We start from the raw sequence: 72,089 nt of genomic DNA, 5'->3' as shown, positions 1-72,089 counted from the left end.
AGTTTAAAATTATCTTATTACTATTATTGTCAATAATATTATTAGAATTTATTTCCAAATTATTAGAATAATTTGTATCCGATGTTAAAAAACTGGAATTAGTACTATTACTAATTATGTCAATATTATTTGTACTAGATGTACAATTCCCGGAATAATTTGAGCTAAAAATAGCTGGGTCTTGTAACCTATTTGTTTCTTATGTCTATGAGGCAGATACATAGTATCTTTTGTCAAAATAAATTTCTTGATAAATTTGTAGGCGTGTCAATGTTATAATAGGTTTTACTGTCATAGATTCCGTGAAAAGAAACGTTGCATGAAGGAAGCTTTACTCTGTGAAAAGAAGCCATCTTGGATTAGCCGGCAGAGTTGGATTTTGACAGACACGCGTAGGTTGTCTGATTCAGAATTCACTCTAGCCTTTTTATTAGAATTCAGATTAGCTTAGGTAATTCGAGATAGGTAGCTTTTAGCGTGAATAATAATGATCGTGATATTTAATTCTGTGATTGTGATAATGTAGAATGTTTGTGTTAAATCGTAACCTTAAAGTAATTCTAACCTTTAATGCTATCCGGTGACTTTGTCTGCAAAGCACTATTAATAATGTTCGCGTAGTTGTTAGACGAATATGGAATATTAATTATATTGGTGCATATTAGAGTAATTCGTGAGTTAACGGTTGGCTCAGTGGATAGATTATTATAATGACATCCGTTAAGGTTATTTCTGCAAACGCTAGTAATTTAGAGTGTAATTGGAGATAAACCGGCAGTTGAGATAATAATTAGTTTAAAGTGATAGTTTAGTGTGATAGTAATTTGCAGTTAACTTTGATAGTACCCGCTTTAGAAACGTATAACCCGTTTGGTTAAGAATCATTGATGACTCTTGTGTAGGGTAGACACTACCCTACACAAGAGGTAGGGTAATCAGACAATGAGTTTCCCATTAGATCGAATAGCTTGCATTCTGGTGGTTTCGAGGAAACGGGGCACGAGCTGGCGATCCCTTGAGTGGGATTCGCGTAGGTATAGTGTGGCGATTGCATACCTGGATGAATAGTGTTCGAGGCGCCGTAGCGCACGATGCTATGGCATTCGGTATGTAGACGCGCATAGAGTGGATAAGGTAGAGCTATTGTGATATTGCGAGTTAGTAAAGAGGAGTCAATAATATGATCTGGTTTAGATAATGAGTGTCAATGCAATGATTATTTTAAGAGTGTTCATGACGTTGAGATTGATGATTGAGCTAGTCGCCACGCGAGTTTCTTGCTCGCTCTTCTCGCGGTAGGCTGTAGCATTCCGAACCAGTGGTAGATTGTCTTTAGATGATCAGATAAAGAAATGGCTAGTGATTTGATTCAGAGGTTGCAATAGCAATTGTGCCCTAATCACATGATGCGATGATGCTATGATGATGCTATGATGATGATGATGTTGAGATTAGGTTAGAGTGAGGTGAGGGGTCGTTGTGAGGGGTGGTTGGAGGCGACCTAGGTAGGGTTAGGTTAGGTTTACCTCGTTACCTTGCGTTGATAGTTTCCCTGTGCTATACGTGAGAGTTTCCATGATAATAATTGAGGATAGTCCATGTAATTTGATAACACAAGAATATCGTTAGTTCACATATGCGGCCTGGTTCATTTTAAGAAAGTAAATCCCGACTCATCCAATAGGTTGTTTAAAGTGCTGAGAACTAATTGTAAAGATCATTGATTAAAGTACCTAGTGGTTAATTACTACGTTCTGATACGTTCTGATGTCGGCTGAGGATTAATAATAATAATTATCGGTCATTCTCCTTCCTATTTCTGATGTACGTGCCTAGCGCGCCTACATCAGAAGTGGGATGAGCACATGCCCACATTTTTGAAAGTTATGCCCACAGTTTTGCAAATAATGCCCACATTAGCCTGGTTTATAAAAGGATAAAGTTACAAGAAAAGATGATATTAATTTGTTTAAAGAAGAAGAAAAGTTTTCCAATTTTAATACCCACAATTAGGCTTTGTTGTAAAAGTTGCAGAAAAAGATTTCGGGGTTTTATCTGAGAGTTAAAAGATCCTTAATATTTCTGATTGGACTCTCACTGCCTCTGAACGTGAAGAGTAGTAAATGGTGTGTGAAATGATGCTTTGTGTAAACCCCGTGATGCAGTGCATGTTGGTATCTATCTGGTATGGAATACTGGCAAGTGTGGTGTAGTTTTTGTGGTGTAGTAGTTACCCGGCGTGGCAGAGCTAGTTAATGTTTCTGGGTTTCAGCCGTTATTTTAAGGTGGCCCACGTCTCATTCGCTAGTTAGGCTAAACGAGGCATCCTTCATGCAACCGGGCGGGTCGGCGGGGTTGCGGATTGCCGGTGTCCCCTGGACCCTGGACAAGAAGGAACTGCTACGGTACCACTCCCAACACCTGAGCAGAGCCTAGACCATACTCCCGTGTTCCCACCATCCGACTCCGATCCAAACAACCCTCCATTAAACTCCCTACAAACCACCCTAAAATCCCGCACACTCCACAAGCACTTACACACATACATACACACACAAACACTACTCAGATAACACATTTAAACCCAAAATGGCGGATCTAAAAACACGTATCGGTCTCCTGGTGGGTAGCGGCTTAACGCCCAAATCCCACCCTGGCACCCAGGTGCCGTCCACGGACGGCGCCCAGGGCCCAGGCTGCCCCACCGTATCAGGAGGGGGCATAGAACCGCTAAACATCGGAACGACAACGATGTTACCAACGACCTCGGCGAGCAACACGGACATGTCCTCCATAGCCGCAGCGATCCCTGCGCCTGCTAGCGCAAGCGCATGGACGCTCGTGGCCCCCAAAAAGAAAAAGAAGGGAAACAGGACAGACAGACGGACCAAGAAACACACGAGCACATACGCTGACAGACAGACGGACTCAGATGCCAACCGACCGACTGACACTAGGGACGAAGGCGGGAAGCGGAAAGACTCCGACTGCCTGACTGCGGACACCAGCGACCTGGTCGGGGGAGGCAAAAGGAGAAGCGAAGGGAGGCCACCACTAAGTGGCGACCGTCCTCTCGTGGACACTGGCGCAACCCCTAACCGCCTCGCGGGTGAACACGCGGACGGGCAGAGACCGGCCTCTGACCACAACCCACAAGCCTCGGGTGAGTCGGGCACCACCACCATCAGGGCTGGGCAAACCGTGGCCAAGGAGAGGGCAAACGTTGGTGGTCACACTGACCCCGACGGGAACCCCATCCGGGTGCGGGGCGCAACGGGCCCTGGCGGTTCCAACACCGCCCGACCCCCAAAAACAACAACAGAGACAACAGACAAAACTGGAACAAACATACCTGAGACCCAGAATCCACCTAGATCGCGGGCACACCCTCGGTTTAGGAAGCGAAACAGGGGACCAGGGAAAGCCAAACAAAATAACCCCGGACCGTCATCGAGCCAACCCCAAAAAAGAGACAGACTTGATGACACGATTTCACCCCGGGGTGAATACAAACGCGCACGGACGGAAGGCGGGCAAACTCGAGATGCGAAGGGCTCCTATGCTAGAGCAGCCCAGTCGCACTTGAGCGTAGCCATAACCATAACACCTAGAACAGACCTTACCCAAACTGAGGCAAGTTCCATACAGGGTCAGATACAGAAAGCGATTTTCGCGGCCTGTATCGAACTCTTGGCACCAGGCCAGACCCGATACGCCCCGGCGTTCGAGGGAAAAGCCTTCCTCAGTGAGGGTGTACTGAAAATGTGGTGCCACGATGACAAAGCCCTCAGCTGGCTTGTCAACGTGGTGCCCAAACTAACATCGCCTAGGAGCGGAACGAGGCTCGCTGTGATACCTCAGACCGATATACCAGTCCGGGTCAGATCGGGACTCTTCGTCCCCGACTACGACGGAGAGATAGGCACACAAAGTGCACACAAAGTCCTATCTCACCAAAACCCATGGTATGACGTATCGCAGTGGACCCTGTTCAGCTACAGCAGAACGACCAGCAGCCCTCCCGGGGTGTTCCTGATTCTAGGAATACCCAATGAAGAGCTGCCAAAGATCATAGAACGCGAAAGGAAGGTCGCCTACTCCACGGGCACTATCTACGTCAGGTTCTTCACGGATGAAGGACTGAGTGATGTACCGCCCGGGCATAGCTCAGAGCCTGAAAACCGGGAGGAGCCTGATGTGGGTGGTGACATGGATGTGGATGAACCAACCAGACAGCTACATGCAACACCTGAGCCCTCCGTAAGCGCAGTCCTCGGCAACATCGAGGAACTGCTAGCGGACTCCCGGATTAACCCTATACAACCCCGGGAGAGAAAGGCGGAACAAAACGCGTCAGACAAAACTGCCCCTGCCGAACTACCCCCGGCACAGAGGGCGACAGAAAAATAAAAATTTTACAAACCAACCTCCAGCACAAACACCTCGCCACGGCCACACTACGAAGGCAGCTGGAGGTTGAAGACGAGACCATCGCCCTGATCCAGGAGCCGTGGGTCAGGGGAAAAACCATATGTGGTTTCGGAAGCTGTAATGGTAAGATCTATTCACACAGTAATGACGAACCACCGAGAACATGCATTTACATTCCACGCTGTGTTACAGCACTATTACTAACACAATACTGTTCCAGAGATCTGACAGCAGTCAAAATAAATAATGGAATACAACAAGGCATGGGGCGACCGCCAAGACCGGTGGTTCTAGCATCAATATACATGCCCATCGAAGACCAAATACCACCAAAAGAACTGGTGGAACTTGTAATACACTGTGAGGATAACGACATCGATTTAATTATCTCTGTCGATAGCAACGCGCATCACAACCTATGGGGATGCAAAGTCAACAACAAACGTGGTGAGCAATTTGTGAACTATATACTAACCACTAACCTAACAATTATTAACATAGGCACCGAACCGACCTTCGTGACGAGTAGGTACCAAACCATAATTGATATAACCTTAGCGTCAACCAGAGCCGCAGATCAGGTAAAAAACTGGCGAGTCAGTGACGAGCCTTCACTATCTGACCACAGGCGGATATGCTACGAGCTAGATCTCATGATAACTCCACACGTACCAAGGAGAAACCCAAGAAAAACCGACAGATTAAAATACAAAAGCCTGCTGACACATCAGATAGGCGTAAATAAACCACAAGACATCGATGATATCGCCAACATCGAAGAAAACGTAAATAAACTAACGAAATATATTAAGACAAGCTATGAACAAGCTTGTCCCCTAAAGAAAAACAACATAAAGCAACCATCGAAAAACAACTGGTGGGGTCCTGATCTGGAAAGAATGAGGAAAAAACTCAGACATCTTTTCAACAGAGCCAAAAACACCAAGCAAGAACAAGATTGGGACAACTATAAGGAAGCCCAATACCAATACAATAAACGCGTCAGGGAAAAGGAAAAAGCTTCCTGGCATAAGTTCTGCACAAGCATAGAATCAAACGATACTGCTGCTCGCATACACCGATTCTAGCAAACGACAACACCCGCACACTCGGCTCACTGAGGAAAGCGGACGGAACATACACCAAGGACGACAAAGAGATAAGCGAAACGCTCATCGAAACACACTTCCCTGGCTGTAGAATAGTAGATTCAACAGACTGGGGAAGCACCCTTGGTCACCATCCAATAGAAGAGGATTGGGACTTTGCCAACAACATAGTCACGCGAGATAGAATCAGCTGGGCTATTGACACCTTCCACCCTTTCAAAACAGGAGGGACCGACACCATTTTCCCAGCACTTTTACAATGGGGAAAACTTCAACTGACACCATGGCTGGAAACAATATACAAGGCCTGCATAGCATACAAATACATACCAATGGCCTGGAGAGAAGTGAAAGTGGTCTTCCTACCAAAACCTGGAAGGAGTGACTACACATTGCCGAAGTCCTTCAGACCAATCAGCCTTACATCTTTCCTACTAAAAACGCTCGAAAGACTTGTCGACAGGTCCCTCAGGGACAGAACCTTAAAACATCTACCTTTACACTCACATCAACACGCTTACAGTACGGGCAAATCAACAGAAACCGCACTTCATTCTGTTGTTACCAAAATCGAACATGACCTCGAAAACAAATTATCGACACTAGGCGTGTTCATAGACATTGAAGGAGCCTTTGATAAAACAACTTTCGATAGCATAGACAAAGCCTTGGGAAGATACAAGGCGTCAAAAACCATACGCAGCTGGATAAGAGCTTTACTAGAACAGAGAATCATACAACTAGACATCAACGGAGTCACAAAAGGCATAGTGGCGAGAGGCTGTCCTCAAGGAGGTGTCCTGTCACCAATACTATGGAACCTTGTAGTTGACGACCTGATAACCAAACTAAACAAAAGTGGGTTCTATACCATTGGTTATGCAGATGATCTCACCATCCTAATCAGTGGCAAGCTAGAAAACACATTATACGAAGTCATGCAACGAGCTTTGCGCTTAATAGAAAGATGGTGCAATGAAAACGAACTTACAGTAAATCCGAAGAAAACAGAGATGATACTGTTTACCAACAAAAGGAAAATTGAACTAACCAAACCACCAACTTTGTTTAACACAAGCCTTGAACTGTCCGCAGAGGTAAAATATCTCGGTGTGACACTGGACAGCAAACTCAGCTGGAAAAGGCATACAGAAGATAAAACCAAAAAATCACTAGCAATACTAAACCAATGCAAACGCATGCTAGGGAAAAAATGGGGGCTAAAACCAAAGATAATGAAATGGTTATACCTATCGGTAGTAAGATGTTCACTAACATATGCTGCACTTGTATGGTGGCCAAGAACTCTCCTTACTACCGCCCAGCAAGAACTACAGAAATTTCAACGACAAGCATGCCTCGCCATTACCGGCTGCATGAGTACCACACCAACAGCAGCGTTAGAAGTCATATTGGGCATTCCGCCCCTACACATACACATCAAAGAAGAAGCAACACTCGCAGCCCTGAGACTGAAAACCTCAGGGCATTGGAAAGAACAAAACACAATGCACACTAAAATTCTAGGGCAAAGCATAAACAAAGAACCACGTTTGCAGTGGAAATGCGACAGAACCGAAAAACAACACATACTAGACAAAAACTACAAGATAAACTCAGAGAAGAACTTAGATCCGAAGCCAGCACAAGACACAATAGAAGTGTACACCGACGGATCCAAAACGAAAACGGGCACAGGAGCTGGAGCCTACTGCCAAGAACTAAACATGAGAATAAGTCACGCACTCGGTAAGGACAACTCTGTCTTCCAAGCAGAGTGTGTGGGCATTATGACCGCGGCTATAGCCGTGGCCAATCGACAGGTAACAAACTTTAAAATTAACATTAACTCTGATAGCCAAGCTGCTCTTAAAGCCTTGGCTAGATTCTCGACGACCTCACAACTTATACAAGACTGCCACAAGACTCTGGAAACACTCGCCATGTCAAACGACATCACCCTAAGGTGGGTCAAAGGACATGATGGAGACCAGGGAAACGAGGCGGCCGACGCACTAGCACGAAAGGCTACGACATTGAAGGTGATCGGGCCAGAACCTATTGTTCCCATACCCTTCAGTGAGTATAAAACCTGGTTGCATGAACTAACACAAAAAGAGCATTCCCAACTATGGGCGAACACAACAGACTGCAGGCAAGCCAAAGAGGCTTTCCCCAACATAGACAAACGGCAAACTAACAAACTACTCCGCCTGGACAGAGGTAAACTTAGAAAGGTGGTGGGACTCATAACAGGGCATAGCCCACTAAACAAACACCTTTTCGTTATAGGTGTCACCGACAGTCCTTTGTGCAGGGCATGCATGGAGGTCGACGAAACACCGACGCACGTGGTCCTAGAGTGCACGGGCGTAGCAGAACAACGCGAACGCCATTTGGGTTCCCCGACCTCATTCCATGAAGCCCTCGGCAACCTGGGCGGTCTACTCGGCTTCTGGAGTGAGCTTGGATGGCTGGAGTGAAGACTTCAGCGGGGAGGGGCAATGCACGCACAACAGACGGAAACGTTTAAGTGCGGAAACCAGCCCAGAGCGAAGAAGAAGAAGAAGAAGAAGTGTGGTGTAGTTGATCGCAGGACTGGCCTATGCGAGTCAATGTTCTGAATCAGACTACGGTTTGACTATGACAATGTTGACTGTGGTGTAGTTGATCGCAGGACTGGCCTATGCGGGTCGATGTTCCGGATCAAACTACAGTTTGACTATGACAATGATTATGACTTTGATGGTGAACTGGGTGGCTAGTGAATAGTCTAAACTCTAACACCCTTATTAATAAAAAAATGCTTACTTCAAGCATTATCCTAAGCTACACTTGGACTAGTTACTTCCAGGACCAACGTAGTATTAACAACGTTATTAATAAATATGGAGCTACCTGGATTTAACAATGCCAGCCTTCGGGATGAAAGCGTGCACGTGTGGCTGCCCCTTTTATTAAAAAGTGAAAAGAGATAGTCAGCGAACGAACTGAATGCTGTGTGTGACAGTGACAGACGATTTCTCTACCTGGACCTATAACTGTCGACAGTAATTTGGGTTCGACTTGACTTCACAGCGAGTTCACAGCTGATAGCTTGCACCGCCATTTTTGTTTTGCAATTTTAACCGGCTTTCCAAAAGGAGAAGGTACTCAATTCGGCGCGTTTTTGTAAACCGATTTCTCCGAGGTTTCTGACCGATTTGCGTAGTTTTTTTTAATTAGTAGAGGAAGTTCGCGAGACGTTACCATAAAAATGTTTGGATCCAACTATTTAATCCTGACGCTGCAAGAGTGCTGCACTCCTAAGCCATGGGACTTTGGAAAGTATTGGTGGCAATTACTTAATTTATTACCCAGAAAATGTTTCAGTTTCACTTCATATTATCAATGAAATAATCTGAATTGATCTTGTAGATCACTTCGTTTGTGGCAGCGTGTAAACTTACGACATTCCACACTGATGGATGAGACGCTGACGGGATGTGTCCGGTCCGCTTCAGTATGTTGTTAGTTGACGTAATGGACAGATGTGACATTGAGATCATGACTAAATGGATGACCTTTAAATTGTGAAACATCAGGGACTCTCGGTCCATGTGTATGCTTGTGTGTTGTGGGACTTGGTTGAAGGAACACACTGCTTGCAGATGTTATGTTATAGTAAGTTCATGAGTCTATCCTGGTAAGGAAGTGTCCTTCCAGATGTTATGAGTCTATCCTGGTAAGGAAGTGTCCTTCCAGATGTTATGGAGTTTATCCTGGTGGGAGTGTCGTCCGGGCCAGACTCGTAAGAGTTGGTTGAGGGGACACACTTCTTCCAGATGGTGTGAGTTTATCCTGGTAAGAGTGTCGTCCGGGCCAGACTCGCAAGAGTTGGTTGAGGGGACACACTTCTTCCAGATGTGGAGTCTATCCTGGTAAGAGAGTGTCGTCCGGGCCAGACTCGCAAGAGTTGGTTGAGGGGACACACTTCTTCCAGATGTTGTGGAGTCTAGCCTGGCTGGAGGGATGCACTCGCTCAGTCCAGATGATGTTCGACCCTGGTTGAGGTGTATCGTTCGGGCCGCACCTGAAGAGGTCGGTTGAAGGGATGCACGCGCTTGCTCCAGATGTGTTAGATGAATGGACAGTGTCGTCCGTGCCAGATTCTTATGGGTTGCTTAAAGAGATGTGCTCGTCTTGTCCAGATTGCACGCTTTTGTTGTGACATGCGTTGGTGACATGTTATGGTTGCGACATGCTATGGTTGCGAAGTAATTTGGTTGTGACATGCTTTGGTTGTGTTATGCATGCTTTATAATATGTAGTTTTTGTGCTTGTGCTGATCGTCAGGATGGACGAGCGGATGTTCTGACGATTGGAAATTGTTTGTGCTTGATACTTACTAGCTCCCGTGGACGGTCGCATGTCAGAATGGCCGTGTAGGCGTGTCAATGTTATAATAGGTTTTACTGTCATAGATTCCGTGAAAAGAAACGTTGCATGAAGGAAGCTTTACTCTGTGAAAAGAAGCCATCTTGGATTAGCCGGCAGAGTTGGATTTTGACAGACACGCGTAGGTTGTCTGATTCAGAATTCACTCTAGCCTTTTTATTAGAATTCAGATTAGCTTAGGTAATTCGAGATAGGTAGCTTTTAGCGTGAATAATAATGATCGTGATATTTAATTCTGTGATTGTGATATTGTAGAATGTTTGTGTTAAATCGTAACCTTAAAGTAATTCTAACCTTTAATGCTATCTGGTGACTTTGTCTGCAAAGCACTATTAATAATGTTCGCGTAGTTGTTAGACGAATATGGAATATTAATTATATTGGTGCATATTAGAGTAATTCGTGAGTTAACGGTTGGCTCAGTGGATAGATTATTATAATGACATCCGTTAAGGTTATTTCTGCAAACGCTAGTAATTTAGAGTGTAATTGGAGATATACCGGCAGTTGAGATAATAATTAGTTTAAAGTGATAGTTTAGTGTGATAGTAATTTGCAGTTAACTTTGATAGTACCCGCTTTAGAAACGTATAACCCGTTTGGTTAAGAATCATTGATGATTCATCACAAGAGGTAGGGTAATCAGACAATGAGTTTCCCATTAGATAGAATAGCTTGCATTCTGGTGGTTTCGAGGAAACCGGGCACGAGCTGGCGATCCCTTGAGTGGGATTCGCGTAGGTATAGTGTGGCGATTGCATACCTGGATGAATAGTGTTCGAGGCGCCGTAGCGCACGATGCTATGGCATTCGGTATGTAGACGCGCATAGAGTGGAGAAGGTAGAGCTATTGTGATATTGCGAGTTAGTAAAGAGGAGTCAATAATATGATCTGGTTTAGATAGTGAGTGTCAATGCAATGATTATTTTAAGAGTGTTCATGACGTTGCGATTGATGATTGAGCTAGTCGCCACGCGAGTTTCTTGCTGGCTCTTCTCGCGGTAGGCTGTAGCATTCCGAACCAGTGGTAGATTGTCTTTAGATGATCAGATAAAGAAATGGCTAGTGATTTGATTCAGAGGTTGCAATAGCAATTGTGCCCTAATCACATGATGCGATGATGCTATGATGATGCTATGATGATGATGATGATGATGTTGAGATTAGGTTAGAGTGAGGTGAGGGGTCGTTGTGAGGGGTGGTTGGAGGCGACCTAGGTAGGGTTAGGTTAGGTTTACCTCGTTACCTTGCGTTGATAGTTTCCCTGTGCTATACGTGAGAGTTTCCATGATAATAATTGAGGATAGTCCATGTAATTTGATAACACAAGAATATCGTTAGTTCACATATGCGGCCTGGTTCATTTTAAGAAAGTAAATCCCGACTCATCCAATAGGTTGTTTAAAGTGCTGAGAACTAATTGTAAAGATCATTGATTAAAGTACCTAGTGTTTAATTACTACGTTCTGATACGTTCTGATGTCGGCTGAGGATTAATAATAATAATTATCGGTCATTCTCCTTCCTATTTCTGAAGTACGTGCCTAGCGCGCCTACAAATTTATTTGTATGTATGATATGAAAACAGTCCCTGTGACCCAAAGTTAAATTATGAAGTAGGCTGTTCAGTTCATAAGCAGACCTATTTTGTGCTGGGGTCAAAGTATTAGAATATGGAAAAGCACATATTATAAATTTGCAACCTGTCTTTTTTTTTTGTACACTTAACAGGTATTCAAAACTTCTCAAAATTTCTTTTTTAGATATTTGCAGGCTGTCACCTATTAACAAAACAACTGTACTATAACTATCTAAGCTGCAAACTTTAATATTTTCAACTATATACTCACACTCACATTAAAATACAAAAAACTGCTGACACAACAGATAGGTGTAAATAAACCAAAAAACTTCGATGATATTGATAACATCGAAGGAAACGTAAATAAACTAACGAAATATATTAGAATAAGCTATGAACAAGCTTGTCCCCCAAAGAAAAACAACATAAAACAACCAATCCACCATCGAAAAACAGCTGGTGGGGTCCTGATCTGGAAAGAATGAGGAAAAAACTTAGACATCTTTTCAACAGAGCCAAAAACACCAAACAAGAACAAGATTGGGACAACTATAAGGAGGCCCAATACCAATACAATAAACGCGTCAGGGAAAAGGAAATAAATTCCTGGCAAAAGTTTTGCACAAGCATAGAATCAAACGATACTGCTGCTCGCATACGCAAGATTCTAGCAAATGATAACACCCGCACACTCGGCTCGCTGAGGAAAGCTGACGGAACATACACCAAGGACGACAAAGAGATAAGCGAAACGCTCATCGAAACACACTTCCCTGGCTGTAGAATAGTAGATTCAACATACTGGGTGAACACCCTTGGTCACCATCCAATAGAAGAGGATTGGGACCTTGCCAACAACATAGTCACGCGAGATAGAATCAGCTGGGCTATTGACACCTTTCACCCTTTCAAAACAGGAGGGACCGATACCATTTTCCCAGCACTTCTACAATGGGGAAAACTGCAACTGACGCCTTGGCTGGAAATAATATACAAGGCCTGCATAGCATACAAATACATCCCAATGGCCTGGAGAGAAGTAAAGGTGGTCTTCCTACCAAAACCTGGTAGGAATGACTACACATTGCCAAAGTCCTTCAGACCAATCAGCCTTACATCATTTCTACTAGAGACGCTCGAAAGACTGGTCGACCGGTCTCTCAGGGACAGAACTTTAAAGCATATACCACTACATCCAAACCAACATGCTTACAGTACGGGTAAATCAACAGAAACCGCTTTGCACTCTGGTGTTTCCAAAATCGAGCATGACTTAGAAAACAAACTATCGACATTAGGCATTTTCATAGACATTGAGGTAGCCTTTGACAAAACAACTTTTGATAGCATTGACAAAGCCTTGGGACGATACAAGGCGCCAAAAACTATACGCAGCTGGATAAGGGTAATGCTAGAACAGAGAATTATACAACTGGACATCAACGGAGTCACAAAAGGTAAAGTAGCGAGAGGCTGCCCACAAGGAGGTGTTTTATCACCAATCCTGTGGAACCTGGTAGTTGACGACCTGATAACTAAACTAAACAAAAGTGGGTTCTACACCATTGGTTACGCGGATGATCTCACCATCCTATTCAGTGGTAAACTAGAAAACACACTATATGAAGTCATGCAACGAGCTTTGCGCTTAATCGAAAGATGGTGCGCTGAAAATGAACTTACAGTAAATCCAAAGAAAACAGAGATGATTCTGTTTACCAACAAAAGGAAAATTGAGCTAACAAAACCACCAACCTTGTTCAACACAAGCCTTGAACTGTCCACTGAAGTAAAGTACCTCGGTGTGACGCTGGACAGCAAGCTCAGCTGGAAAAGGCATACAGAAGATAAAATTAAAAAATCACTTATAACACTACATCAATGCAAACGCATGCTGGGGAAAAAATGGGGACTAAAACCAAAAATAATGAAATTGGTATACCTAGCGGTTGTAAGATGTTCACTAACTTATGCTGCACTTGTATGTACATGTATGCACATGTCCAAAATATACAGGGCTTATCTGGCAAAGAACATGAGATTGAATTGTTTATAAAAAAACTAGATATTGATATTTTATGCCTTACTAAGCATTGGCTCAATAGTTATCAATTAATTGTCAACCTAAAGAATTACTCATTGTCAAGTGCATTCTCAAGAAAGAAGGCTATTCGCGGAGGATCTATGATAATTACCCGCAACAATATTAATTACAAGGAACGAAAAGATATTGTTAATCTTTCGGTTGAACGCACTATTGAGCTGTCCTGTGTTGAGCTGGAGCGATATATTGTAGTCTGCGTATACCGACCTCCTTCAAGTGACTTTTCTATGTTTGAGGATGTCATGGAGGAGGCCCTGAGGCGGATATGTAAGTCGTCAAAAAAAATATTGATCTGTGGAGACTTTAATGTTGACATTTTACTTAACACCTCCTTTACGGACAGATTACTTAACTTATTTAAAAGCTTTGATTTAGGAAACACTTTTGTCGAGCCTACACGTGTAACAGCACATTCAGCTACTTGTATTGACAACATTTTTGGTGATTGTAAAATTGTCAAAAAATCCATTATCACCAATCTTAGATCTGACCACTGTGGACAAATGATATCTGTTCCCAGCTGTCAACAAAATACAATAAAAGTAATAAAGTATAGACCAGTCACCACTAAAAAAGTAAGGCAATTCAAACAAAATATTTTATTTACTTTACCTACACTTGACCTTACACAGGATGGTCCGGATGAACACTATAACGCGTTTTTGACCTTATCAATTCCCAATTTAATTCTGTTTTCAAAGTCGTAGAAAAAAGGTTGTTTAAAAATCTTAAATTTAGCGATTGGGCTACTGTTGGCATTTACAAAAGTAGGAACAAGCTGTTTGACTTGTACGCAGAAAAGCAATATAATTATACTCCAGTGTTTGTTCAATATGTAAGAAATTATTCAAAATTATTTAAAATTGTTTGCGTACAAGCAAAGTCTATTCACATAAAGCAGAAAATTATTAATTCTTACAATAAAATAAAAACAACTTGGGACATCATTACGGATGAAACTGGGAAACATAAAATGGAACACAATAAATTGGAACTTAAAATTAACAACCACATTATTGATTCCGATTTAGAAATTGCAAAGATATTTGAGGACTTTTTCCAAAACATCCCAGTCACCACGACAAGTTCCCTTAACTCGTCGCCAACAGAAGCCTATAATCTTCTCAGGAGCAATGTTTCTGAGTGCAGTGTATTATTTAAGTTTGAATACGTTACCCCACATGATATTATTAAAGTATTCAAATCTTTACAATCAAAAAAAACAGGAGACTTATGGGGGATATCAGTAAAAATAATTAGCAATATTATTGATATTATTGCTCCGTATCTTGCTCTAATTTTTAATGAGTCTGTAGAATTAGGATGCTTTCCAGATCTTATGAAATGTAGTAAATTAATTCCTCTTTTTAAATCGGGCAGTAAAAATGACCCAAACAATTACAGGCCAATATCAATTTTGCCGACTTTTAGCAAGATATTTGAAAAAATTATGCTCAACCAACTGCTCCGACACTTCAATCTGAATAAATTACTTCACTCTGAGCAGTACGGTTTTACTAAAGGTCGATCAACAATAGATGCGGGCGCAATGCTTTTAAAGCATATATTCGATGCGTGGGAGAACCGGCTGAGTTTGTTGTGGGCTCTTCTCAGACCTGGGCGCGTTTGGAACCCTCGTAGCTTTAGTTTTAAGTTTGCGTTATAATTATCACCACTATATTATCTTACAAATCTAACACTATACCAGACAATCAATAAGAGTAATTTATTACCTATTTTGAATAAATCATTTGACTTTTGACTTTTGAACTCACAGAATGCCATTGGAATTTTCTGTGATTTGTCTAAAGCGTTCGATTGCGTTAAGCACGAGACTCTTTTAACTAAATTGAGCCACTATGGAATTAAAAACACTGCGCTTAGTCTCATTGCGTCTTATCTGAGTGACCGTATACAAACCGTATGTGTAAATGATGTGAAGTCATCCGGATCACCCTCACTAATGGGCGTTCCTCAAGGCTCTATACTAGGTCCCTTCATGTTCTTGGTATATATAAACGATTTACCATATTTCGTCCATAATACTTGCGATATTGTGCTATTTGCAGATGATACGTCCCTAATTTTTAAAATCGATAGAAATAAGAACAATTTTGACGATGTAAATAATGCCATATCGCGGGTCTTATTTATCGTATTATTTATTAATCAGTACTGCAACGAAGGCAATTTCGAAGCCAGCACGTCGGATTGATATTTCGTACGCCGTGGCTTCGAACAGAAGAACAGCCTTATCCAAAAGGCCCTCAAACAGTGATCCTTGAGTAACTTCTCTTTCAAATAAACAACATTTTCGAATGTCCAGATCCAATTATTTATAGATGGGACACTGCAACTTTTACAATTCCTATCTACTTTCGAAAAAGGTTATCGAGTCAACCGGGGACCTGAGAGCTGGCAGCTACCTTGGTCAAAGAATTGCCTGTCCGTGTCCGCCATTTTAGCATTTTACGTTGTTTACCTAAGAACGCACAGTGGTTTAGCACATAAAGTAAGTTTAGCATTTTACGTTGTTTACCAAATAACGCACAGTGGTTTGTTGGTCAGCCACCAAATTAAAAGCTAAAGGAGTAAAGGAGACAACTCACAACCGGAACCCTCAAAATGAAACGTAGTAAAGTTGAGGCACAAAGGAAGGATTAGGAGGAAGATAAAGGATTTCAAGACGATAACAGAGCTTATACAACTGGCAGGGGATTATGAAAATATAAACGCAGACCAGGACAGAGGAAATCACGAAAAACCCACGTACCCACTGCAACACAGAAACAACCAGTCAAGCTCAAAGTCAGAACAAAAATTGTACAAATCCAAACCTCAAGCATATACAGCCAGGGACCGATCAAGAAAACAACATCAATAACACTAGCCAACGGTTCCCAAATAACGACGGGCAAAGCCATAAACTTAGACTTAGAAATAAATGGGAAGGTTTTGTCACATCAAGCTGTATATTTGCCATCGACGACAGTCATGATCATAGGTATGGACCTACTAAAAAGATTAGGACTCACATTAGAATGAAAGACGTCGTACGAAGAAGCAAAAAAAACCAGTCCAAAAAGAAAAATGCTTACTTCAAGCATTATCCTAAGCTACACTTGGACTAGTTACTTCCAGGACCAACGTAGTATTAACAACGTTATTAATAAATATGGAGCTACCTGGATTTAACAATGCCAGCCTTACTTCGGGATGAAAGCGTGCACGTGTGGCTGCCCCTTTATTAAAAAGTGAAAAGAGAGAGTCAGCGAACGAACTGAATGCTGTGTGTGACAGTGACAGACGATTTCTCTACCTGGACCTATAACTGTCGACAGTATTTTGGGTTCGACTTGACTTCACAGCGAGTTCACAGCTGATAGCTTGCACCGCCATTTTTGTTTTGCATTTTTAACCGGCTTTCCAAAACGAGAAGGTACTCAATTCGGCGCGTTTTTGTAAACCGATTTCTCCGAGGTTTCTGACCGATTTGCATAGTTTTTTTTTTAAATTAGTAGAGGAAGTTCGTGAGATGTTACCATAAAAATGTTTGGATCCGACTATATAATCCTGACGCTGCAAGAGTGCTGCACTCCTAAGCCAGGCGAATTTGGAAAGTTTTGATGGCAATTACTTAATTTATTACCCAGAAAATGCTTCAGTTTCACTTCATATTATCAATGAAATAATCTGAATTGATCTTGTAGATCACTTCGTTTGTGGCAGCGTGTGAACTTACGACATTCCACACTGATGGATGAGACGCTGACGGGATGTGTCCGGTCCGCTTCAATATGTTGTTAATTGACGTAATGGACAGATGTGACATTGAGATCATGACTAAATGGATGACCTTTAAATTGTGAAATATCAGGGACTCTAGGTCCATGTGTGTGCTTGTGTGTTGTGGGACTTGGTTGAAGGAACACACTGCTTGCAGATGTTATGTTTTAGTAAGTCCCTGTGTCTATCCTGGTAAGGAAGTGTCCTTCCAGATGTTATGAGTCTATCCTGGTAAGGAAGTGTCCTTCCAGATGTTGTGAGTCTATCCTGGTAAGGAAGTGTCCTTCCAGATGTTGTGAGTCTATCCTGGTAAGAGAGTGTCGTCCGGGCCAGACTCGCAAGAGTTGGTTGAGGGGACACACTTCTTCCAGATGTGGAGTCTATCCTGGTAAGAGAGTGTCGTCCGGGCCAGACTCACAAGAGTTGGTTGAGGGGACACACTTCTTCCAGATGTTGTGGAGTCTATCCTGGTAAGAGAGTGTCGTCCGGGCCAGACTCGCAAGAGTTGGTTGAGGGGACACACTTCTTCCAGATGTTGTGGAGTCTAGCCTGGCTGGAGGGATGCACTCGCTCAGTCCAGATGATGTTCAATCCTGGTTGTGGTGTATCGTTCGGGCCGCACCTGAAGAGGTCGGTTGAAGGGATGCACGCGCTTGCTCCAGATGTGTTGGATGAATGGACAGTGTCATCCGTGCCAGATTCTTATGGGTTGCTTGAAGAGATGTGCTCGTCTTGTCCAGGTAGCACGCTTTTGTTGTAACATGCGTTGGTGACATGTTATGGTTGCGACATGCTATGGTTGCGAAGTAATTTGGTTGTGACATGCTTTGGTTGTGTTATGCATGCTTTATAATATGTAGTTTTTGTGCTTGTGCTAATCGTCAGGATGGACGAGCGGATGTTCTGACGATTGGAAATTGTTTGTGCTTGATACTTACTAGCTCCCGTGGACGGTCGCATGTCAGAATGGCCGTGTAGGCGTGTCAATGTTATAATAGGTTTTACTGTCATAGATTCCGTGAAAAGAAACGTTGCATGAAGGAAGCTTTACTCTGTGAAAAGAAGCCATCTTGGATTAGCCGGCAGAGTTGGATTTTGACGGACACACGCAGGTTGTCTGATTCAGAATTCACTCTAGCCTTTTTATTCGAATTCAGATTAGCTTAGGAAATTCGAGATAGATAGCTTTTAGCGTGAATATTAATAATCGTGACATTTAACTCTGATTGTGATAATGTAGATTGATTGTGTTGGATCGTAGCCTTAAAGTGAATTCTAACCTCTAGAGTGCCCATCCGGTGACTTTGTCTGCAAAGCTAGTGCTTTAATAATGTTCGCGTAGTTGTTTGACGAATATGGAATATCAATGATTGGTGAATAGTAGAGTAATTCGTGAGTTAACGTTTAGCTCAGTGGATAGGTTATTATAATGACATCCGTTAAGGTTATTTCTGCAAACGCTAGTAATTGAAAGTGAAATTAGAAATATACCGGCAGTTGAGATAATAATTAGTTTAAAGTGATAGTTAAGTGTGATAGTAATTTGCAGTTAACTTTGATAGTACCCGCTTTAGAAACGTATAACCCGTTCGGTTAAGAATCATTGATGACTCTTGTATAGGGTAGACAAGAGGTAGGGTAATCAGACAATGAGTTTCCCATGAGATCGAATAGCTTGCATTCTGGTGGTTTCGAGGAAACCGGGCACGAGCTGGCGATCCCTTGAGTGGGATTCGCGTAGGTATAGTGTGGCGATTGCATACCTGGATGAATAGTGTTCGAGGCGCCGTAGCGCACGATGCTATGGCATTCGGTATGTAGACGCGCATAGAGTGGAGAAGGTAGAGCTATTGTGATATTGCGAGTTAGTAAAGAGGAGTCAATGATATGATCTGGTTTAGATAGAGAGTGATAGATGCAATGATTATTTTAAGAGTGTTCATGAAGTTGAGATTGATGATTGAGCTAGTCGCCACGCGAGTTTCTTGCTGGCTCTTCTCGCGGTAGGCTGTAGCATTACGAACCAGTGGTAGATTGTCTTTAGATGATCAGAATAAGAAATGGCTAGTGATTTGATTCAGAGGTTGCAATAGCAATTGTGCCCTAATCACATGATGCGATGATGCTATGATGATGCTATGATGATGATGATGATGATGTTGAGATTAGGTTAGAGTGAGGTGAGGGGTCGCTGTGAGGGGTGGTTGGAGGCGACCTAGGTAGTGTTAGGTTAGGTTTACTTCGTTACCTTGCGTTGATAGTTTCCCTGTGCTATACGTGAGAGTTTCCATGATAATAATTGAGGATAGTCCATGTAATTTGATAACACAAGAATATCCTTAGTTCACATATGCGGCCTGGTTCATTTTAAGAAAGTAAATCCCGACTCATCCAATAGGTTGTTTAAAGTGCTGAGAACTAATTGTAAAGATCATTGATTAAAGTACCTAGTGGTTAATTACTACGTTCTGATACGTTCTGATGTCGGCTGTGTTTACGGAATACTTAAAAAAAAAAAAAAAAAAAAAAAAAAAAAAAACACTCCTAAAATTAATGTCACATGTCACTTATGTAACCTATAAAACGTTTTGTTAAATAGATTGGTTTTAAAAATTCACTAGTTTTATTTGTGTGATAACTATCAAATTAGCCGTATTCATCACCAATCATTTGGTCCAATCGAACCTTGGATGAAGAACTATACATTTCATTCGTACGACCTCGTGGATATACAAGATGGAGCATGAATTGCAAGTACAGTGCGATATCTACAAACAGATACAGAAATTGGGAAGTAACTTTAAGAAAACCCCCAAAGACCGGCTTACGGTGAGTTATATCGAGACTAGGCTTGAAATGCTACAAAGCTATTGGCAAGATTACAGTACTACGCATAAAAACTTGCTGACAATTCCCGCCGATCAAAGAAAGACATTGTCTTATTTTAATAATGAAGATTACGACGCGTGTCTAAGTACCTACCTGGAAATTAAGACCAAAATGCGCGAATTGTTAAAACCAAAAGAAACAAACTCGGATTTACCGATTGTCAAATCAAAATTGCCCCCCATACAAATCCCTAGTTTCAATGGCAATTATGGAGATTGGTTGTCTTTCCGTGATTTATTTAAATCACTCGTTCATGATAATCCAAACATTACCCAAGTAAACAAATGTCAGTACTTAAAATCTAGTCTCACCGGGGATGCTGAAAGCCTGGTTAAACAAATACAAGTATCTGAGGATAATTATGATATTATATGGGATATGCTTAATAGAAGATATAATAACAAACGTAGCATAGTTAACACATTTTTCTCAAAATTGCTTAATCAAAAAAAATTAACAACAGAATCTGCAAAAGGTATTAGAGAATTATTGGACGTCACAACAGAATGCCTAGCTACATTAAAAGGATTGAATTTACCATCAGACAGCTGGGGTGACTTAATTGTTTACATCATCATACAAAAGCTAGATCCTGAATCTCACAAGTTATTTGAACAACGAATTGATTCTAATGATGTTTTACCTACATGGAAGGATTTATCTGATTTTCTAGAATATCGATTCCGTACCTTAGAGACTATTAACACTAATATCAAATCTAAAGATACCTCCAGATCTACCAATCTTAAAACTTTTCAGTCTACTGTGACGCAGTCCCAATTCTGCTTATATTGCAACGGCACCCATTTTATTTATCACTGTAAGGAATTTTGCAAACTTGATTTAAGTAAACGGAAGGATTTTGTTTTAAAGAACAATATTTGCTTCAATTGCATGAAGAAAAATCATTCGTCAAAGCAGTGCTTACAGTCCACTACTTGTAGAAAGTGTTCAAGGAAACACCACACACTTCTTCATGGATATAGTCCTAATCCTTCTAGTGAAAATACATCAGCTCCAGATCAATCACCTTCACATTCAACGAATGATGAGAATCCACAAACATCAGTACATACAACACAAACAATTGCTCTTACCAATTGTGCAGAGAGTTCTGTTACAGAAGTTCCAGTTATACTAGCTACAGCATTGGTTGATGTGCCATGTCCAAATGGCAGCGTACACACTCTACGGGCCCTGGTTGATCAAGGGTCCCAGGCATGTCTTATCACGGAGTCAGCATGCCAAGCTCTGGGTATTAAACGAACAGGTATTCAAGCATCTATTACAGGGGTTGGGTCATCCACAGCACTTTCAACCTCCATGATACAGTTCAACATTGAGTCTAGAAACAACCCAGGGATATCAGTCAAAGTCACTGCATTCACACTTAGTTCTTTAACTTCATACATACCTCTACGGTCACATGCAATTGATTGGCCACTACTGAATAAGATTCCATTAGCTGACCCCACTTTTAACAGAGCAGGGAAGATAGATCTCATCCTTGGAGCAGATATCTATGCAGAGATTTTACAAGACGGAGTAATTACACACAAAACTGAGAGTTCTACTCTAGTCGCTCAGAGAACTACATTGGGATGGCTAATTTCGGGGAGACATACAGCCAACAATTTGTACAACCAAGTCACGGTACATCACGTCAAGATGGAATTGAACTCCATTCTTGAACGCTTTTGGGAAATAGAACAGTCAAATGATACTCGAATAATGACAAACGATGAGCTTAAATGTGAACGTTTTTATGAAGCCACACACCAAAGATTAGAGAATGGGCGATATCAAGTAAGAATGCCATTCACAACCCATCCTCCTGATCTTGGTGAATCACTTACACTAGCCACAAAAAGGTTAGCCTCCTTAGAGAAGAAATTTGACAAGGATTCAGTCCTACATGAGAAATACAACGAGTTTATGCTTGATTATTTACAGCAAGGTCATATGGAGCCTGTGCCTTTACCAGAGATTCAAAAATCAAACCAATTATGTTATATACCACATCATCCTGTAATAAATGAACAACATCTGACCACAAAGCTCCGTGTCGTGTATGACAGTTCAGCCAAGACTAGCAATCATAAGTCACTTAATGACAATCTTATGGTCGGTCCAGCTTTACAAAATGACTTAAGAGATGTTACCTTGAGATGGAGACGACACCGCATAGCATTAGTTGGAGATATCCGTCAAATGTACAGGATGATAAGTAAAGATAAGAGAGATAGAAACTATCTACGAATACTATGGAGATTTAATGTGAATGATCCTATACAGCACTATCGCCTAACAACTGTCACCTATGGCACTTCTTGTGCACCCTATTTGGCAATAAAAACACTCAAACAGCTGGCAGAAGATGAAAGATCTAATTTCAATGATGAGGTGGCGGATAGAGTTCTTCAAGATTTCTATATTGATGACCTTCTGACAGGCGACAATACTCTAAATAAGGTCATAGACCTTAAAGAAGACATCACAAAGCTTTTGCAAAAGGGAGGTTTCACACTACACAAGTGGGCATCAAACAGTCCTGATATAGAAGAGGCTGAACAATCTACACGCAAAATACTAGGCATCATTTGGAATGGTCATACCGATAAATTTGAAGCAAAGATAGAGCTCCCTCCAATCAAGGAACCTGTCACAAAGAGAACCATTCTACGTGATATTGCTATGATTTACGATCCTTCCGGCTGGTTGGCACCTGTTGTTATAGTAGCAAAGACCATGTTACAGAAACTTTGGATGGAAAAAATAGATTGGGATGATTCCCTACCTCAGCCTCTGTTGCAAGAATGGACAAAGTTTAGACAGGAACTCACAGACATGCCACCCACTGAGATTGATAGATGGCTGGGTATCACTGAAGACATTCACAGTATACAACTGCATGGATTTTCGGATGCATCATCTATAGCATATTCTTCAGTAGTCTATTTGCGAGTAATCACAACCCATAGTGATAGTCACACTATTGGAGTCTAGAACAAGAGTTGCACCAGTTAAGCAAATATCACTACCCAGACTTGAGTTGTGCGGGTCTGTCATGTTGGCAAAGTTACTACATAGAGTTCAAAAGGCCTTAAGCATTTCCATACACTCTGTGTATGCATGGACAGATGCCACGATCGTCTTGGCTTGGTTACAGCGTCCATCAAGCAATTGGACTATATTTGTTGCAAATCGTGTCACTGAAATCACTAACATCATAGACAAGGAACGATGGCACCATGTTTCATCGCAAGATAATCCAGCAGATGTTGCCTCAAGAGGCATCTCACCTAAAGATCTACCAGGTCATGAGCTGTGGTGGCGAGGTCCTGCTTGGCTCACTGAGATGGGCGACCCACCATGTCACGGTCCTGATTCTTGTCTAACAACAGAACTAGAGAAAAAAGTGTCTGTGAAAGTGCAAAGTGGTGTTGTGAGTGATAAAGGCAATAATAGTGATGATACAAATCTTAAACAGTGCTTCGAACTTGACATTCTGGGTAAATATTCTAGTCTAAGCAAATTAATTCGTATTGTGTCTTATATGTTGAGATTTTATGCCTGTTGTAAGCATAAAACTAACACAAAACAAATCTTGACACAACCTAGCTATCTTACATCCAATGAATTACATTATGCATTAACAGTTTTAATAAAGTTGTCTCAAAATTACAATTTAAAGTCTGAACTTGATATTATAAAACAGAAAATGAATGGAAAAGATAAATTCAAAGCTTTAAAAAGATTAGAACATGGCATTAAGATAGCAAAGTTGGATCCATTTGTTGATGAAAATGGTTTGTTGCGTGTTGGTGGCAGAATTCATAATTCTGAGCTAAATACTCAGACGTGTTATGTTATGTAATAACCCACGAAGGAGATGGCGGGGTCTGAGACCCCGCCATCTCCTTCGTGGGTTATTTTTTTTTTCACATCCAGAAAAAAGGAGCCCCATGATATTATTGCTGCGTTGCATAGGGGTTTGCATATGTATGCAAAACAGACTTTTTGTGTATTTTTTGTTAATTAGTTATTTTATCAAATAATAAATTTATCATCTATTATTTTGTAAAATCGCGAATTTGAAATAATAAATTTTTAAATGATATTTTAACATTCAGCAAATTTGCAAAGTAAAACAATTTGTGAATAAAATATTTGTCAAATGATCTTTTGTAAAATGATATGTTTGCGGTATACGACGTTTGTGATTTGATTAGTTTTTCAAAAGTTTTTGGTGAACTGATAATTTGTCATACGTTTTTTGTCATTCATTAGTGAACCGTCGTTTTCAGGGTGTTCGAGGGTGCTGAATTTGATGATGACATTTATTCTGAAATCCAAGATGGCGGGCATGAATTTTTTTTACAAAAAATTGACATGGGTGTCGTTTTAGAGTTTTTGAGGGTGCTGAATTTGATGATGACATTTATTCTGAAATCCAAGATGGCGGACATGAATTTTTTTATAAAAAATTGACATGGGTGTCGTTTTCAATGTTTTCGAGGGTGCTGAATTTGATGATGACATTTATTCTGAAATCCAAGATGGCGGACATGATTTTTTTTACAAAAATTGACATGGGTGTCGTTTCAGGGTTTTCGAGGGTGCTGAATTTGATGATGACATTTATTAAGTCGCAAGAGACCACTGATGCCATCTGCTGGACAATGGTGAGAATATTCTCATTTTTTGTTTCCGGGATGCACTGAAGCTCTACGTTACAATCTCTAGCTTGCTGCTCAAGATGATCAATTTTGCTATTCAATTCCGTCATTTGCGATCGCAAGTTTTGGTTTTCCATATTTAGATTTTCCAAAAAATCTGTTTTAGAATGTACAAGCAAAGCCCTTTCATATGATATCCTACTTGGTATAGTTATCTTACTTTGAAAAATGAAAATACTATTATAGTGAACTACATAATATGCACAAAACCCGCTTTTCTTCATACATTAGATTATCCGGATTTTCGATTATCCGAATCCCTAACGACAACAATTTGTCCGGTTAATCGAGTTTCCACTGTAAACAAAATGGCGGATACTAAGAAATAAGTTAAATATTCACCCACCATTCCTTCGTCTCTCACTTTGACCCATATGTCAAAAAGGTTTGCTGTGAATTCGTCAACTTGTAAGGCATTCTCGAGAGTGCGTGTCAAAAATTCGTCATCATGTGCAACCTAGAAATTAAAGAAAGGGGTTATTCGCACCGGCGGTTCCTCTGGTGCTGCAAATGTTCATGCGCGGCAGTAATGACTTAACATCACTATTAAAAAAAAAAAAAAAGAACCGAATGACAAGTGTTTCCACTAGATTTCAACATAAGGTATTCATTGACACTGGGTTTATAAAAACGTAAATCCATACGGATGAAGTCACAGGCATCAGCTAGTTTACATAATAATAATGATAAATAATAATAATAATAATATAAAAGGAAAAGCTGACTGACTGACTGATCTATTAATGCACAGCTCAAACTACCAGACAGATCGGGCAGAAATTTTGCAAGCATGCTAAATTAGCATCTGCTAAGAAAGGATTTTAGAAATCAACCCCTAAAGAGGTAAAATAGGGGTTTGAAATTTATGTAGTATAAGTCCCACAAATTGCCATTGCACCTTGTCTCATTCATCGAAATGACGTCATTTTGACGTCAGCCGAAATAAAAATATACCATCAGCTTGAAACTTCAGTCTAGTGCTGACGTCACTAAAATGGCGGCCACGCGCATTAGAAATTTGCGGGACTTATGCACGTGGACGAAGTCGCGAGCATGAACTAGTTATCTATATTTTACCTTGTGCATAAGTTCATTCAATACAGGCTGTAATTCCACTGATTTGGTGAACTCGGTGTGTGGGAACGGAGACGGAATCAAAACAAACGGTGCAATCTGAAACAATGTTTACTTTTACACTTTAGATACATTTTAGCTTCAATATACCTACTAACCTAAATATATAAAAGGAAAAGGTGACTGACTAACTGACTGACTGACTGAATTATTATTATTTATTTATTTATTATTTAATTACAACAGCCATAAAGCCCAATTACACTAATTAAACTATGAGTACTAACTAACATAAATATACTTACAAAAAATTGTTAGAATTACAATTAATAATAAAGTCATGTCAAAAAGCAAAATTATAAATTTTCACAAAAGTGCAAGATCTGCCCCATGAGGTCAGCCCATTTGTCAGCAAATATGTCACAGCGAGGGGACTCCTTCAGCAGCGCGTTGAGCGCAGCCAAAGTGCGACCTGGATAGCGCTACCGTACGACCAAACGGACTTAAGAAAAGGCGGAGGTAGCTGTAATTAGGGGGTGCATAAACACAGCAGAGCTTGACTGACTGATCTATCAATCCACAGTTTAAACTACTGGACGGATCGGGCTGAAATTTGGTATGCAGATAGCTATTATGAAGTAGGCATCCGCTAAGAAAGGATTTTAGAAAATTCAACCCCAATGAGGGTGAAATAGGGGCTTGAAATTTGTGTAGGCCACGCAGACGAAGTCGCGAGCATAAGCTAGTAGGTAATAGGATACTTTTGACTGATCCTTATCAATTTGTGATATGGAACTTATTTTAAAACTCAACTGTGATGACAAAAGTGATGAACATCGATCTTTAGAAGGAGATAGCAGATTTGTAGAGCACTGTCTGTCTTGTTAAGACTGACAAAGCGTCATATGGATATGAGTGACAGACACAACACTCTACAAAGATGAAAATATGTCATTCTAAAGGCTGATGTTCATCACTTTAGGCAGCGTACTGTAGAATATATTTTCTTAACTCACTTCTAGTGGCAGGATATGACCATTGTGAACATCTAGAAACTTTCATCATAAAATGTAAATAAACTTCAATGACTATAAAATCAGTCAAGTGCGAGTCGGACTCGCACACAAAGGGTTCCATATCATCGTACAGGAAATAACAGTTTTTAATTTTCATGATGGTTATTTTGAAATTCTTATTAAGTAATACGTAGCTGATGCACGCGAATTCATTCGCGTGGCATTAGGTTTTTTTAAAGTCCCGTGTGAACTCTTTTATTTTCCGGGATATACAGTAGCCTATGTCACTCTCCAGGTCTTTATCTATACCCATGCAAAAAACCATGTCTATCTGTTGCACCGTTGCAACGTGATTGAAGGACAAACCAATAAACCAGCACACTTTCACATTTATAATAAGGGTACTGATTTGTTGTTATAGCGGCAATAGAAATACTCATTCGATGAAAATTTCAGCTCCCTACCGATTATGGTTCACGAGATACAGCCCAGCCCGCTGACAAACAGACGGACGGACGGACGGACGGCGGAGACATAGTAATAGTACGGGTACGGAACCCCATAAACTGATTTGATTAAGTACAACTAACCTGAATGGAATCTTTCGTGAAGTTTTTCTTATCCCTCATACCAACGCCGTGCATCAAAGCCCAGTCCTTGGCTTTCTCTATGACTGTAACAAGTAACTTGTGCTCCATGGGCAAAGGTATGCTGGATGCGAGACGAGCTTGAGTCATTTTTCTAACTTTATGTCCAACTCCAAGCACGCGCCGACAAAAGTATTTTCGAGGGAAACGAAACGAAAATACCTTGCCACTTTTTGTTTATATAGCTGATTTGTTAATTTTGCTATTGCTTTTTACTGACAAATTGAGAAATTTTTAGAAATCGGCAATTTTATTCGCGTTTTGAAATCAATTTTAGCACCTGAAACTGAAATTTTTAATGAATATCTATGATTTGACACTGACAGACAATGCAGACAATGACAATACACTCAGTGTTGCCAACTCGGATTTTGAAAAAGGCGTAGACCACATTAGAAAAAGACGTAGATTTAGTAAAAATTTCGGATGAAAAGTTCGTAGATCTACGTACTTTTTTTCTGGGTAAAATGAAGAGAGTAAGGTAGTGTTTTGTTATACAATTTATTCATTTTCATCAATTTCAGCCTCACGCAAATGAAACTCATAATATCAATAATGATAAATAAATGAATAGTCTTCTTCCCAGCTATCACCAACCATTCGTATCGTGTCTCTTCAATTCCACACGACATTGGCGAAGTAAATTGCGCCCGTTTGGTGCAGCCGCGCGCCATTAAAAAAAAAAAAATGAAACTCATACATATTTGTTAAAAAATTCTTGCAAAGGTCGCTGTTTTTTTATATTTAATTTTTGTAAAAAGTAGGCCAGTTAGTGTTTCATTGAAAAGTCTGTTTCTTAAGTTTGTTTTCATTAAGTTGTTAGTCCGTTTGAATTTGAACTTTGAATCGAAATGCATAGTATCTCTATGATAGTACGACATAGTGCATACAAGGCTCTTTTGGCACTTGAATGACATTGACAGGGGGGGTGTAGTTGTAAAACAAAGGCTGCCAGCAAATAAAATCTCCTCAATTTTACGGAATATATTGAAAATGTCAATGTCGAAAGTCGAGTAAGTTTTATTTAATTTTAACTGAATAAGAAATTGAGAAAGCCGTCCCTGTTTCCAAATAGAGAAAGAATAATAAAAACCATTTATAGGCCATGGACTAGCTATATTTAGTTACCTGGTGCTAAATATAGCTATAAGATGCAGACACATTTATGCTGTACAATATATTATTACCCTCTAACAAATAAACCTGGAATAGCGGTGGAATAGTTATACTCTGTTTTGTCTTTTGCCTTCAAATGTCAAATTACTGATGACAGAAGAAAGACAAAACAGAGTATAACTATTCCACCGCTATTCCAGGTTTATTTGTTAGAGGGTAATAATATATTGTACAGCATAAATGTGTCTGCATCTTATAGCTATATTTAGCACCAGGTAACTAAATATAGCTAGTCCATGGCCTATAAATGGTTTTTATTATTCTTTCTCTATTTGGAAACAGGGACGGCTTTCTCAATTTCTTATTCAGTTAAAATTAAATAAAACTTACTCGACTTTCGACATTGACATTTTCAATATATTCCGTAAAATTGAGGAGATTTTATTTGCTGGCAGCCTTTGTTTTACAACTACACCCCCCTGTCAATGTCATTCAAGTGCCAAAAGAGCCTTGTATGCACTATGTCGTACTATCATAGAGATACTATGCATTTCGATTCAAAGTTCAAATTCAAACGGACTAACAACTTAATGAAAACAAACTTAAGAAACAGACTTTTCAATGAAACACTAACTGGCCTACTTTTTACAAAAATTAAATATAAAAAAACAGCGACCTTTGCAAGAATTTTTTAACAAATATGTATGAGTTTCATTTTTTTTTTTTAATGGCGCGCGGCTGCACCAAACGGGCGCAATTTACTTCGCCAATGTCGTGTGGAATTGAAGAGACACGATACGAATGGTTGGTGATAGCTGGGAAGAAGACTATTCATTTATTTATCATTATTGATATTATGAGTTTCATTTGCGTGAGGCTGAAATTGATGAAAATGAATAAATTGTATAACAAAACACTACCTTACTCTCTTCATTTTACCCAGAAAAAAAGTACGTAGATCTACGAACTTTTCATCCGAAATTTTTACTAAATCTACGTCTTTTTCTAATGTGGTCTACGCCTTTTTCAAAATCCGAGTTGGCAACACTGAGTGTATTGTCATTGTCTGCATTGTCTGTCAGTGTCAAATCATAGATATTCATTAAAAATTTCAGTTTCAGGTGCTAAAATTGATTTCAAAACGCGAATAAAATTGCCGATTTCTAAAAATTTCTCAATTTGTCAGTAAAAAGCAATAGCAAAATTAACAAATCAGCTATATAAACAAAAAGTGGCAAGGTATTTTCGTTTCGTTTCCCTCGAAAATACTTTTGTCGGCGCGTGCTTGGAGTTGGACATAAAGTTAGAAAAATGACTCAAGCTCGTCTCGCATCCAGCATACCTTTGCCCATGGAGCACAAGTTACTTGTTACAGTCATAGAGAAAGCCAAGGACTGGGCTTTGATGCACGGCGTTGGTATGAGGGATAAGAAAAACTTCACGAAAGATTCCATTCAGGTTAGTTGTACTTAATCAAATCAGTTTATGGGGTTCCGTACCCGTACTATTACTATGTCTCCGCCGTCCGTCCGTCCGTCCGTCTGTTTGTCAGCGGGCTGGGCTGTATCTCGTGAACCATAATCGGTAGGGAGCTGAAATTTTCATGAGACGAATGAGTATTTCTATTGCCGCTATAACAACAAATCAGTACCCTTATTATAAATGTGAAAGTGTGCTGGTTTATTGGTTTGTCCTTCAATCACGTTGCAACGGTGCAACAGATAGACATGGTTTTTTGCATGGGTATAGATAAAGACCTGGAGAGTGACATAGGCTACTGTATATCCCGGAAAATAAAAGAGTTCACACGGGACTTTAAAAAAACCTAATGCCACGCGAATGAATTCGCGTGCATCAGCTAAGTATTACTTAATAAGAATTTCAAAATAACCATCATGAAAATTAAAAACTGTTATTTCCTGTACGATGATATGGAACCCTTTGTGTGCGAGTCCGACTCGCACTTGACTGATTTTATAGTCATTGAAGTTTATTTACATTTTATGATGAAAGTTTCTAGATGTTCACAAATGGTCATATCCTGCCACTAGAAGTGAGTTAAGAAAATATATTCTACAGTACGCTGCCTAAAGTGATGAACATCAGCCTTTAGAATGACATATTTTCATCTTTGTAGAGTGTTGTGTCTGTCACTCATATCCATATGACGCTTTGTCAGTCTTAACAAGACAGACAGTGCTCTACAAATCTGCTATCTCCTTCTAAAGATCGATGTTCATCACTTTTGTCATCACAGTTGAGTTTTAAAATAAGTTCCATATCACAAATTGATAAGGATCAGTCAAAAGTATCCTATTACCTACTAGCTTATGCTCGCGACTTCGTCTGCGTGGCCTACACAAATTTCAAGCCCCTATTTCACCCTCATTGGGGTTGAATTTTCTAAAATCCTTTCTTAGCGGATGCCTACTTCATAATAGCTATCTGCATACCAAATTTCAGCCCGATCCGTCCAGTAGTTTAAACTGTGGATTGATAGATCAGTCAGTCAAGCTCTGCTGTGTTTATGCACCCCCTAATTACAGCTACCTCCGCCTTTTCTTAAGTCCGTTTGGTCGTACGGTAGCGCTATCCAGGTCGCACTTTGGCTGCGCTCAACGCGCTGCTGAAGGAGTCCCCTCGCTGTGACATATTTGCTGACAAATGGGCTGACCTCATGGGGCAGATCTTGCACTTTTGTGAAAATTTATAATTTTGCTTTTTGACATGACTTTATTATTAATTGTAATTCTAACAATTTTTTGTAAGTATATTTATGTTAGTTAGTACTCATAGTTTAATTAGTGTAATTGGGCTTTATGGCTGTTGTAATTAAATAATAAATAAATAAATAATAATAATTCAGTCAGTCAGTCAGTTAGTCAGTCACCTTTTCCTTTTATATATTTAGGTTAGTAGGTATATTGAAGCTAAAATGTATCTAAAGTGTAAAAGTAAACATTGTTTCAGATTGCACCGTTTGTTTTGATTCCGTCTCCGTTCCCACACACCGAGTTCACCAAATCAGTGGAATTACAGCCTGTATTGAATGAACTTATGCACAAGGTAAAATATAGATAACTAGTTCATGCTCGCGACTTCGTCCACGTGCATAAGTCCCGCAAATTTCTAATGCGCGTGGCCGCCATTTTAGTGACGTCAGCACTAGACTGAAGTTTCAAGCTGATGGTATATTTTTATTTCGGCTGACGTCAAAATGACGTCATTTCGATGAATGAGACAAGGTGCAATGGCAATTTGTGGGACTTATACTACATAAATTTCAAACCCCTATTTTACCTCTTTAGGGGTTGATTTCTAAAATCCTTTCTTAGCAGATGCTAATTTAGCATGCTTGCAAAATTTCTGCCCGATCTGTCTGGTAGTTTGAGCTGTGCATTAATAGATCAGTCAGTCAGTCAGCTTTTCCTTTTATATTATTATTATTATTATTTATCATTATTATTATGTAAACTATCTGATGCCTGTGACTTCATCCGTATGGATTTACGTTTTTATAAACCCAGTGTCAATGAATACCTTATGTTGAAATCTAGTGGAAACACTTGTCATTCGGTTCTTTTTTTTTTTTTTAATAGTGATGTTAAGTCATTACTGCCGCGCATGAACATTTGCAGCACCAGAGGAACCGCCGGTGCGAATAACCCCTTTCTTTAATTTCTAGGTTGCACATGATGACGAATTTTTGACACGCACTCTCGAGAATGCCTTACAAGTTGACGAATTCACAGCAAACCTTTTTGACATATGGGTCAAAGTGAGAGACGAAGGAATGGTGGGTGAATATTTAACTTATTTCTTAGTATCCGCCATTTTGTTTACAGTGGAAACTCGATTAACCGGACAAATTGTTGTCGTTAGGGATTCGGATAATCGAAAATCCGGATAATCTAATGTATGAAGAAAAGCGGGTTTTGTGCATATTATGTAGTTCACTATAATAGTATTTTCATTTTTCAAAGTAAGATAACTATACCAAGTAGGATATCATATGAAAGGGCTTTGCTTGTACATTCTAAAACAGATTTTTTGGAAAATCTAAATATGGAAAACCAAAACTTGCGATCGCAAATGACGGAATTGAATAGCAAAATTGATCATCTTGAGCAGCAAGCTAGAGATTGTAACGTAGAGCTTCAGTGCATCCCGGAAACAAAAAATGAGAATATTCTCACCATTGTCCAGCAGATGGCATCAGTGGTCTCTTGCGACTTAATAAATGTCATCATCAAATTCAGCACCCTCGAAAACCCTGAAAACGACACCCATGTCAATTTTTTGTAAAAAAAAATCATGTCCGCCATCTTGGATTTCAGAATAAATGTCATCATCAAATTCAGCACCCTCGAAAACATTGAAAACGACACCCATGTCAATTTTTTATAAAAAAATTCATGTCCGCCATCTTGGATTTCAGAATAAATGTCATCATCAAATTCAGCACCCTCAAAAACTCTAAAAACGACACCCATGTCAATTTTTTGTAAAAAAAATTCATGCCCGCCATCTTGGATTTCAGAATAAATGTCATCATCAAATTCAGCACCCTCGAACACCCTGAAAACGACGGTTCACTAATGAATGACAAAAAACGTATGACAAATTATCAGTTCACCAAAAACTTTTGAAAAACTAATCAAATCACAAACGTCGTATACCGCAAACATATCATTTTACAAAAGATCATTTGACAAATATTTTATTCACAAATTGTTTTACTTTGCAAATTTGCTGAATGTTAAAATATCATTTAAAAATTTATTATTTCAAATTCGCGATTTTACAAAATAATAGATGATAAATTTATTATTTGATAAAATAACTAATTAACAAAAAATACACAAAAAGTCTGTTTTGCATACATATGCAAACCCCTATGCAACGCAGCAATAATATCATGGGGCTCCTTTTTTCTGGATGTGAAAAAAAAAATAACCCACGAAGGAGATGGCGGGGTCTCAGACCCCGCCATCCTCTTCTAACCTAACCGTTCCGAGTCGGAGTGCCCCAAGTCCCGAGCTCGCTTCGCTCGCTCTTGATGGTGGGAGCGGGAGGGAGGAAAGAGACCCCCCACCATAGTGGTGGTCTCTTCTCGTCGACCGGGGGGCGGGGCTCCTTTTTTCTGGGTGGAAAGAGACCCCCCATTATAGTAAGCGGTCTCTCTTAAAAAAAAGTGCGATATATTGTTTTACTAATTAACACGATCAAAGAAATCAATTGTTTGTCAAATGATATTTTATGAAATAAAAATTTGTCTGGTAATTTGTTTTATCAAGTGAATTATTTGTAGAAACATAAGTTTTATAACGATCATAAAACGATTCATAATTTTGGCAAAATTTGTTTGGGAAATGAAACTTTGTCATTTGTTTTTTGTCAATTGATCGGTCACCGAAAACGACACCCATGTGAAAAAAATTCATGTCCGCCATCTTGGATTTATAAATAAATAACATCCCGGAAAAGTGCACAATCAGTTAATACTTGATACACGCGCAATAATATGTATTTATGTAGGTGTGACACAAGGTGCCAACAAGTTCAAGAAATTCCCGTTGTGTAGCAGTGTTACTCAACGGGAATGTTTTGAAATTTTTGGCACCTTGTGTCACAGTGTTACACACGGGGGTGTGACTCAACGGGAATAACCCGAATCTAGAATAAGCTTTGGAATATACTTTCGTACCTTTTTATTGTACAAGTTGTCTTATTCAAATAAACATGGTCCAAGATCGAATCGAATAAAACCAAGGATATACAAGGTTTGCTTCATTGTTACAACCAATATGTTATGACAAAACGTCACGTTATCGTCTCAACCTATCTTCTTGCAAGAATATCCTCAGAACGAGAACTGGCTGGTGGCCAGCGTGTTCCAGCTACGCTCGAGATCATCTACCTAGCGGGGGCTCGTCCAACCTGCGTTTTCCAGTGTGAGGTGATCATCCGAACGGCTATCGTTTCGTCGAGCAATGTGCCATGCCAATTGTGACTTTTGCTTCACTTAACAGTTACACCAAGAAAAGCTAGTGATGTGTGAGCATAGTTTATAAGTACGTATAAATACTTATATTATAAGTATTTATACGTACTTATAATATATACTAACGTATCGCACATGGAAACCATCAACGTAACACAACCAATCACCCTAACCTAACCCTACCTGTGGTCGCCTCCAACCACCCCTCACAGCGACCCCTCACCTCACTCTAAACTAGCTAGCCTGAGCTAAACTCTAAATCACTAGCGTTTGCAGAAATAACCTTAACGGATGTCCTTATAATAATCTATCCACTGAGCCAAACGTTAACTCACGAATTACTCTAATATTCACCAATAATTAATATTCCATATTCGTCAAACAACTACGCGAACATTATTAATAGTGCTTTGCAGACAAAGTCACCGGATGGCACTAGATGTTACGATTTAACACAATGTACATTAGCATCGAACAATTACTGTTCTAACTATATCACAATTACCGAATTAAATATCACGAATAAGAAACTACCTACCTATCTCAAATAATAATAATTAGCTAAGCTATAATCTGATACTTAATTAATTTAACGCGAGAGAGAATTTTTGAACAACAACAAAATAAGTGCGTGTCAAAGTCCAACTCTGACAACTAAAATAAAGATGGCTACCTTCCGTAGAGTAAAGCTTCCTTCATACGTTTCTTTTCACGGAGTCTACAGACAGTAAGAACTCTTTCAATATCGACCCTCCAATATATACATAAGTCACAAGTTAAAATCGTTCTGTGTCTTTTAATTTAGCATTAGTAATAACTTGCAGTAGGTATTGTAATTTAATATTGTTTCCACAGGCCACACAACAACAACCTATTATGTTAGGTATTTTAATAGTTTTAAAATGCGGGATTTATATTAAGGCCTAGGGTTACAATTAAGGCCTAGGGCCTTATTCGGTACCGTACCAGATAAAATATAAAGTTCCATAATTCGTTCCATTATTCAAAATGATGAAAATGAAAGCAATAATTATCTAATATAATGGCTAAGGTATTATAACTACTTATTAGTTTATATAAAATGTGAATATAAAACCTAATAACTTGCCTTGTTATTACGAAAATTTTATAGTGCGCCGCGGAAAACCCGACTTCCACAAAGAAGGTGTCGCAACAAGCTCAGGGAATAGGCGCAGGGCGCCTGAGCAGTTCGTACCTAATCATAGGGCCGTAGTATGTATGTGCGTGAAGAATCTTTTATGTTACATTTATTTAACCGGGTTTTCGGGAGAGTAGGCCTTTTTCGAGCATAGGCCTTAATTGTATCAAGTACCTTACATAAGTCACAAGTTAAAATCGTTCTGTGTCTTTTAATTTAGCATTAGTAATAACTTGCAGTAGGTATTGTAATTTAATATTGTTTCCACAGGCCACTACCTATTGTGTTAGGTATTTTAATAGTTTTAAGCACGATTGTTAATCCCTATAATATATCACATTCCAGACTTATCGTGCGCTTCCCAGTATGGCCGAGGAAAAGGAATTAATAAAGAGACGGGCAAGTTATAAAGGACGTTTAACAGCATTTGCAAACTACCTTAATAGTTTAAACGACTCATTGAGTCAGGGTCAACTGAATGAGCTGCAACTACGACTTGGTAAGATCGAAGCCCTCTATCAGTTTTACGATGAGATTCAAACCAAGTTGGAATGTTTGGTGGATGACATGGCAGTGCAGTTAGCCGAAAGGAATGAATTTGAAACTTTATATTTTTCTTTAGTGTCTAAGTCACAACAAAAGATTGCTAAAGATGCAAGGGAAACTGACAATCTTAGTAATCATTCCTCGTCATCCACCAACAATCGCCACTTAGTTAAGTTGCCTACTATTCAACTACCAAAGTTTAGCGGTTCATATGAAAACTGGTTAGAATTTCATGACACCTTTACAAGCCTCATTCACTGCAATGACAATATAGATAATATAAACAAATTTCACTACTTAAGAGCTTGTTTAGAAGGGACGGCAGCTGTTGTCATAAAGTCTATTGACTTTTCTGCTGACAATTACTCGGTAGCCTGGAGCCTACTTTGTCAGCGATTTGACAACAAGAGATTATTAATTTAAAATCATGTTACGGCCCTGTTCAATATTGATTCTATTAGTAAAGAGTCGTCTCAATCGTTAAAGCGTCTTGTTGATCAGGTAAATAAAAATCTGCGCGCCTTAGAGTCATTAGGTCAATCTGTAAATAATTGGGATTTATTATTAATACACATATTAACTCATAAGCTAGATTCTTAAACTTTTAGAGAATGGGAGGAACATAAAGGTTGAATGGATAAAGAAAAGTCTATTACGTTGAATTTATTTACTGAATTTATCAAAGAACGAGCGGATTTACTTGAAACTCTAGAATTGTCTCGTAATCATCATTCATTAATGAAACACAATAATAATAATCAGCAGAAAGTCAAAACCATGGTGTGCAACACTTCGCCATCAAGTTCGAGCACAGCCACCACTTCGAGTGATTCGTCTCCATCCAGTTCACCATCAAAGAAGTGCCCAAAATGTTTTGGTGACCATTATCTGAGCAACTGTTCTCAATTTTTGGATCTCAGCGTTGAGCAAAGGTTAGAGCTATTGCCTAATTATAAAATATGCTTCATTCATTCTTCATTCTGGGCTGGTTTCCGCACTTAAACGTTTCCGTCTGTTGTTGTTCCGTCTCATCGCCCCTCCCCGCCGAAGTCTTCACTCCAGCCATCCAAGCTCGCTCCAGAAGCCAAATAGACCGCCCAGGTTGCCGAGGGCTTCATGGAGTGACCTTACTAGCTATGCTCCATAACAACTATGAAGCTGGAGACTGACTTAACATTCTAGCGTTTTTATAAGTCAAACTAAAGACAGACTTGTAACGTTATTGTGCAATGTATAGGTGTCAGAAATAAATTTAATTTTAACTAGGTTATGCTCACGACTTCGTCCGCGTGGACTACACAAATGTCAAACCCCTATTTCACCCCCTTAGGGGTTGAATTTTCAAAAATCGTTTCTTAGCGGATGCCTTCGTCATAATAGCTCATCTGCATGCCAAATTTCAGCCCGATCCGTCTAGTAGTTTGAGCTGTGCGTTGATAGATCAGTCAATCAGTCAGTCAGTCAACTTTTATATATTTAGACTAGCTTATGCTCGCGACTTCGTCTGCGTGGAATACACAAATTTCTAATCCCTATTTTACCCCCTTAGGGGTGGAATTTTCAAAAATCCTTTCGTAGCGGATGCCTACATCATAATAGCTATCTGCATGCCAAATTTCAGCCCGATCCGTCCAGTAGTTTGAGCTGTGGGTTGATAGATCAGTCAGTCAGTCAGTCAGTCAGTCAGTCAGTCAGTCACCTTTTCCTTTTATATATTTAGATGACTAAGCCAAATAATCGTGAGGAAACCTGCACGCCTGGAAGTTGTTCATAATGTTCTCGAAAGTGTGTGAAGTCTGCCCATCGGCACTTGGCCAGCGTGGTAGACTATGGCTTTAACCCTGAGAGGAGACACGTGCTCATTAGTGGCCTGGTGGTTGGTTGATCATGATTAAGACCATTATTTTCAGCTTTGCAACTCGTTGAGTTTTGTTGATATTATAATTAACTTGAAATTTGAAAAGTAGGTTTTTTCTTGAGGTTAGGTGTCATCTAAGAAATGACTATGAGAAAATCCCCCCCCCTTGAGGGGTGAAATGGGGGTTGGAAGGTTATATGTGTTATTCGGTGCTGTTCAGAGTGCGCGTTCTAATGTTATAATGTTTGTTTCTGAAAAAAAAAATGTTATTAGTTTCAGTGTTGAATGACAAATGCGGTGGTACCAGAGATTCAGAAGCCGGACTAGGAAAGTACGATGGGACTGGGCCTATAAATGGTGCAAGTAAACTACCTACGTACGTACGTATTTACTAATGAAGTCAGGAATTTTTAAAAGAAGACTAAGTTGTGATGTAATTCAGTGGAACGACCGGGGAGTAGCTAAGTATATAATACACTCTTGCGATGATTTACGCACATTAATAGATGAACAAACAAAAATATTATCTTAGTAGTTAAGAAAGTCAAGTAAGAATGAGTATACTCATTATTTTTCCAGTTATTACAAAAGGGATACAAGTGAAGATAGACAATCCGAACCTAGCACTAGCTCGGTAGAGAGCCCTGTGCGGAGCCGCAAAGACGAAGCTACCAGTGTGCGCTGTGTGTAGATGAAAGCCGAAGCGCCAGTTCAAGCTATATAGAAAGCCCTGCAACTAGTTTTAAAGACGAAAGCACCGATCTGAGTTTTAGAGATAAAAGTATCAGCCTGAGTCACAGTCCTGGCACTAGCTTTAGAGATGAATGTTTTGGGCATAGTTACGAAAAGGAAAGTCCTACTTCTGGTGGAAAAACTGAAAGCTCTGGAACTGGTCAAAAAGTAGATGGCTTACTGAGGGAACAAAATGACAAAAAACAAGATTCCGTGAATAAAGATAAGCAGATTTATCGAGTCAAGAGTTCTGACCCGTTTCTGGACGACATTGAGCTAATATCAGTTAACAAAATGAAGAAAAAACTTAGTAATGCTCATAAAGATCTATCAATTGTTAATGAACCGCAAAACTAACTTTGTTTGTTAAGGTTTATTGTTAATATATATAAACTATGATAGTTAAAGTGTTAGTTTTATTTTTTCTGTAAAATATACATAAACTTCAATTGACCATAATAAGGTATATCAGATTTTTCGATTAGGTACCTACTTAACTTCGCAGATGGGGGGAGGAACGGTATTTTTTCGACATTTTGCATGATAAATTAAAAATAATTAGGCATAAAAATAAATAAAAATCTGTTTTAGAATGTACATGTTAAGCCCTTACATATGGTACCCCACTTGATATACCTAGTTATGTTATTTTGAAAATATTAATTATAATTGTAATGTAACCAAATTCACGGTTTTCGAATTTTTTCCTTTACTTGTGCTGTAAGAGTGTGTAGCTGTGCTGCCTTTGCTTGGCCTACCTACCTGCCAAATTTTATAATTCTAGATCAACCGGAAATATCCTATAGGTTTTCTTGACAGACACGATAGACAGACAGACAGACAGACAGACAGACGGACAGATGGACTGATGGACGGACAGAAAGACAGACAACAAAGTCATATCGTATAAGGGTTCTTTTGAAGTATGGAACCCTAGAAATTAGCGACAGGTGTTTAGAGCAGCATGAAAGAGACTTAACGGTGCATCCACACCGCAGGGTGAAAGGGTGCTGCTCCCGCTACAAGCCCCACATCCAACATCAATTCTCAGTTTGCTGCTTTTTGTGCATTTGTACTGACAGCGTTAGAAAACCTGCTGGTGGTGGTGGAAAATCAGGTGGAGCTCCTGGCGCGACAGCAGGATGACCTCGAAATGCGCTCTAGGAGGAAGATCCTGCTTGTTCATGGTGTTGCAGAAGCAGAGAAGGAAGACCCCGGCACAGCAGTCTCTAAGTTGTTGTCCGAGCATTTGGGGCTGCCACAGCTTACACCGAGCTCTATTGGTCGCTGTCATCGCCTGGGTCGGGCTGGTGATGACAAGCCTCGTGCTGTCCTCGTAAAGTTTAAATAGCTGGCGTTAAGGGACAAAGTCTGGTCGGCTAAGACAAACTTGAAGGGCACCGAACTTTATCGGAGTTTCTAATCAAAAGTCGTCACAAGACCTTCCTAGCGGCGCGACAACGATTTGGCATAGCGAAGTGCTGGACCAGGGAGAGCTATATTATGGTGATTGACTCCGAAGGTAAGCGGCATCGCATCACTACTTTGTCGGAGCTGAACGCCATCCCGGCCCCTGCTCAGGATGTTTCTAGGCCTACCGTTGCGCCTGCAACTACAGCTGTGGTTTCAAAGGACTCCAGAATCGCCAATTCGAGAGTAAAGAGAGCAGTGGTTAAAAAATAGTGAGTGCGATTTGCTTCGTGTCATGCGACATTCCTCTAGTATGCTATGTATACCTATGTAATGTTCTTACATAGTTTTACACTTGTCTGACTTCTGAATGCGCTGTACAAAATCTTGTTTTCTCACTTATTCTTTTTAAATATTATATTTTTAACATAATGACAGCTATACCCACAAATAGATAAACAAACTTGTGACCAGGGTCTTAACAGATAGAATTAATCACAGAGTACATTGGAATTAATGTTGTTTAGTATAAAAAATCTTCGTAATTTTAGTTTGTGCAATTAGAACTAGATGGCGTTTTATCAAAAAATAAATTACGGTGCGACAAGGCTATCTTGGCGCGTGGCGAAATCGGAACTAACGGTGCTGTCAAGTGTCCCCTTTGTTCTTGTTTGAATATTCTAAGCCTTTGTTCTCCAATAGCGCCCCCCTGTCAATGTCAATCAAGTGGCAAGAGAGCCTTGTCGCACTGTAGTCTGGTATCTCTACGACTTCCCATAAAGCAAATTAAGAAGAAGAAGATGATCTCTACGACTCAAAAAGTTTTATTTACTACTAGGTGCTACTAGCCACAGGACACTATTACTCCTATGCTACTAGCTGAAGCCCGCGACTTCATCCGCGTGGAATTAGGTTTTTAAAAGCACTGAGGGAATCCTTTGATTTTCCGGGATAAAAAGTAGCCTATTTCACTCTCTAGGTCTATATCTATACCCATAGACTATATGTATAGTCTATAGTATACCCATGCAAAAAATCAGGTCAATCCGTTGCACGTTGCGACTTGATTGGAGGACAAACCAACAAACAAACACACTTTCGCATTTATAATAAGGGTACTATAGCAACCTTGACATCCATGTTTGTGCCACATTTTTGTTTACGCAGTGTTACTGCATCCGTGATCCATCCATTCAAGTGTACTGCTGGGATATTCACTTATAAATTCATGCTAAATTCAACATAACCTAATACCTATAGAGAATGCAGTACAAAAATCATGTGTAAAGAAAAAAAGAAAATTTAGTTTTAAATAATAAATTACGGGTTTTGTTTTAGTACCTCAACTTTTAGTACTGAAAGTACTTCTTTCAATGTATAAATTAATAATAAATAATGCGGCCGAACTAAGAATAAGACTGAATTTCTGCCATATTGCGACGTGTACCTAAGCAGGATTATAATTTTTGATTAGTATTTTCTTTGAAGTCACTACCTATAAAAATAATATAATATTATGAATCAAACCTGCACACGTGTTATACCTGTTATACGTATAGCTATATAGTTGACCTTAAAAAACTAGTATCCAAGGCCGGAAAAAATTAAAAATAAATTACATACAATAGTTACTGCAATTAGAAACAGATGGCGCCACTACGAAAGATTAGCTGACGTCTCTATACCAGTACCTATATATAAGTAGGTACTCTGTGCTTGTGACGTTCGCTGACGCTGACGTTTGTTGGTAATAGCAGCCATAGAGATAGTATACAGCAGCTAACGTCACTTCGTTTGATACTTGACAGCTCGTTCAGGAATATTAAAGTTACCCGTATTAGTATATTATCTATGATTAAAGTTATGATTGTAGTATATGTAAAGCCTGCGGCACACTACGTATATGTAGGCGCGCTAGGCACGTACATCAGAAATAGGAAGGAGAATGACCGATAATTATTATTATTAATCCTCAGCCTGATTGGTGATGAATACGGCTAATTTGATAGTTATCACACAAATAAAACTAGTGAATTTTTAAAACCAATCTATTTAACAAAACGTTTTATAGGTTACATAAGTGACATGTGACATTAATTTTAGGAGTGCTCTTTTTTTTTTTTTTTTTTAAGTATTCCGTAAACATTTCGCCTCCCAAAGGACGACTGTCCTTTTATGTGAAAGAAAAAAAAACCTAATATTCTGAATAGGCGAAACAAAACACCAACACTAATTACTCTATGGTACCTACATGACACAAAGACAGTAAGGTATTTAATAACAAGAATATGGCAACATCAAATGCATACTGTTATTGTGTCAAGATGTACTTAACCTTACATTATAAAAGTAAAGACTTGTCAGGAGCGTTCTTTGGTTGACGCACGTATTAGAGTGATTTCGGTGTTTTTTGGCGTTTTTACTGTGAATTTTACACTATAAATAGTTGTTATTTGGTATTTATGTGAATACTAACCGTATTGGTGCTGGTAAGTAGGAAGATATGTGCTAACTAGCCTGCGAAATGAACATACATCCACCCAGTGAACCTCCCGATCCGGGAGTTTCAAATCCTACATCCCGCAAACGTCAAGGAGAGGATGGACCTGTTCCTTCCGCCTCTAAAAAAACCATAACGGACCCTACACAGACGAACCCTTCTGTCCAAAATTTCTACGTTCACCCCTCCTTCTCCGAAGGCCCCAAGTCGTACTCCATTGATGACAAGGGACCGTTTATCGTCCAAGTCGCGCGTGAAGTTGAAGACCCATCCTCAGGTGCCTCATTGAGGGCCATTACTTTTGGCCAATTCCTACACAAACACAAAATTGGCTCAATAATCCATGATGGCGTTAAAAATATCGGCCGCAATAAGGTTACAGTGGAGTTTTCGACCGCTGCTGCAGCCAATAACTTCTTGACCAATCCCATTCTATCCATGTGCAAATTCAAAGCCCACATACCATCATACAATGTAACCAGAATGGGTTTGGTCAAGGGAGTCCCTGTGGACTGGTCGATGGGCGAGCTCGTTGACTCAATGGAGCTACCCCCAGGCTGTGGGGAAGTAGTAAAAGCCAGACGATTAAATCGAAAAGTACTAACCGATAACACTACGACATGGGTGCCTACTCAATCCGTGGTGTTAACCTTTAGGGGGCAAATGCTGCCCTCTAAAGTTTACTCTTACCACACGTCCCTGCCCGTTGATACTTATAAACTGCCGACGATACAGTGCCTGAACTGCTGTCGGTTTGGGCACACCAAAACTATCTGCAGGTCAAAGCCCAGGTGCTACAAATGCACTCAACCCCACACTGGTGACTCCTGTGAAGCTGACAAAGAGTCAGCCACTTGCCTCTACTGCTCTGGTAAACATTTTTCCACTGATAAAGCCTGCCCGGAATTTTCCAGACAGCAGTCAATAAAAACCGTCATGTCCCAAGACAACATCTCATACATGGAAGCGGCATCCCAGTTCCCTCCTGTCAGACGCTCTTATGCAGAGATGACAAAGGAGATGCTTTCCCCTCCCGCTTTCTCACCCCTCAAGACCCCCTCCCGTCCCTCGCATCAGACTTCAAACAAGTCATACAGGCAAACCATTATCCGCCCCCCTCGTCCCCGAGCTCCTCTAGCAAGGGGATATGACAAACGAGCTCACCAAAATATTGTTGCTGACCCTTCTTCATCCCTTCCTAATGGCAGCGTTATAAACAATACCAACTCTCCTTCTGGAAATCTCCCAATGTTGGAGCAAATCACCTCCCTTCTCTTGACCCTTCTTTCGCCATGTAGTGAAATACCCCTACCGCCCAACGTTGCCAACAACTTATCCCAACTGTTTAAGATCCTCCAAAACGGCCCCAATAATCCTATTGCAATGGAACAGTAAGAGCTTACGTCCCAAAAAACATGAATTATTATCTCTTATCAACCTGCATAATCCTGCCATCGTTGCCATCTCGGAGACATGGTTGTTGCCTGGTTCTCGGTTCCGGGTGCCCGGCTTCACCTGTTTAAGGGATGACAGGAATGATGGGTATGCAGGCAGTGCCGTCTTTGTCCGGCACTCCATCTCCTATTCCCAAATCCCTCTTCCCGCCCACAGCGATCAGATTAATGCTGTCGCTGTCCGTGCACTAAACATCTCTTATGTATCTCTGTATATTCCTCATCCTTCCCCCTCCATTCTCCCTGAGTTACAGTCTATTCTTTCTTCTGTTCCTAGTCCTATCATTGCCATGGGTGACCTTAACACTCACCACACCATGTGGGGGTGCTACGGCTGTGATGGGTTTGCCTCGCTATTGATTGACATTCTTGATGATGTAGGTCTCTGCATCCTCAATGATGGCTCTCCAACCCGCAGGGTATTCCCTAATCAGAATCCAAAAACTGCCGTGGATCTTTCTCTCTGTTCGCCTAACCTTGCCTCTCAAATTTCTTGGAAAATCCTCCCGTCGACACACGGCAGCGACCACTTTCCCATTGTCCTTTCACTAAACAATAGATCCCTCCCCCAACCTAACCATGACCCTCTTCTAAAATATAACCTTAAAAAAAAGCTAAACTGGGCAGCTTATGCTCAATCCGTGGATTGCATGATAGACTCTCTCCCAGGGTTGGAAGGTGATGAAAGTGCTTTGACTTGCTACAACCTATTTGTAACATCTCTCAAATCTTCGGCCGATTCCCATATTCCTAAAAAACATCCACCCAAAAATCATCTGCTTTCCTCTCCCTGGTGGGATGAGGAATGCAGAGATTTATTTGGACAAAGAACTGCTGCTGAGGAATTATACTCAAACTGCATGACCCAAGACAACTTTTGTAAGTACCAAAGACTTGATGCCAAAGTTAAAAGATTAGTTATTAAAAAGAAAAAATCAAGCTGGATCCGTTTTTGTGAAAATCTTAGCCCTCGTTCCCCTTCCACAATTGTCTGGACAAATGTTAGAAGATTCCGTCGCTCCCTAAACCATTCTGATCCAACTTCTAACAATCCTTCTGATTGGCTCAACAACTTTGCTGACAAACTGGCTCCACCTTATGTTCCCTATGTGGATTCATTTCCAAATTCAGCGCCAGCTCCAATTACAGATGAAATGGATGCCCCCTTTTCTTTTTCTGAGCTTCAAACAGCTCTTAACGGCCTCAGAGATTCAACTCCAGGGGAAGATGGCGTTCCATATTCCTTTTTGACCAACCTAGATGACAAAGCTAAATATTATTTCCTTAACATAATAAATAAATGTTTTGAAATCGGTATTATCCCGGACTCTTGGAAATCCCAAATAGTTATCCCCATCCTAAAACCCGGAAAAAATCCTTTAGATCCAAATTCTTACAGACCCATAGCTTTGTCATCTACTTTGGCAAAAATAGTAGAACATCTCCTTAAAAACCGATTGGAATGGCTAATAGAAAGCAGAAATATTCTTCCCTCCTCCCAATTTGGGTTTCGGAAGGGCTTGAGTACTACAGACAGTCTCAGCATACTGACAACAGACATTCGGTTAGCCTTTACAAAGGGAGAGTACCTCGTGGGTATATTTCTAGATATTGCTTCTGCATATGACAATGTTTTACTTCCGGTGCTCAGGCAAAAATTGCAAAATCTGAGTATCCCTCCGAGGTTAATCCATCTCATATGTAATCTGCTGTTCTGCAGATCCATTCTGGTCAAGCATCAGTCTACCTACCTTCCCCCCAGACTTGTCTGGAAAGGCCTCCCACAAGGCTCAGTCCTCAGCCCTCTGCTATACAGCATATATACCCATGATCTCGAATTGTCGGTCAACAGTTTTTGTAACATCTTACAATATGCTGATGATATTGTCCTCTATCACAGCTCAGGCAGTGTAGAGGAAATATCCTGTCGTATCAACTCTGCTTTGTTTTACCTAGGCCAATGGCTGTCTGGCCATGGCTTGTCTCTGTCTGTGGGCAAATGCCAGGCAGTAGTGTTTTCAAGGAAAAGGTCCCTTCCCACCTTCCACTTTTCATTTGAGGATCAACCAATCTATCTTGCAGACAAATCTAAATTTTTGGGTATTTATCTAGACAACAGACTGACTGGACTTGCCCACTCTGAACACGTGTTGAAAAAATGCGAAAAGGGTATTAACGTTATACGCGCAGTAGCGGGAGTATGGTGGGGTGCCCACCCTTATTCTTTAAAATTATTGTATAACGCTCTAGTACGAAGCCACATGGACTATTGTATGTTTGTTTTAGATCCCTTCAATAAATCAGCTGTGGATAAACTTAATAAAGTCCAATATAAGTGCCTTAGAATTATTCTAGGTGCTATGAAAACTTCCCCTACCAATGCCCTGCAAGTGGAATGTGTTGATCCTCCTCTAACCATTCGTCGCCAATACCTCTGTGACCGCTTTGTCAGCAAGATGTTACAGCTGTCATCTCACCCCCTTTGGCCTCGACTAACCAAACTATCCAAATTTCCTCAATCCCGCAACACTTCTTCATATTTGTTGGACAGCTTTTTAAAATATACCAGCCTTCCCCATCCCATATCAACTTTTCCTATAAATCCATTATTTTCTACCCCCTACAAAGCTCTGGTATTCAACCCTCCCATCATTACAGATATTGGTTTGACTAAAGGGTCTCCAGATACTAATGCCAAACTTCAAACCATTATTCATCAAAATTGGCCAAATCACCTTCTCATCTATACTGATGCATCAAAGCTGTCTCCTAGCGGATGTGTCGGTGCGGCTTGCTGGATCCCTAGATACAAAATAATTTTGAAATTCAAATGTCCCCCCGAAACTTCGGTGTTCACAGGAGAGGCCACTGCTTTATTGGAAGCAATCCTGTATGCACTATCCCATAACATACAACAAACAGTTATTTTGACTGACTCTTTAAGTTGCCTAATGTCTATTAAGGAAAATCCTTTCCGTAGTAAATCAAGATCTTCCATCGTTTTACAGATCAGGGAAGCTCTGTTTTCATGTAATCAAAAAGGATTATCTATCTTGCTGGTCTGGATCCCGGGTCATTCAGGTATCCCTGGAAATGAGACTGCTGACTCTTGTGCAAAAACAGCTATAGAATCTGGTTCTCTGGAACACTTCAAAAATTCGCCACAAGATTTAAGTGCCCTAGCAAAATCCTACATGGATAAATCCTGGAATATGTGTTGGAATAAATCAAAATTAATCAAGGGTAAATTTTATGCATCCATCCAGCCAAACATCCCAAGACGACCGTGGTTTTTTCGCCATAGATATGCGAATCGTTGGATCTCCTCTACTATCTCCCGCTTACGTCTCGGTCACTCTTGTACACCTGTCCACCTGGCTAAACTTCGGATAAGGGATAACTCACTCTGCGAGTGTGGCTTACATGAAGGCACTGTTTCTCACATCCTCTTCAACTGTCCCAAACTTCTCCATCCTCTCTATGATGTCCTCCCTCACAAAGTCCCTCGTCCTATAAATGTTGAATGTTTATTAATGTTTGTGTTTAGTCCATATTGTAGATTTTTATGTAAATATATAGAATATAATAAAATTAAATTGTAAATATTATTGTGTTTGTCTCCAACTAATGTTTTAAATCTAATAGACAACTAATCATTTGTGTTTTTTTTTTCTAGGTTAAGGACTAACAAACTAACAAACTACCAAAAAAAAAAAAAAAATTTAACTATTTTGTAGATATTCAAAATTTAACTGTACAACAGCTCTCACCGAACAATCTCCTTCGTGCCTTCTCCATAAACGTGACACTGGCGAAACACTCTGTGCCCAGCTGGCACACCTAAAAGCCAATAATTGGGAATTGAATTGATGAAAGTAAACAAACAAAATGTGAACTACTATAGTAAAATTAGCAAATATTTTGTGGCAAAACATCTGGAATTTAACTTATGAAAGTGAACTTAGCTCTTGTACTGAATACATAATAAAGTGAATTTATTAAGACTAGTTAGCTTTAAGTTACATAGTACTTTAAGACTAAAACCTTTGTTTAACAATGTAGGTATTGTTGATGTACAGATCAAAATAGTGGCAAGTTGAAGTTACATAACTAATAAAGTGGTAATTTAACAAAGATATAAGTAGGTATAATCAAATATAAACAACATGAATTACTAATTATTAAACATTGTTTAAACAACAAACTATGAGTTTTCTTTCTTAGTTTATAAGAAACTTATTTATGACTTTAATCAGTTATCTTGTGTGGGCAATAAGCAAAGTTTATGAATAGGTCTTTTAATGACAGTATCCTTACATTTGATACTAACCACCCGGACTAAACCATCAGCTCCTGGATAGGTAGAAATTACTAAACCCATGAGCCATTTCGAGGGTGGCAATCTTTCATCCCTTATTAAGACAACATCTCCTATTTTAATATTATCTTGAACACTAGTCCATTTGTGACGTTTTTGTAAATTTATTAAATACTCTTGACTCCATTTTCTCCAAAAAGATTGTAATTTTTGCTGTAAATACACCCATCTTTGTACATAAGGTACTTTGACTGTTTCTAAATCTCGGTCTGGGACAACAATAGGAATTTCACCGATTAAAAAATGTCCAGGAGTGAGTGCAGATGTCCCTTCACTATCTTCATTTAACGGCACTAATGGACGAGAGTTCAAGCATGACTCTATTTGACACAAAAGAGTAGAATATTCCTCATAAGTTAATTTTGTATCGCTTAACACACGATTCAAGTGAAACTTTGTCGATTTCACTGCAGATTCACTTAAACCGTTCATGTGGGCAGCCCCTGCAGGGTTAAAATGCCATGTAGTTCCATCACTGGCTAACAAGTCAGAGATTTCTTTAGGCAAACCTCTGGTGCAGTCGGCAAAGCTTTCTTTGAGATCTTTAGAGGCTCGAATGAAGTTCGAACCACAATCACTTATGAGCTTAAGGCAATGGCCACGTCTACTTGTAAAACGGCGGAATGCAGCCAGAAACCCTTCGCCGGTTAAGCTTGTCACTAATTCTAAATGTATAGCCTTTACTGCAGTACATACAAATATAGCAATGTAGGCCTTGACAGTTTTGTTAGATCCACGACCACTAAAAAGTTTGAGAACAACTGGGCCAGCAAAATCTACACCACTAATATAAAATGGTCTCTGCGGAGTAACTCTATCTTTTGGTAGATTTCCCATTAATTGAGTATTTAACCTTCGTGCCTGTCTGCAACAGCTTGAGCATGCCCGATGGACTTTTTTAACAATATATCTAACCCCAATGATATGATATTTAGACCTGATTACATTTAACATCAACTGAACTCCCCCATGTAAAGTTTTGTAATGAGCATCTTGAACTATCAAAAGAGAGAGTTTACAATCTTTGGTAAGTATAACAGGATGTTTCATATTAGTATTTAGCTCAGAATTATGAATTCTGCCACCAACACGCAACAAACCATTTTCATCAACAAATGGATCCAACTTTGCTATCTTAATGCCATGTTCTAATCTTTTTAAAGCTTTGAATTTATCTTTTCCATTCATTTTCTGTTTTATAATATCAAGTTCAGACTTTAAATTGTAATTTTGAGACAACTTTATTAAAACTGTTAATGCATAATGTAATTCATTGGATGTAAGATAGCTAGGTTGTGTCAAGATTTGTTTTGTGTTAGTTTTATGCTTACAACAGGCATAAAATCTCAACATATAAGACACAATACGAATTAATTTGCTTAGACTAGAATATTTACCCAGAATGTCAAGTTCGAAGCACTGTTTAAGATTTGTATCATCACTATTATTGCCTTTATCACTCACAACACCACTTTGCACTTTCACAGACACTTTTTTCTCTAGTTCTGTTGTTAGACAAGAATCAGGACCGTGACATGGTGGGTCGCCCATCTCAGTGAGCCAAGCAGGACCTCGCCACCACAGCTCATGACCTGGTAGATCTTTAGGTGAGATGCCTCTTGAGGCAACATCTGCTGGATTATCTTGCGATGAAACATGGTGCCATCGTTCCTTGTCTATGATGTTAGTGATTTCAGTGACACGATTTGCAACAAATATAGTCCAATTGCTTGATGGACGCTGTAACCAAGCCAAGACGATCGTGGCATCTGTCCATGCATACACAGAGTGTATGGAAATGCTTAAGGCCTTTTGAACTCTATGTAGTAACTTTGCCAACATGACAGACCCGCACAACTCAAGTCTGGGTAGTGATATTTGCTTAACTGGTGCAACTCTTGTTCTAGACTCCAATAGTGTGACTATCACTATGGGTTGTGATTACTCGCAAATAGACTACTGAAGAATATGCTATAGATGATGCATCCGAAAATCCATGCAGTTGTATACTGTGAATGTCTTCAGTGATACCCAGCCATCTATCAATCTCAGTGGGTGGCATGTCTGTGAGTTCCTGTCTAAACTTTGTCCATTCTTGCAACAGAGGCTGAGGTAGGGAATCATCCCAATCTATTTTTTCCATCCAAAGTTTCTGTAACATGGTCTTTGCTACTATAACAACAGGTCCAACCAGCCGGAAGGATCGTAAATCATAGCAATATCACGTAGAATGGTTCTCTTTGTGACAGGTTCCTTGATTGGAGGGAGCTCTATCTTTGCTTCAAATTTATCGGTATGACCATTCCAAATGATGCCTAGTATTTTGCGTGTAGATTGTTCAGCCTCTTCTATATCAGGACTGTTTGATGCCCACTTGTGTAGTGTGAAACCTCCCTTTTGCAAAAGCTTTGTGATGTCTTCTTTAAGGTCTATGACCTTATTTAGAGTATTGTCGCCTGTCAGAAGGTCATCAATATAGAAATCTTGAAGAACTCTATCCGCCACCTCATCATTGAAATTAGATCTTTCATCTTCTGCCAGCTGTTTGAGTGTTTTTATTGCCAAATAGGGTGCACAAGAAGTGCCATAGGTGACAGTTGTTAGGCGATAGTGCTGTATAGGATCATTCACATTAAATCTCCATAGTATTCGTAGATAGTTTCTATCTCTCTTATCTTTACTTATCATCCTGTACATTTGACGGATATCTCCAACTAATGCTATGCGGTGTCGTCTCCATCTCAAGGTAACATCTCTTAAGTCATTTTGTAAAGCTGGACCGACCATAAGATTGTCATTAAGTGACTTATGATTGCTAGTCTTGGCTGAACTGTCATACACGACACGGAGCTTTGTGGTCAGATGTTGTTCATTTATTACAGGATGATGTGGTATATAACATAATTGGTTTGATTTTTGAATCTCTGGTAAAGGCACAGGCTCCATATGACCTTGCTGTAAATAATCAAGCATAAACTCGTTGTATTTCTCATGTAGGACTGAATCCTTGTCAAATTTCTTCTCTAAGGAGGCTAACCTTTTTGTGGCTAGTGTAAGTGATTCACCAAGATCAGGAGGATGGGTTGTGAATGGCATTCTTACTTGATATCGCCCATTCTCTAATCTTTGGTGTGTGGCTTCATAAAAACGTTCACATTTAAGCTCATCGTTTGTCATTATTCGAGTATCATTTGACTGTTCTATTTCCCAAAAGCGTTCAAGAATGGAGTTCAATTCCATCTTGACGTGATGTACCGTGACTTGGTTGTACAAATTGTTGGCTGTATGTCTCCCCGAAATTAGCCATCCCAATGTAGTTCTCTGAGCGACTAGAGTAGAACTCTCAGTTTTGTGTGTAATTACTCCGTCTTGTAAAATCTCTGCATAGATATCTGCTCCAAGGATGAGATCTATCTTCCCTGCTCTGTTAAAAGTGGGGTCAGCTAATGGAATCTTATTCAGTAGTGGCCAATCAATTGCATGTGACCGTAGAGGTATGTATGAAGTTAAAGAACTAAGTGTGAATGCAGTGACTTTGACTGATATCCCTGGGTTGTTTCTAGACTCAATGTTGAACTGTATCATGGAGGTTGAAAGTGCTGTGGATGACCCAACCCCTGTAATAGATGCTTGAATACCTGTTCGTTTAATACCCAGAGCTTGGCATGCTGACTCCGTGATAAGACATGCCTGGGACCCTTGATCAACCAGGGCCCGTAGAGTGTGTACGCTGCCATTTGGACATGGCACATCAACCAATGCTGTAGCTAGTATAACTGGAACTTCTGTAACAGAACTCTCTGCACAATTGGTAAGAGCAATTGTTTGTGTTGTATGTACTGATGTTTGTGGATTCTCATCATTCGTTGAATGTGAAGGTGATTGATCTGGAGCTGATGTATTTTCACTAGAAGGATTAGGACTATATCCATGAAGAAGTGTGTGGTGTTTCCTTGAACACTTTCTACAAGTAGTGGACTGTAAGCACTGCTTTGACGAATGATTTTTCTTCATGCAATTGAAGCAAATATTGTTCTTTAAAACAAAATCCTTCCGTTTACTTAAATCAAGTTTGCAAAATTCCTTACAGTGATAAATAAAATGGGTGCCGTTGCAATATAAGCAGAATTGGGACTGCGTCACAGTAGACTGAAAAGTTTTAAGATTGGTAGATCTGGAGGTATCTTTAGATTTGATATTAGTGTTAATAGTCTCTAAGGTACGGAATCGATATTCTAGAAAATCAGATAAATCCTTCCATGTAGGTAAAACATCATTAGAATCAATTCGTTGTTCAAATAACTTGTGAGATTCAGGATCTAGCTTTTGTATGATGATGTAAACAATTAAGTCACCCCAGCTGTCTGATGGTAAATTCAATCCTTTTAATGTAGCTAGGCATTCTGTTGTGACGTCCAATAATTCTCTAATACCTTTTGCAGATTCTGTTGTTAATTTTTTTTGATTAAGCAATTTTGAGAAAAATGTGTTAACTATGCTACGTTTGTTATTATATCTTCTATTAAGCATATCCCATATAATATCATAATTATCCTCAGATACTTGTATTTGTTTAACCAGGCTTTCAGCATCCCCGGTGAGACTAGATTTTAAGTACTGACATTTGTTTACTTGGGTAATGTTTGGATTATCATGAACGAGTGATTTAAATAAATCACGGAAAGACAACCAATCTCCATAATTGCCATTGAAACTAGGGATTTGTATGGGGGGCAATTTTGATTTGACAATCGGTAAATCCGAGTTTGTTTCTTTTGGTTTTAACAATTCGCGCATTTTGGTCTTAATTTCCAGGTAGGTACTTAGACACGCGTCGTAATCTTCATTATTAAAATAAGACAATGTCTTTCTTTGATCGGCGGGAATTGTCAGCAAGTTTTTATGCGTAGTACTGTAATCTTGCCAATAGCTTTGTAGCATTTCAAGCCTAGTCTCGATATAACTCACCGTAAGCCGGTCTTTGGGGGTTTTCTTAAAGTTACTTCCCAATTTCTGTATCTGTTTGTAGATATCGCACTGTACTTGCAATTCATGCTCCATCTTGTATATCCACGAGGTCGTACGAATGAAATGTATAGTTCTTCATCCAAGGTTCGATTGGACCAAATGATTGGTGATGAATACGGCTAATTTGATAGTTATCACACAAATAAAACTAGTGAATTTTTAAAACCAATCTATTTAACAAAACGTTTTATAGGTTACATAAGTGACATGTGACATTAATTTTAGGAGTGCTCTTTTTTTTTTTTTTTTTTTTTTTTTTTTTTAAGTATTCCGTAAACACAGCCGACATCAGAACGTATCAGAACGTAGTAATTAACCACTAGGTACTTTAATCAATGATCTTTACAATTAGTTCTCAGCACTTTAAACAACCTATTGGATGAGTCGGGATTTACTTTCTTAAAATGAACCAGGCCGCATATGTGAACTAAGGATATTCTTGTGTTATCAAATTACATGGACTATCCTCAATTATTATCATGGAAACTCTCACGTATAGCACAGGGAAACTATCAACGCAAGGTAACGAAGTAAACCTAACCTAACACTACCTAGGTCGCCTCCAACCACCCCTCACAGCGACCCCTCACCTCACTCTAACCTAATCTCAACATCATCATCATCATCATCATAGCATCATCATAGCATCATCGCATCATGTGATTAGGGCACAATTGCTATTGCAACCTCTGAATCAAATCACTAGCCATTTCTTATTCTGATCATCTAAAGACAATCTACCACTGGTTCGTAATGCTACAGCCTACCGCGAGAAGAGCCAGCAAGAAACTCGCGTGGCGACTAGCTCAATCATCAATCTCAACTTCATGAACACTCTTAAAATAATCATTGCATCTATCACTCTCTATCTAAACCAGATCATATCATTGACTCCTCTTTACTAACTCGCAATATCACAATAGCTCTACCTTCTCCACTCTATGCGCGTCTACATACCGAATGCCATAGCATCGTGCGCTACGGCGCCTCGAACACTATTCATCCAGGTATGCAATCGCCACACTATACCTACGCGAATCCCACTCAAGGGATCGCCAGCTCGTGCCCGGTTTCCTCGAAACCACCAGAATGCAAGCTATTCGATCTCATGGGAAACTCATTGTCTGATTACCCTACCTCTTGTCTACCCTATACAAGAGTCATCAATGATTCTTAACCGAACGGGTTATACGTTTCTAAAGCGGGTACTATCAAAGTTAACTGCAAATTACTATCACACTTAACTATCACTTTAAACTAATTATTATCTCAACTGCCGGTATATTTCTAATTTCACTTTCAATTACTAGCGTTTGCAGAAATAACCTTAACGGATGTCATTATAATAACCTATCCACTGAGCTAAACGTTAACTCACGAATTACTCTACTATTCACCAATCATTGATATTCCATATTCGTCAAACAACTACGCGAACATTATTAAAGCACTAGCTTTGCAGACAAAGTCACCGGATGGGCACTCTAGAGGTTAGAATTCACTTTAAGGCTACGATCCAACACAATCAATCTACATTATCACAATCAGAGTTAAATGTCACGATTATTAATATTCACGCTAAAAGCTATCTATCTCGAATTTCCTAAGCTAATCTGAATTCGAATAAAAAGGCTAGAGTGAATTCTGAATCAGACAACCTGCGTGTGTCCGTCAAAATCCAACTCTGCCGGCTAATCCAAGATGGCTTCTTTTCACAGAGTAAAGCTTCCTTCATGCAACGTTTCTTTTCACGGAATCTATGACAGTAAAACCTTAAATTATAACATTGACACGCCTACACGGCCATTCTGACATGCGACCGTCCACGGGAGCTAGTAAGTATCAAGCACAAACAATTTCCAATCGTCAGAACATCCGCTCGTCCATCCTGACGATTAGCACAAGCACAAAAACTACATATTATAAAGCATGCATAACACAACCAAAGCATGTCACAACCAAATTACTTCGCAACCATAGCATGTCGCAACCATAACATGTCACCAACGCATGTTACAACAAAAGCGTGCTACCTGGACAAGACGAGCACATCTCTTCAAGCAACCCATAAGAATCTGGCACGGATGACACTGTCCATTCATCCAACACATCTGGAGCAAGCGCGTGCATCCCTTCAACCGACCTCTTCAGGTGCGGCCCGAACGATACACCACAACCAGGATTGAACATCATCTGGACTGAGCGAGTGCATCCCTCCAGCCAGGCTAGACTCCACAACATCTGGAAGAAGTGTGTCCCCTCAACCAACTCTTGCGAGTCTGGCCCGGACGACACTCTCTTACCAGGATAGACTCCACAACATCTGGAAGAAGTGTGTCCCCTCAACCAACTCTTGTGAGTCTGGCCCGGACGACACTCTCTTACCAGGATAGACTCCACATCTGGAAGAAGTGTGTCCCCTCAACCAACTCTTGCGAGTCTGGCCCGGACGACACTCTCTTACCAGGATAGACTCACAACATCTGGAAGGACACTTCCTTACCAGGATAGACTCACAACATCTGGAAGGACACTTCCTTACCAGGATAGACTCATAACATCTGGAAGGACACTTCCTTACCAGGATAGACACAGGGACTTACTAAAACATAACATCTGCAAGCAGTGTGTTCCTTCAACCAAGTCCCACAACACACAAGCACACACATGGACCTAGAGTCCCTGATATTTCACAATTTAAAGGTCATCCATTTAGTCATGATCTCAATGTCACATCTGTCCATTACGTCAATTAACAACATATTGAAGCGGACCGGACACATCCCGTCAGCGTCTCATCCATCAGTGTGGAATGTCGTAAGTTCACACGCTGCCACAAACGAAGTGATCTACAAGATCAATTCAGATTATTTCATTGATAATATGAAGTGAAACTGAAGCATTTTCTGGGTAATAAATTAAGTAATTGCCATCAAAACTTTCCAAATTCGCCTGGCTTAGGAGTGCAGCACTCTTGCAGCGTCAGGATTAAATAGTCGGATCCAAACATTTTTATGGTAACATCTCACGAACTTCCTCTACTAATTTAAAAAAAAAACTATGCAAATCGGTCAGAAACCTCGGAGAAATCGGTTTACAAAAACGCGCCGAATTGAGTACCTTCTCGTTTTGGAAAGCCGGTTAAAAATGCAAAACAAAAATGGCGGTGCAAGCTATCAGCTGTGAACTCGCTGTGAAGTCAAGTCGAACCCAAAATACTGTCGACAGCTGTTATAGGTCCAGGTAGAGAAATCGTCTGTCACTGTCACACACAGCATTCAGTTCGTTCGCTGACTCTCTCTTTTCACTTTTTAATAAAGGGGCAGCCACACGTGCACGCTTTCATCCCGAAGTAAGGCTGGCATTGTTAAATCCAGGTAGCTCCATATTTATTAATAACGTTGTTAATACTACGTTGGTCCTGGAAGTAACTAGTCCAAGTGTAGCTTAGGATAATGCTTGAAGTAAGCATTTTTCTTTTTGGACTGGTTTTTTTTGCTTCTTCGTACGACGTCTTTCATTCTAATGTGAGTCCTAATCTTTTTAGTAGGTCCATACCTATGATCATGACTGTCGTCGATGGCAAATATACAGCTTGATGTGACAAAACCTTCCCATTTATTTCTAAGTCTAAGTTTATGGCTTTGCCCGTCGTTATTTGGGAACCGTTGGCTAGTGTTATTGATGTTGTTTTCTTGATCGGTCCCTGGCTGTATATGCTTGAGGTTTGGATTTGTACAATTTTTGTTCTGACTTTGAGCTTGACTGGTTGTTTCTGTGTTGCAGTGGGTACGTGGGTTTTTCGTGATTTCCTCTGTCCTGGTCTGCGTTTATATTTTCATAATCCCCTGCCAGTTGTATAAGCTCTGTTATCGTCTTGAAATCCTTTATCTTCCTCCTAATCCTTCCTTTGTGCCTCAACTTTACTACGTTTCATTTTGAGGGTTCCGGTTGTGAGTTGTCTCCTTTACTCCTTTAGCTTTTAATTTGGTGGCTGACCAACAAACCACTGTGCGTTATTTGGTAAACAACGTAAAATGCTAAACTTACTTTATGTGCTAAACCACTGTGCGTTCTTAGGTAAACAACGTAAAATGCTAAAATGGCGGACACGGACAGGCAATTCTTTGACCAAGGTAGCTGCCAGCTCTCAGGTCCCCGGTTGACTCGATAACCTTTTTCGAAAGTAGATCTCGACTCTAGTATCATAAGGTCGGATGTGTACTTCCGACCAAACTCACTTTTTTACATAAAGGTAATGAGCATTTCGGGCTCTTTCTGCCAAGCTGACACCAGTATTTCTATCTCTTTTCGTTGCAAAGATAAATACATGCATAATGTCGTATCTGAACACATTCTAAAAATTTGGAGAACCATAATTATATTTTTTGACTTGCGTGTGTATGCACCAAAGCAATGGAGAAAAATTATAGGTGTATTTTGAGTTCGACCATTATGCTACGAAATAAGTTTATTTGTCATACTAGCTGGTACTGCAGTTACGCACTTCTGCTTCTAAAATATGTAATAATTTTGTTAGGTAAAATCACAACAGATGTTATGCTTCGAATTTTTTGTATTAATATTTGGACTGTGAATCATTTAAGACTTTTTGCCTTGTAATATAAATAATTTTGCAATAAAATTCATGGAAGTAAGTTGAAATAAAGCTTTTTGTTTGTGACTACATTAAAGTTGATGTGATTAATAGGTAAGAGATCCATCCTATTTCACCAAAATTTTGGACTAAACTGCGGGAAAAAAGTAAAGAGCCAGAATAAAGCTGAAGACATTTTGAAAATGTAGACTAGAAAATCTTTTAGGACCACGAAAATTACACCATGGAAATCTAAACATATATTATAATAATACCCCACTAAGCAAAAACCGTGCATTTATGGTGTTTTTTATGAATCATAGTTCAAATCATCAGTTCAAAAATTTATTGCACTAGTTTTTAAGGTAGCCTTAAAAAATGAGAGTACCTAATCAATTTTTTTCTTCTTTGCCCGTCTTATAATCAACCGAATTTGATATTAATCGAGAGCAGAAATTATAAGGCACCTACAATATGTGATGATAGTGATTCTAACGAAACATTCCTAACTATAGGAAGCTTTAGATTATGTTAATTTAAATATATATGTAGTATAAATTAATTTATTAATTAAACAACTAATAAAAGTGAAAGTAAAAAAATAAAAAAACTTAACTAAAACACGAAAGAAACAGTTTAAAAAAGTATCTTTTAAAAAAACAGTCGAAACAGAAGCAATGGAATTTTCAAAAAAGCAGAAAGTATTTTTTTTATTACAAAAGTGGCAATGCCAGATTTGACTAACAGTAAATCCTTATACCTGCGTAGTTTCTGCACCTTAAAAACGATTCATGATGCTACCAGCAGTGTTGCTACTTTAATGTAGTCTGAAAACATCAGCTGCAGCGGAAGGAATAAAACAGTATCTTGTCTTATTTCATTAATCTACTAGAGAAGAAACAAAGTATTCTCGAAATTGTTAAAGAATTGACTTTGTGGTCTGATATTTGTGTCGGTCATAATTGGAGGATGATAATCGTTATGGCTTACTTATGATTATTATAAGGATTACCACACTAAAAGGTAATAAATCACAAGCTTTATGCTAAAATGCAACATGTACCTACGTGGAGTAAGATGTAATCCATGCACAAATAGAAAAAAGGGAACAGCTGAAAACAATGCAGATTACTAAACTAAGAGATTAGTCACAGTTTACAAGAACATGCGAAGGAACAAAACTTTTTGATAAGTTTGATTTGGCACTACAACATATTTTTAAAGACCACATCCCTTTACAAAGGTTAGAGTTAGTTTAGAGCCTCAATAGCTCAACCGGTATAGGAGTGGACTGAAAACCGAAAGGTCGACGGTTCAAACCCCGCCCGTTGCACTATTGTCGTACCTTCTCCTAGCACAAGCCTGACGCTTAATTGGAGAGGAAAGGGGAATATTAGTCATTTAATATGGCTAATATTCTTTATAAAAAAAAAAAAAAAAAAAAGGTGATATATCAGGACCGTTTGTTATATAAAAAAAAAATAAGAACGGCGGGGATTTTCAGATTTCGGAATATATTACCTGGCTGCAACTAACGCAATAATGTTGGGTGTTATTATTTTATAAAAACTACTTTAAAGAAGACTTTTTTGTATTTCATTAGTATGTTATAGGTACATATAAACTTAAAATTCTTCCCTGCTTTCGCCCAATATACGACATAATGAGAAACCATTATCCACTGTAAAATACAACCAACTTTTGCAGTAGGTACCTGCTGACCTCCATTCTTACTTTACGTACCTAATCATTATAAGGAAAATTAGGCTATGTTGGCATGTTTTAGATTTCTATATTGATGTAACCGTCATGTATGCAATTCCACAAAAAATGTTTGGCCCACTGTAGGTTTCTAATTACTTCGTAAATTTTTTTTCCAATTTTTGGCCGTTGTTTTTAATTAATGGGCTTTTTTTGTGAATTTGTAAATGTTATTTTCATTCATTCAGAAGTCACAAGGTTTACACGGATGCAATGGTCAGACTATCGGGCGAATGCAATTATTATGTTTCAGATCTAACTAATCAGTTTCAGAAAAATCAGATAGGTACATTGTTGCTATCTCACAAAACTCCTAAACGATTTTTGTGAGATAACTACTGTGATCTTTTGTCCGAATATTGCTTATGTATAATCAGTTAAGACGTATTATGAAATATTAAGTAATAGATCCGACTTTTATTTCAAATTTGTAATAGTAAAAATTGCAGCCATAAAGTCGGTTTACAACTTATGCACACAATTTTTTAGCACAGTTACGAATATTACCAGCATAAAGTCGCATATCGTCCATTTTGAAGAAATTGTGAGTTTATATTTTATTTATTAATGATAAAGTATTTCTAGTAATGGTTAATGATAGATACAGTTAAGTGTTAAATATTACAAAAACAACTGAAATTGTATCTCTAGTAGTTTAGAAATTATGACCCGATTTCCCTAGCATTTTTGTTTTGGCTCTCCTGAAAAGTAGCAAAAATCCACATCCGACCTTATGATACTAGAGTCGAGAGATAGGAATTGTAAAAGTTGCAGTGTCCCATCTATAAATAATTGGATCTGGACATTCGAAAATGTTGTTTATTTGAAAGAGAAGTTACTCAAGGATCACTGTTTGAGGGCCTTTTGGATAAGGCTGTTCTTCTGTTCGAAGCCACGGCGTACGAAATATCAATCCGACGTGCTGGCTTCGAAATTGCCTTCGTTGCAGTACTGATTAATAAATAATACGATAAATAAGACCCGCGATATGGCATTATTTACATCGTCAAAATTGTTCTTATTTCTATCGATTTTAAAAATTAGGGACGTATCATCTGCAAATAGCACAATATCGCAAGTATTATGGACGAAATATGGTAAATCGTTTATATATACCAAGAACATGAAGGGACCTAGTATAGAGCCTTGAGGAACGCCCATTAGTGAGGGTGATCCGGATGACTTCACATCATTTACACATACGGTTTGTATACGGTCACTGAGATAAGACGCAATGAGACTAAGCGCAGTGTTTTTAATTCCATAGTGGCTCAATTTAGTTAAAAGAGTCTCGTGCTTAACGCAATCGAACGCTTTAGACAAATCACAGAAAATTCCAATGGCATTCTGTGAGTTCAAAAGTCAAAAGTCAAAAGTCAAATGATTTATTCAAAATAGGTAATAAATTACTCTTATTGATTGTCTGGTATAGTGTTAGATTTGTAAGATAATATAGTGGTGATAATTATAACGCAAACTTAAAACTAAAGCTACGAGGGTTCCAAACGCGCCCAGGTCTGAGAAGAGCCCACAACAAACTCAGCCGGTTCTCCCACGCATCGAATATATGCTTTAAAAGCATTGCGCCCGCATCTATTGTTGATCGACCCTTAGTAAAACCGTACTGCTCAGAGTGAAGTAATTTATTCAGATTGAAGTGTCGGAGCAGTTGGTTGAGCATAATTTTTTCAAATATCTTGCTAAAAGTCGGCAAAATTGATATTGGCCTGTAATTGTTTGGGTCATTTTTACTGCCCGATTTAAAAAGAGGAATTAATTTACTACATTTCATAAGATCTGGAAAGCATCCTAATTCTACAGACTCATTAAAAATTAGAGCAAGATACGGAGCAATAATATCAATAATATTGCTAATTATTTTTACTGATATCCCCCATAAGTCTCCTGTTTTTTTTGATTGTAAAGATTTGAATACTTTAATAATATCATGTGGGGTAACGTATTCAAACTTAAATAATACACTGCACTCAGAAACATTGCTCCTGAGAAGATTATAGGCTTCTGTTGGCGACGAGTTAAGGGAACTTGTCGTGGTGACTGGGATGTTTTGGAAAAAGTCCTCAAATATCTTTGCAATTTCTAAATCGGAATCAATAATGTGGTTGTTAATTTTAAGTTCCAATTTATTGTGTTCCATTTTATGTTTCCCAGTTTCATCCGTAATGATGTCCCAAGTTGTTTTTATTTTATTGTAAGAATTAATAATTTTCTGCTTTATGTGAATAGACTTTGCTTGTACGCAAACAATTTTAAATAATTTTGAATAATTTCTTACATATTGAACAAACACTGGAGTATAATTATATTGCTTTTCTGCGTACAAGTCAAACAGCTTGTTCCTACTTTTGTAAATGCCAACAGTAGCCCAATCGCTAAATTTAAGATTTTTAAACAACCTTTTTTCTACGACTTTGAAAACAGAATTAAATTGGGAATTGATAAGGTCAAAAACGCGTTATAGTGTTCATCCGGACCATCCTGTGTAAGGTCAAGTGTAGGTAAAGTAAATAAAATATTTTGTTTGAATTGCCTTACTTTTTTAGTGGTGACTGGTCTATACTTTATTACTTTTATTGTATTTTGTTGACAGCTGGGAACAGATATCATTTGTCCACAGTGGTCAGATCTAAGATTGGTGATAATGGATTTTTTGACAATTTTACAATCACCAAAAATGTTGTCAATACAAGTAGCTGAATGTGCTGTTACACGTGTAGGCTCGACAAAAGTGTTTCCTAAATCAAAGCTTTTAAATAAGTTAAGTAATCTGTCCGTAAAGGAGGTGTTAAGTAAAATGTCAACATTAAAGTCTCCACAGATCAATATTTTTTTTGACGACTTACATATCCGCCTCAGGGCCTCCTCCATGACATCCTCAAACATAGAAAAGTCACTTGAAGGAGGTCGGTATACGCAGACTACAATATATCGCTCCAGCTCAACACAGGACAGCTCAATAGTGCGTTCAACCGAAAGATTAACAATATCTTTTCGTTCCTTGTAATTAATGTTGTCGCGGGTAATTATCATAGATCCTCCGCGAATAGCCTTCTTTCTTGAGAATGCACTTGACAATGAGTAATTCTTTAGGTTGACAATTAATTGATAACTATTGAGCCAATGCTTAGTAAGGCATAAAATATCAATATCTAGTTTTTTTATAAACAATTCAATCTCATGTTCTTTGCCAGATAAGCCCTGTATATTTTGGACATGTGCATACATGTACATACAAGTGCAGCATAAGTTAGTGAACATCTTACAACCGCTAGGTATACCAATTTCATTATTTTTGGTTTTAGTCCCCATTTTTTCCCCAGCATGCGTTTGCATTGATGTAGTGTTATAAGTGATTTTTTAATTTTATCTTCTGTATGCCTTTTCCAGCTGAGCTTGCTGTCCAGCGTCACACCGAGGTACTTTACTTCAGTGGACAGTTCAAGGCTTGTGTTGAACAAGGTTGGTGGTTTTGTTAGCTCAATTTTCCTTTTGTTGGTAAACAGAATCATCTCTGTTTTCTTTGGATTTACTGTAAGTTCATTTTCAGCGCACCATCTTTCGATTGTTAGAATTTCGGGGATAATTATTATTCTTATCACTTGCCAGTATACAACGTCATAAACAACAGTGTAGCCACGTCAATATACCTTATTGAACATGTCGTTATACTGTTGTCAATATACGTTTCATGACAAGACGTAAATTGACAAAAGTAATTATTATTGTCCGGAAGTGGATGTCATGAAAACTACAGTGTAGGCACGTCAATATACCTTATCAAATATGTCATTATCTTTTGTCAATATACGTTGCATAAAAAGACGTATATTGACAAAGGCAATTATTACTGTTTGGAAGTGGTAACGACTTGTATTTAATACAGATGTTTTGGATAACCAGAGCGCAGTCTTTTGTCAATCATAGTTGTGTTCATACGTTAATTATGGTGCGATAGTGTTTAAGTTATGAAGTTGTTATATTGTGATTATGTGATTATATGATTATGAGATGAGATAATAAGTAAAAGCATACAAAGAATAAAATATGAGTTTGATGTGATTCTCGAGTATTATTGCAAGGAAATATCCCCCTGAGCTTTCAGTTCAGAAGGTGGGATTCCGGGAAGGTACCTTTGTTATCATCCCGGTTAAGGACTACGCCCAAACAAAAAGGTGATGTTTTTTTTTCTCTATTTATTTCTTATTGCTCGTTGTAAAGGTTTTCTTTTGTTTCAATGTGTTAATTTTTCTTTGTATCTGGGTGAAAATAATGCCCACCTTAATAATTTTCCTCTTGGTATTTTTCTGAATATGAGAATCACAATTATAAATTAAGGTTACCTACCTTGTTATTTAACTCAATAATATTCAATAACAGATTAAAAGCTTAGATGCATCAGTTTTAGTATTTAAAAGAATATATACCCTCTTCATTTTTGTTTTTTAGTGAAATATGGGCAACAAGCGATCGTGTAACAACCTCCTGGTCGGGGCAGAGACCGATGGGTCATCGCGCTCGCGTAGCAGTTAGTGAGGTATCGATGGAGGCGTCGCTAGGCAGTTCCTTGCGATGACGAGTCCGCAGCTGCTTGTACGTACTCGGTGCAAGTCAGGTACCACTACCGTCAACGATGAAGGTACTCAGGTGGTGTGTTTTAACGTTTGTCAAATTTATGCAAAGTAAGAATGATGGCTATAGTGAAAGTTGTTGTTGAAGGTAACAATTTATTTTGATTTTGTGAGTCAGTGCACTAAGGTTTATGAAATTACGATTTAAATACGAAATTTAGAATTAATTTTGCTGACGGACAATTTGCCAGCCTTAGAGGATTAGGTAGCTCGATAAATTGTCTTGTTATATGCTCTCTCGATAATAATATTGGATAACTTAAGACAAATTAAAATGGCTAGACAAAATTACGCAACCTAAAGATCTAATCTTGCATATTATCCCAGGGTAATGTTCACTCTAAACCTGTTATTTGCACAGTTGAATTTTAATCCACAAAAATATTTAACATCACATTAAATTGGGAAACAGAAAGGATAAAGTTGGTCAGGCATAAGGTACGTTAGGAATAATTACAGCTCAGTCATGAACAAAAATCAAGTTTATTTGTAAACCGAGATTCAAAGTAACAGTTAATCATTCAACCCCAATTATTTCTTGGATTACATAGCGGTCTTATTCTGAACCTAGATGAAAATGAAATCTTATGGTGCTTGGTTTAGCTTAGTGACAGACGTTGGTGTTAACATGTTTATTAGGTGAAGTCCATGTGAAGACTTAAGATGTTTTTTTTATGAACTGTATTTCATAAGAATTCTTATAACAGTATTATTTTCGAAATCTCATATGCTATTTCTTAATTTAACGTACATGCATTTGTACCAACTTTCTTCCAATGGGATGCGTATGCAACCTACATTAATTTATTGAGGAGTTGCATCTGTATGTTACTCTTAACGTGAACATGATACGTTCAAATCTCGACTCGTACATATGATAATAAAAATAAAAGAAAAACCCAAAATCCTAATAAATAAAAATAAATAAAAATACAAGTAATTATTTTTTATGTAGGTAGATGTTGAAATTGCAACAAAACAAATATATCAGCAATAAGAACGGATGAATAAGTTATATCAAAATATAGTGGTTAATGTGTAAATGTCTATACTAAAGTTTTGTGACCAGGGACAGAAATTGATATTTAGATTTGAGACTTCGCATCAGTAGGTTATCGCCCTTTCCATCTAGTTAAACTTAACTTAAGTTAGTCTTAACTTGGAACGAGAGCTACCACGAGAAATGGTTAATAAGTTGAATAAGTCTACTTAAGAATGACATCCCCTCTTTTATTAAATCGGAAATCACCGTCTATGCATTGACAGCATAAATTTAAATCAGAAAATCGCTAATAAAATGATCTCTTCCCGCGAATAGATGACCAATTTTAGATAGTTCATCCGAGTAGCTAGTTAAAACGTTGGAACTAGTTCGTAAAGCCAGATGTTTGAGTGAAAATTCAGAAATTAGTTACCTTAGGCCTCTCATGTCGTTTTTTGAAATTGGAAACATAAACTTGACAATAATATTATAATAGATAAACCCTACATTTATTCTATTCCTAATGTTCTGCATTCGTCCTATTCTCGCAGTAAGTTTTCTGAAGGTTTCGCTTCTACCACATGTGACATGCACATAATGTTTTTTTAGTTATTTATAAGAAGCCAACGGTATACAAAACTGACTATACACATACTCGCAGGTTAACTCAAACATGCATAATCTAAATCAAATAAAATATAATAAAATAAGTACTTATTAATAATTTAAAAAAAAAATATAATTACTAAAAGAAAAAGAAGTAAAATATTCGACAAACAACTTTTAACGTATTGCATTTATGTCAAAGATTATTAAAAGTTTGATAAAAGATACTTTGGATTAAAATACATATACACGAATGAGTAAAATAATATACATAATAGAAGATAACTTTTAATTTAATAATAAAGCCGAATATTTAAATATGCCTATGTTATACCATATGACAATTCTGTTGAAAGGTTACCAAGGTTAATTTAGCTCTGAAAACTTGCTAGTTCTTGTAAGGGATCTTGTGTTTTGCGTTGATACGCGATTAAATTGTGGACAGTCACTATCACCGTTAATAAATTTGTATTAGAAATAAATGTTTATCTGTTGACTTAAAGGGGTTTAAGCAATTTAACAAATCATTATGGCCATTCATTCCCAACAGTATACTTTCTTTGAAGGCTACGTGGCCTAGAAATCTTCTTTGAGCTCTCTGTATCCTATCCTTATGCACTTGGTAGTACTGACTCCATGCAACAGGGTAATACTCTAATCTACTTTATATCGTTGAGATAAAAAGCGTAGTTTAGTCAGAGATCTTTTAAGTTATTTGGTATTTTCGTTTGTAACCAAATTACAAGTATAAAAGTGCCTTTTTGATTCCCATCATATACTATATTTTGTATTTCTAAATCTGTGGTAACCATGATCCGGAGATCACTTATTAGTTCGACGTTTTCTATTATGTTGACTTCCATGCTGAAGTTGTTAATATTCTTTACTTTTCAAGTAACTTTTAGTTATTATTATCCTACCATGTGATATTAATAGTATTAATCTTACTAAACAATTCATGGTCATTCACACAAAGATGGAACTGACAGTATTAAAAGAAAACACTTGGCAATCTTGGTAATGAACATCCCAGATAACTCGAGGCCAATAACTGATCCCTACAGTATTCTTGATGTTGCAAAGAATGCATTAGATTATTCTCCTTCAATGACCATATTCATATGGCTCTTTGTTAAATATGATTCCGACCAATTAACAACACCTCGACAAAAGTGTCGCAAAGCGTTGCTAACACGATTTTGTCAGCCAAAATCGTAGTTATAGACTATACGTACTGTACCAACAGATTAACATAAAGGTAGGCAATTCTTCAGCTTGCTAGCTTTTGTTTATTAGTAAATTTTAAATGATTGCAGTCCGAAAAGTGAAATACTTCCCGAGTAATAGAAGTTTTAAAGACACTTCCCGATAGACAAAGTTCCTCAATGGTTAGTTTTTCTTTACGGTGAAGATTCTAATAACCAAATGCTATTCGCGCTAACCAATGCGCCGTCTGCCGTTCAAGAGTAAAGAATCTATGATAATTTGGTAACAATAGGTTTAAAGGAACCTTTGCATATTGTATGGATTAATTATTTATAATAGAGGAAGGTTTTCAGAAATTAGCTAATACATTATTTTGTTGATTAAGTGGGTTTTGAAGTTTTACTAGACCAAGTAAAATAAAATCGTAGCCGTAGATAATCATACTGTACCAACTGACCAACAAAAGCAATTCCTTGGGCTTGCTAGTTTTTTTTAAGAAAGTTCATTTAGAAGATTCTCTGCCTTTTGATTGAAAAGTTATGACATCTAAGTTTGATTACAGCGAGAATCATTTTGATTCTTTGATTGCTAAATTAATATTTCAATTGTTTAGATTGTTTTGTAACATGAGTTAAGGAATGTAAATTATATTTTATTGCAAATTTATATTGAATGGATTGTGCTTACATTAGAATTAAACGGTTATAAGTAAAAGTACTGATAATGTAGAAGAATTAATTCTGGAATATTCAAAGTTCCGTTGGTAAAGTGAACGTAAAGGGATCACTTTGACATCATGGATTTTAAATTATTATTGACCAAAGATTAAGTAAAGAGTAAAATTGACTCAAGGTATTATTTTAGTTGTGAACATAAAGGGGTCATGCAAAGAATATTTTAGTAGTCGTGAACATGAAGGGGTCACGAAATGAATATTTTAGTTGTCGTGAACATGAAGGGGTCACGCAATGAATGATTTAGTTGTTGTGAACATGAGGGGTCACGCAACGAATGTTTTAGATGTTGGGAACATGAAGGGGTCACTCAACCAGGATTCCAGACATAATATTTTGCTAAGAGGAGCCACTCGATTGATACAATTTACCATGAATATGAAGAGGCCACAGTTTATTTATTTAAGTTAAGAAAGTATAATGGAGAAGTAACTTTAAAGTATACATGTAAAGTCAAGTCAAATCGAATCATTTATGCAAGATGTTTTAAATTGTACCTACATGTAGATTGTAAAGAAAATTCAAGTCAAATCATTTATTCAAAATAAATGCAGTTGTACACTTTAGATTTTACAACTAGATTGTACAAGATTATAGAGAGATTTTTAGTTTGTACAATTGTTGGATTTAAGTTAGATATAAGAGATAATTGTTGAATTTTTGTTAGAAAAGGTTTGTACCTACATGTAAATTGTAAAGTAAGTTTAAGTAGAGTCGAATCATTTATTCAAAATAAGTGCAATTGTGCATTTTTGATCATCAATTGTTGGATTTCAGTTAAATATAATAAATAATTGATGAAGTTTTGTTAGACAATATTTGTACATGTAAATTGTAAAGTAAATTTAAGTAGAGTCAAATAACTTATTCAAAATAAGTGCAATTGTACACTTTTGATTGTCAATTGTTGGATTTCAGTTACGATATAATTGATAATTGCTGGATTTTGTTGGACAAGGTTACTCGGTTGTTTCACGAGACGTGAAGACGGTCAGGAAAGGCCGACTGTTAGAATTTCGGGGATAATTATTATTCTTATCACTTGCCAGTATACAACGTCATGAAACAACAGTGTAGCCACGTCAATATACCTTATTGAACATGTCGTTATACTGTTGTCAATATACGTTTCATGACAAGACGTAAATTGACAAAAGTAATTATTATTGTCCGGAAGTGGATGTCATGAAAACTACAGTGTAGGCACGTCAATATACCTTATCAAATATGTCATTATCTTTTGTCAATATACGTTGCATAAAAAGACGTATATTGACAAAGGCAATTATTACTGTTTGGAAGTGGTAACGACTTGTATTTAATACAGATGTTTTGGATAACCAGAGCGCAGTCTTTTGTCAATCATAGTTGTGTTCATACGTTAATTATGGTGCGATAGTGTTTAAGTTATGAAGTTGTTATATTGTGATTATGTGATTATATGATTATGAGATGAGATAATAAGTAAAAGCATACAAAGAATAAAATATGAGTTTGATGTGATTCTCGAGTATTATTGCAAGGAAATATCCCCCTGAGCTTTCACGATTAAGCGCAAAGCTCGTTGCATGACTTCATATAGTGTGTTTTCTAGTTTACCACTGAATAGGATGGTGAGATCATCCGCGTAACCAATGGTGTAGAACCCACTTTTGTTTAGTTTAGTTATCAGGTCGTCAACTACCAGGTTCCACAGGATTGGTGATAAAACACCTCCTTGTGGGCAGCCTCTCGCTACTTTACCTTTTGTGACTCCGTTGATGTCCAGTTGTATAATTCTCTGTTCTAGCATTACCCTTATCCAGCTGCGTATAGTTTTTGGCGCCTTGTATCGTCCCAAGGCTTTGTCAATGCTATCAAAAGTTGTTTTGTCAAAGGCTACCTCAATGTCTATGAAAATGCCTAATGTCGATAGTTTGTTTTCTAAGTCATGCTCGATTTTGGAAACACCAGAGTGCAAAGCGGTTTCTGTTGATTTACCCGTACTGTAAGCATGTTGGTTTGGATGTAGTGGTATATGCTTTAAAGTTCTGTCCCTGAGAGACCGGTCGACCAGTCTTTCGAGCGTCTCTAGTAGAAATGATGTAAGGCTGATTGGTCTGAAGGACTTTGGCAATGTGTAGTCATTCCTACCAGGTTTTGGTAGGAAGACCACCTTTACTTCTCTCCAGGCCATTGGGATGTATTTGTATGCTATGCAGGCCTTGTATATTATTTCCAGCCAAGGCGTCAGTTGCAGTTTTCCCCATTGTAGAAGTGCTGGGAAAATGGTATCGGTCCCTCCTGTTTTGAAAGGGTGAAAGGTGTCAATAGCCCAGCTGATTCTATCTCGCGTGACTATGTTGTTGGCAAGGTCCCAATCCTCTTCTATTGGATGGTGACCAAGGGTGTTCACCCAGTATGTTGAATCTACTATTCTACAGCCAGGGAAGTGTGTTTCGATGAGCGTTTCGCTTATCTCTTTGTCGTCCTTGGTGTATGTTCCGTCAGCTTTCCTCAGCGAGCCGAGTGTGCGGGTGTTATCATTTGCTAGAATCTTGCGTATGCGAGCAGCAGTATCGTTTGATTCTATGCTTGTGCAAAACTTTTGCCAGGAATTTATTTCCTTTTCCCTGACGCGTTTATTGTATTGGTATTGGGCCTCCTTATAGTTGTCCCAATCTTGTTCTTGTTTGGTGTTTTGGCTCTGTTGAAAAGATGTCTAAGTTTTTTCCTCATTCTTTCCAGATCAGGACCCCACCAGCTGTTTTTCGATGGTGGATTGGTTGTTTTATGTTGTTTTTCTTTGGGGGACAAGCTTGTTCATAGCTTATTCTAATATATTTCGTTAGTTTATTTACGTTTCCTTCGATGTTATCAATATCATCGAAGTTTTTTGGTTTATTTACACCTATCTGTTGTGTCAGCAGTTTTTTGTATTTTAATGTGAGTGTGAGTATATAGTTGAAAATATTAAAGTTTGCAGCTTAGATAGTTATAGTACAGTTGTTTTGTTAATAGGTGACAGCCTGCAAATATCTAAAAAAGAAATTTTGAGAAGTTTTGAATACCTGTTAAGTGTACAAAAAAAAAAGACAGGTTGCAAATTTATAATATGTGCTTTTCCATATTCTAATACTTTGACCCCAGCACAAAATAGGTCTGCTTATGAACTGAACAGCCTACTTCATAATTTAACTTTGGGTCACAGGGACTGTTTTCATATCATACATACAAATAAATTTGTAGGCGCGCTAGGCACGTACTTCAGAAATAGGAAGGAGAATGACCGATAATTATTATTATTAATCCTCAGCCGACATCAGAACGTATCAGAACGTAGTAATTAAACACTAGGTACTTTAATCAATGATCTTTACAATTAGTTCTCAGCACTTTAAACAACCTATTGGATGAGTCGGGATTTACTTTCTTAAAATGAACCAGGCCGCATATGTGAACTAACGATATTCTTGTGTTATCAAATTACATGGACTATCCTCAATTATTATCATGGAAACTCTCACGTATAGCACAGGGAAACTATCAACGCAAGGTAACGAGGTAAACCTAAC

General features: G+C 38.7%; 6 protein-coding genes and 1 long non-coding RNA gene across 10 annotated transcripts; 4 read left to right on the top strand and 3 right to left on the bottom strand.

Moving 5' to 3' along the window:
• Nucleotides 1-2,589: 2,589 nt before the first annotated feature.
• LOC138404606 (uncharacterized) lies at nucleotides 2,590-4,410 on the top strand. Its single transcript, XM_069509174.1, has one exon. The coding sequence runs from the start codon at nucleotides 2,590-2,592 to the stop codon at nucleotides 4,408-4,410; it is 1,821 nt and encodes a 606-aa protein (XP_069365275.1).
• Nucleotides 4,411-22,151: 17,741 nt separating this feature from the next.
• Nucleotides 22,152-23,345, top strand: LOC138404602 (uncharacterized). Its single transcript, XM_069509166.1, has one exon. It carries the CDS (start codon nucleotides 22,152-22,154, stop codon nucleotides 23,343-23,345), a length of 1,194 nt encoding a protein of 397 aa, XP_069365267.1.
• A 1,951-nt stretch (nucleotides 23,346-25,296) lies between these two features.
• LOC117995959 (glutathione synthetase-like) lies at nucleotides 25,297-28,083 on the bottom strand. Its single transcript, XM_069509173.1, has 3 exons — nucleotides 27,759-28,083; nucleotides 26,156-26,251; nucleotides 25,297-25,535 (listed from the first exon to the last, which is right to left on the bottom strand). The coding sequence occupies exons 1-3, from the start codon at nucleotides 27,903-27,905 to the stop codon at nucleotides 25,311-25,313; spliced, it is 468 nt and encodes a 155-aa protein (XP_069365274.1). The 5' UTR covers nucleotides 27,906-28,083; the 3' UTR covers nucleotides 25,297-25,310.
• A 1,981-nt stretch (nucleotides 28,084-30,064) lies between these two features.
• Nucleotides 30,065-37,542, top strand: LOC117995958 (glutathione synthetase-like). Of its 2 annotated transcripts, XM_069509172.1 has the most exons (5): nucleotides 30,065-30,389; nucleotides 31,902-31,997; nucleotides 32,617-32,727; nucleotides 36,440-36,593; nucleotides 37,406-37,542. In XM_069509172.1, exons 1-5 carry the CDS (start codon nucleotides 30,243-30,245, stop codon nucleotides 37,468-37,470), a joined length of 573 nt encoding a protein of 190 aa, XP_069365273.1. In that variant the 5' UTR covers nucleotides 30,065-30,242; the 3' UTR covers nucleotides 37,471-37,542. The 2 variants fall into 2 exon arrangements, with proteins under 2 accessions (XP_069365273.1, XP_069365272.1); XM_069509171.1 differs by lacking the exon at nucleotides 37,406-37,542 and having other exon boundaries at nucleotides 36,440-37,063.
• Nucleotides 37,543-43,003: 5,461 nt separating this feature from the next.
• On the top strand, nucleotides 43,004-48,461 carry LOC138404604 (uncharacterized). Of its 3 annotated transcripts, none has more exons than XR_011238492.1 (2): nucleotides 43,004-43,129; nucleotides 47,603-48,202. XR_011238492.1 is itself a non-coding variant. In XM_069509170.1 (2 exons), exon 1 carries the CDS (start codon nucleotides 43,165-43,167, stop codon nucleotides 44,533-44,535), a length of 1,371 nt encoding a protein of 456 aa, XP_069365271.1. In that variant the 5' UTR covers nucleotides 43,137-43,164; the 3' UTR covers nucleotides 44,536-45,473; nucleotides 48,271-48,461. The 3 variants fall into 3 exon arrangements, 2 of the variants coding, with proteins under 2 accessions (XP_069365271.1, XP_069365269.1); XM_069509170.1 differs by lacking the exons at nucleotides 43,004-43,129; nucleotides 47,603-48,202 and adding exons at nucleotides 43,137-45,473; nucleotides 48,271-48,461; XM_069509168.1 differs by lacking the exon at nucleotides 43,004-43,129 and adding an exon at nucleotides 43,137-45,473.
• On the bottom strand, nucleotides 47,902-48,464 carry LOC138404605 (uncharacterized). The gene is made up of 2 exons (XR_011238493.1): nucleotides 48,365-48,464; nucleotides 47,902-48,104 (listed from the first exon to the last, which is right to left on the bottom strand). It is a non-coding gene; the product is annotated as an uncharacterized lncRNA (long non-coding RNA).
• Nucleotides 48,465-51,144: 2,680 nt separating this feature from the next.
• Nucleotides 51,145-52,068, bottom strand: LOC117995957 (uncharacterized). The gene has a single exon (XM_034983971.2). It carries the CDS (start codon nucleotides 52,066-52,068, stop codon nucleotides 51,145-51,147), a length of 924 nt encoding a protein of 307 aa, XP_034839862.2.
• Nucleotides 52,069-72,089: the final 20,021 nt, after the last annotated feature.

This window comes from Maniola hyperantus, unplaced genomic scaffold, assembly GCF_902806685.2.
Source record: "Maniola hyperantus unplaced genomic scaffold, iAphHyp1.2, whole genome shotgun sequence".
In the NCBI taxonomy this organism is placed as follows: Eukaryota; Metazoa; Arthropoda; class Insecta; order Lepidoptera; family Nymphalidae; genus Maniola; species Maniola hyperantus.
Note: the sequence above shows the minus strand (reverse complement) of the source record. Positions and strands in the feature narration are given on the sequence as shown.

Excerpts from the sequence above, each read along its gene's own strand:
- LOC138404602 (XM_069509166.1), top strand. The coding sequence starts at position 22,152 with ATGCCATTCACAACCCATCCTCCTGATCTTGGTGAATCACTTACACTA.
- LOC117995957 (XM_034983971.2), bottom strand. The coding sequence starts at position 52,068 with ATGCCATTCACAACCCATCCTCCTGATCTTGGTGAATCACTTACACTA.
- LOC138404606 (XM_069509174.1), top strand. The coding sequence starts at position 2,590 with ATGGCGGATCTAAAAACACGTATCGGTCTCCTGGTGGGTAGCGGCTTA.
- LOC138404604 (XM_069509170.1), top strand. The coding sequence starts at position 43,165 with ATGAACATACATCCACCCAGTGAACCTCCCGATCCGGGAGTTTCAAAT.
- LOC117995958 (XM_069509171.1), top strand. The coding sequence starts at position 30,243 with ATGACTCAAGCTCGTCTCGCATCCAGCATACCTTTGCCCATGGAGCAC. Across the intron at positions 30,390-31,901 it reads TCACGAAAGATTCCATTCAG|ATTGCACCGTTTGTTTTGAT; the intron begins GTTAGTTGTACT and ends ACATTGTTTCAG. Across the intron at positions 32,728-36,439 it reads AAGTGAGAGACGAAGGAATG|ACTTATCGTGCGCTTCCCAG; the intron begins GTGGGTGAATAT and ends ATCACATTCCAG.
- LOC117995959 (XM_069509173.1), bottom strand. The coding sequence starts at position 27,905 with ATGACTCAAGCTCGTCTCGCATCCAGCATACCTTTGCCCATGGAGCAC. Across the intron at positions 26,252-27,758 it reads TCACGAAAGATTCCATTCAG|ATTGCACCGTTTGTTTTGAT; the intron begins GTTAGTTGTACT and ends ACATTGTTTCAG. Across the intron at positions 25,536-26,155 it reads TGAATGAACTTATGCACAAG|GTTGCACATGATGACGAATT; the intron begins GTAAAATATAGA and ends TTTAATTTCTAG.